Source organism: Gossypium hirsutum, chromosome D09 (assembly GCF_007990345.1).
Source record: "Gossypium hirsutum isolate 1008001.06 chromosome D09, Gossypium_hirsutum_v2.1, whole genome shotgun sequence".
Taxonomy (NCBI): domain Eukaryota; kingdom Viridiplantae; phylum Streptophyta; class Magnoliopsida; order Malvales; family Malvaceae; genus Gossypium; species Gossypium hirsutum.
In genome coordinates this window covers 34,708,916-34,778,183 of record NC_053445.1, presented here as the reverse complement: position 1 = coordinate 34,778,183, position 69,268 = coordinate 34,708,916, and the positions used below count along the sequence as shown (strand labels likewise).

General features: G+C 32.1%; 3 protein-coding genes and 1 pseudogene across 8 annotated transcripts; 3 read left to right on the top strand and 1 right to left on the bottom strand.

The window, feature by feature from the left end:
- The first annotated feature begins 5,343 nt into the window (after nucleotides 1–5,343).
- Nucleotides 5,344–6,967, top strand: LOC107892931 (protein TIFY 5A). The gene is made up of 3 exons (XM_016817950.2): nucleotides 5,344–5,504; nucleotides 5,606–5,702; nucleotides 6,502–6,967. The coding sequence occupies exons 1-3, from the start codon at nucleotides 5,434–5,436 to the stop codon at nucleotides 6,709–6,711; spliced, it is 378 nt and encodes a 125-aa protein (XP_016673439.1). The 5' UTR covers nucleotides 5,344–5,433; the 3' UTR covers nucleotides 6,712–6,967.
- A 4,771-nt stretch (nucleotides 6,968–11,738) lies between these two features.
- Nucleotides 11,739–16,856, bottom strand: LOC107891743 (peroxisomal (S)-2-hydroxy-acid oxidase). 5 transcript variants are annotated; one of them, XM_016816625.2, is made up of 13 exons: nucleotides 16,722–16,856; nucleotides 16,147–16,212; nucleotides 15,810–15,987; nucleotides 15,496–15,620; nucleotides 14,449–14,495; nucleotides 14,249–14,326; nucleotides 13,981–14,105; nucleotides 13,679–13,745; nucleotides 13,418–13,480; nucleotides 13,262–13,331; nucleotides 13,057–13,157; nucleotides 12,281–12,385; nucleotides 11,739–12,101 (listed from the first exon to the last, which is right to left on the bottom strand). In XM_016816625.2, the coding sequence occupies exons 3-13, from the start codon at nucleotides 15,947–15,949 to the stop codon at nucleotides 11,916–11,918; spliced, it is 1,107 nt and encodes a 368-aa protein (XP_016672114.2). In that variant the 5' UTR covers nucleotides 15,950–15,987; nucleotides 16,147–16,212; nucleotides 16,722–16,856; the 3' UTR covers nucleotides 11,739–11,915. The 5 variants fall into 5 exon arrangements, with proteins under 5 accessions (XP_016672114.2, XP_016672115.2, XP_040956369.1 ...); XM_016816626.2 differs by having other exon boundaries at nucleotides 16,096–16,212; nucleotides 16,722–16,836; XM_041100435.1 differs by having other exon boundaries at nucleotides 16,147–16,205; nucleotides 16,722–16,834.
- An 11,610-nt stretch (nucleotides 16,857–28,466) lies between these two features.
- On the top strand, nucleotides 28,467–29,481 carry LOC107892932 (F-box/kelch-repeat protein At5g60570-like; annotated as a pseudogene).
- A 2,491-nt stretch (nucleotides 29,482–31,972) lies between these two features.
- LOC107891745 (KH domain-containing protein At4g18375) lies at nucleotides 31,973–36,464 on the top strand. Of its 2 annotated transcripts, none has more exons than XM_016816629.2 (8): nucleotides 31,973–32,109; nucleotides 32,552–33,173; nucleotides 33,580–34,080; nucleotides 34,197–34,436; nucleotides 34,527–34,793; nucleotides 35,441–35,496; nucleotides 35,598–35,694; nucleotides 35,932–36,464. In XM_016816629.2, exons 2-8 carry the CDS (start codon nucleotides 32,580–32,582, stop codon nucleotides 36,061–36,063), a joined length of 1,887 nt encoding a protein of 628 aa, XP_016672118.2. In that variant the 5' UTR covers nucleotides 31,973–32,109; nucleotides 32,552–32,579; the 3' UTR covers nucleotides 36,064–36,464. The 2 variants fall into 2 exon arrangements, with proteins under 2 accessions (XP_016672118.2, XP_016672117.2); XM_016816628.2 differs by having other exon boundaries at nucleotides 34,527–34,811.
- The last annotated feature ends 32,804 nt before the right edge of the window (nucleotides 36,465–69,268 follow it).

The following is a 69,268-nucleotide window of genomic DNA, read 5'->3' as shown; positions in this document are numbered from 1 at the left end:
GGGATCAAATTGTGCATTATTGCCAAAAACAGGGGTCATGTGTCGATGACTAATCTTCCTTGTAGCAACATCGACCGACAGTAAGCGACGTCGAGTGACTTGAGGTCGTGACGTGACATACTATTTTGGCAGCAGCACGACGTGGAAAAGATGACGTCATGGCATAGGCCCTAAATTTCTAAAACTTTACAATTTGGTCCTATTTTGTGTTCAAGTTGACAAAAAAATTTACGTAAGCTAGAAAATGATTGTTTATTATAATTTGACTGTGATTGATGTTTGATTGCACATGAGAATGATTATTTACTGTGTATTTATCTATAGTTGCTCCGAAAGCAAATGTAGCATTTTGTAACTCGGATCCGACAATCGGATCGGACGAGGGGTGTTACAAGACTGTTCAACAACCTTAGAGTTTGGAGGAATTTAATTTCGAAAGAAAAGCACCACTCTATATAATTGGTTATGCAATAATGTTAGTGATGAATCTTTATGCTATGATGGTACCTCCCCTTGGAATGTTGTTTTTAATGTGTTATGTTTGAATGCTTGGAAGCATAGAAATGGTATCATTTTTAATGTAGGGTATTCATGTATCGATGTAATTCTTACGCAAAGTGTAGCTTGGGCAAAACAAATCTTTATGACTACATCAAGGGTTGCGAACCAAAATGTTGAAGTGACTAGGGTTTAATGAGAGACACTTGAATTTGGGTGGGTGAAGCTGAATTCAGATGGGGTCATGGGGGTTGTTGATGTCTCTACCAGGCATGGTTCTTCAGGAGATATCATGCAAGATGCAGAAGGAAAATGATTGTTTGGCTTTTGCAGGAACATTAGTGTCGTTACAACTTAGCAAGCACAAATTTAGGTTGCTTTTGATGGTTTGCAACTTGCACTGGAGAGGGGATTCAAGAGAATAATTGTGGAGATTGCTAACATGAATATTTTGAATTTGTTAAACCAAAGATTGGGAATACTTGAAATAAAATGTTGGCTTAATCGTAAGTTTAAAATTTTAGAATTTTTAAATTTGAGTTCAAATCTCACCATGTGTAAATTATATGCAAGTTCTCTCCATATTTATTTCGATTAAGCCCCACTGTGTGTCCTGACTATATATGTCTAAAAATATTTTATGGTAGATATTAAATTTCAATTATTTTTAAAATTGAACCCTAACAGCAATGTGATTAGAGCAATTCGAATCCAGATCACACCTGAAATTATAAACACCCTGACTATCAATTAATTGAATTCCATATTTTAATCATTCTTGCAACCACTTGCTTTGCTTGCCTCTTCAAAATCTTGTCATAAAACCATCACCTAACTTTCATAACAAAACCCATAAAAGAATCATGTGATTAATAAAAACATTATTCACGTGCTATGAATATGGCATTTTCTTTCTTTTGTTTTTAACATGATGGAAAATTTAATGTGTTTTCTAGAAATATATTAATTCATATATATTAAATCAAATTATAATATGATAATTAAATTAAATAAATTATACAATATAATATAATTAAATTAAGTTAATAATGGAGTCCACAATTATAGATTAATAATTAACAAAATATTTTAATACTCAAACAACTAAATTAGAAATTAAAAAAAAAACTCTACCAAACCAATTAAATGTCATATTTTTAGAATTTTCTATTTTATATTAATAGTAGGGTTTTTATTTTATTTGATAAATTTGGTTATACAATGGTACACCACATTATTATTATTATTTGTAATTAAATATATTCTAAAATTATGTGTAATTTTTTTATGCTTCGTGATATATCACTTTATCAACATATTATTCAATTTTAGTTCATGCTATGCTATTACATATTCATGAAAAATTATCAGTATAATAATTTATTTGATCCTTTAACTTTACGAAAAAAAATATTTTACTTTTTTATTTAATTTATCACCTCTTTTAACCTTTAAATTTGTGTTGTTTATCAAATCACCCAACATGGATGAAAAAATTAACGTCTATTAACTTTATTGACATGGCATATACAAGAATTAGCATGTGGATGTCATATCAACAATTAATTAATTTTTTAAAATTTAAAATTTTAAAAATTATTAAATAAATTATTAACATTATTAAAAAGTATAATTTTTTTAACTTTTAAAAAAATTAATTAATTACTAACGTGGCATACACATGGCGTATATGTGAATGTCATGTTAACAAAGTTAACGTTTCCATTCATTTTAAGATTATTTGACAAAACAACATAAGTTTAGGGACTAAAAGAGGTGAAAACTAAATGGAAGGTTAATTTTTGTTGTTGTTGTAAAGTTTGAAGGTCAAATAATACATTATGCCAAAAATATTCAATTCATCATTAGTAATGTTTTTGAACTTCTTGTTGGGGTTTAGTAAGATTTTCGAAACCAAATTGACGGTTTAACTTGTTAGGTCACCGATTTTTCGATCCAATTCATTTAATAAATAAATCATTAAAAATTTTAAAAATAAATAAACAATCCGATTCAACCGGTTTGATAGTTGGTTCAATCAATTTTTTACTCGATTCAATCGATTTGTATTGATTCCAAATTAATTGGTGTAATATCTCTCTTCGAGACAATGCTCAGTCAAGTTTTGGTCCAATCAACTAATCCAACGTGGTTCAAACAACCATGAGCGTAGGAATCGGTGACTAAAGACAATTCATTCGGTGGTTAAGGTGCCTAGAATCTAGAGCTTTTTGAGAGATTGAGTGAAGGGAACTTGGACAAAGTTTTTTGTAGTATTGACTTAGTGGTATTCTGTAGGAGAAGAAAAGGTTGGTGTTAGGGGCATTTAAACGGTCGGTTTAGTTAATACCCGAATCGAATTATCATTAACTGAATTAATCAAAATGTAAAAGTCTTTAACCGTTACTCGAGTCGAAGTTTTTTGCAAATACATTAACTGAATCGAAATATTTTGATTAATTCGACCGGTTAACCGAATTTATATGTTTTTGTCTTTTTGTTAAAATAAGTATAAAATATATAAAAAAGTACATTACTAATGTTTATTTTCTTTTTTTAATAGTTCAAAAAACTTTAAATGGAGGTGAAAGCAACAAATGAGACATTAGAAGAACTAATGTTCATTTGCTAATGTTAAAATAAATATAAAATATATTATTTATTTTGATTAATTCAATTAATTATTCAATTTTAAATATAATTATCTGATAATTGAAATTTTAAAAAATTATTAACTGATTTTTGATTGAATTAAATTCAACCACCGATCGATTCGATCAATTAATTTAATTTTAACTTAACACGAGTTTTGATCGGGAATGATGTGCTATCCAATAAGGGATGGCTTTATGTGGCATACCAAGACGTGATTAGAACGTAGTATAAGGAGGTTTAATATTGGGTTACAGACGGTTTTCCACCACGCATGTTAAAGACGGTGGGCACAATTAATGCGATGTGATGGCTGGTTGGATGAGTCCCCTGGCAAGCGAGCCTACGCAGGCGGAGGGGTTACATACTGTAAAATTGAAAGATTGTAAAAATAAAAAGCCTAAAAGACAATGGTCAATTTATGGTTTTGATCCTTCTACTATGTCTAATTTTAGTATTTAGTTCATATACTTTAATTTAATATAGTTCAGTCCATCTACTTTTATAATATGATTAGTTAATTCAAATTGTTGACATATTTTTTAATAAATAGCTAATATCGTTAATCATTTCAATTAAAATGCTTACATAAATTTTATTTTTAAATTATCTTTCTAACACTAAAAAAAAATTCATATCAACATGATGAGTTGGAATGGACATTTTTAAGCAAAAAATTCAAGTCGAAAGTCTAACGAACGAATGAAATTATAAAAGTAGATAATCAAATCATATCAAATTAAAGTTCAAGAATTAAATCCCTAATTTTAACATAGTAGGGGATCAAAATTAAAATTTGACCATAGTTACATTTTATATTCATTTTTCCTTAAATTACATTTTATTGTATATTCTATAAATTACATCTTAAAATGAAAAAGTAACTTCAAAAATTATAACCATAATTTAAAAACATAATTCAAAAATTTTTATAAAAATAAAAATTAAGTTTTGTAGTGTATTAAAATATGCAGATTTTTGAACCTGTGTGTTGGCCTGATAGTGTGGCCTGGGTTTGAGCTGCGCTAGTCGCGTTACTGTCAGAGCTTTATCTTCCTTTTGTAATTCACCAAAAAAAATACAGATTTCTAAAATTATTTGTCGTAATTCGATATAGTAATTTTTTAAATTTAAAAAGTCAAATATACTTGAACCAAGGGTTTGCAATACAATTAAACCAAAAAGTTTCTACTGTACTATTATTTATACTAAAAGAAATAATAAGAATATCCAGGAAAACATTTGCATTAATTAATGTATTGATAAAATATTATTTGAATATAATGTTTAAAACTACTCTTACTCTTTAAATAAGAGGATAAACGTACTTTAGTATATTCAAATCCACGTCCTCCGCATTTGGTAATAATGTCAATGCCAACAAAATTAAAACTCAATCCGTTACTAAAATAAAATTTTTAATTGAGCTTTACTATTCAAATTTATTTTAAAATAAATTGAAGACGGAATTCAATAAACGCATTTTTAATATTTAAAAATAATAAATTAAATAGTATAATATTAACGATTAATAAAAATAGTTATTCAACCATAAGGTGTGATGTGATGATTGTTCATCTGATCCCTTAACCCTAAGGTTAGGGGTTTGATTCTCACCCATGAAAATGAAACATATTTTATAATTAGTCATTTATCTCTTTGAAGAGCACCCACGCGTTGACTTTTAAAATAAAATTTTGCAATCTTTGTCAAATATTGTTTTGAAATAATCAAAATCATAGTTAAATTTAATTAAAAATAGAAATTAGTGGAAAGTTCAATAAAATTAAAAATTTATTGGAAAAATTAAGTACATAAAAGGTGTGTGGTAAATTTAACCTATTTTCTTTTTAACCCAAAATTAAAACTTCACATTAGTTTAGTGATCGTTTGTGAAATTTACCCAAAAATTAAAAAAATTATATTTTTTATTTAAAAAAAGGAAAAAAAAAAGTTAGAATAGTGCTGACGACTATAAACTTTAAAAGCCATAGCGACAAACCCGTAAATTTAGATTTACTTTTAACGTTAAAAAAAAAAAACACGAGTCTGATTTTCTCATTCATAGAATTTAAAAAAAAACCTGTTCCACGTGCTTAAATTAAAAAAAAATCAATCTAATTTTTTTCTAGCTCATTTTCATCACGTGTTAAATGTTTACACACATATATATAAATCTTTTGTCCTTCAAGTTTCCCCTTCAAACATCAAATTTCTTCTTCTTCTCCTTCATATTTTAAAATCAAAATCTATTCAATTTAGTCCTTTTTCTTAACCATCAATATGAGACGAAAGTGCAACTTGGAACTGGAGCTTTTTCCTTCACGTATTTTTCCAGGCCATCGTCAAAACATGTATGTGCATATATATATATATATATGTTCTTCATTATTTCTGCAATTTTTTTTCATATGGTGATTAATCGATTTTGTATGTTTTTTTAATGTGAATGTAGGGTGGAAGAGAGCAAAAGAATCCCACAAAATCAACAGCAGCAGCTAACCATTTTCTATAATGGAAGAGTTTGCGTTTGTGATGTTACAGAGCTTCAGGTATTTCAATTTCATCCTTTTCTGCTTTGGTTTAATCCTGATTTGGTTCCTCAACTGTGTTTGGATCAGGGATTTTTGTCCCTGTATTTTGGTTTTATCCTTTACTTTAATGTCATTAGCAGGGGAGGAGCGAAAATTTTTATATTAACGGGTAGGAATTGAATTGCAAATTTTTGGGGTTTAAAATGCAAATTTACCTTTATATTTAGCTTATAACTTTATAATTTTAGAGAGATCAAACTAAAATTTTACGATTTTCAGGGGCCTAGGCTCTTGCCTACCCCTGATTACACCATATTCCGATTAAAATGTTTATTTGAATTTTTCCTTAAAAAAGGCTTGTTCCAACTAATGCTAAATGAATTTTTTCTATGTTGGATCGGTTGAATCAGGGAAGGGTTAGGGTATTGATTTAAAACAAGAGGTTTGATCAATTGACCTAAATCGATTTTTTGTTTTTATCTTTTACTATGAATTTTTAATTAAATCAACCGAACTGATGAATCAGTGGTCTAATCGGTTCAATCACTGATCTAATTTAGAAAATCTTGGTTGGATTAGGTTTTTTTAAGAAAAAAGCACAAAATATGTTAAATGAAATAGTTCACAGAACAAACTATTTGGATTAACTCGTGATATTATTAAAATAAAAGATATCAAATGATGTCAAATTAAAGTGTAGAGACTATTAGTTTTGGTATAGCAGAGGGACCAAAATCACAATTTTACCTATTTGAAAAATAATAATACAGAATATAATTCTAATATCCGACACTTACCTGAATTCGAAAATTTTCAGGCAAGAGCTATTTTAATGAGGGCAAATCGAGAAGCGGATGAAAGAATAAAAACTCCAACAGGATCGGAACCGGATTCACCGACATCGTCATCATCGACATCCCCGTCTCGATTATGTAGCCCTAATGCTGGTCTTTCCATGAAGAAATCCCTTCAAAGGTTCCTTCAAAAAAGAAAGAACAGAATCCAAGCTACCTCCCCTTACCATTAAAACATAACTTATGATCATCAAATATCTTTGCAAATTAAAAAAAAAAGTAGATTAAAGGAAGGAATTGGACTGAATTGAATTAAATTGAGAGTTATATGTCCTTTTTTGTCTACCAATTTCCAAGAAATTGGAATTGGGAGGCTTTTCTCTTTCTTTCTTTCTTTTTTTCCTTCCTTCTCTTATTTTTGTAAATTAATGTATGAAATATGGATTGTAGCTTGAAGAACCATCAATTTTAGATTTGTTATTATTGTTCTCTCTTCTTTCTTTATTTTTTTCAATTTAACTTTAATTATTGGTTGAATTATGCCTCCAATCCCTGTACTATTTGAATTTAATCATTTTGTTTTTATTTTCAAGAATTTAATCTCTTTGTTTATTTGAAGTTCAACTGATAATATTATTAAGGAATTTGTTTTAATTTAAAATTTGATGTCGAGTCGATAACGCATATTTAAATTTAACAAAAATATGGTAATGAGATGACCAGATTGGCCTTGATTTTAAATAAGTAGAGGAATTAAATTTATGAAATTAAAAGTAAATGGGTTAAATTTCAAAAATAAAAAAAGGTAAAATTAGACCTTAATTATTTTTTATTTTCTTTCATTTTCTATTAAACCCAACTATTAATCTTTCATCCAAAACAACTTTGCAAAATGAAAAAAAAATCAAATAAGAAATGAAATTAAGATATAAATAATAAATAAAGTAAAAACTATGATGATAATGTTGAATTTTGCAAAAAAGGAAAAAGTGAAGAGGCATCAACTTTAGATTTATTAAATAATTTTATTTAAATTTAATTATAAAAAAATATATTTAATTGTTAAAAAATAATTTCACATCTCCACCTACCGAACCAGTATGTTTGTAAAAGTTTGGTGATAAAGTTAATTAGCATGTGTTTAGTGTTGGAGTTATCTTCTTCTTTTCTTGCAAAACAAGTTACTTAAGATATATAATTAGGAAGAGAAATTTTCAAAAATGTAATTGAAATTAAGATATAAAGTCAAAAGAAGTTTGAAAAGTTGCAAAATTATGCTATACTTATCATGAATACATTTCATCCAGATTAGCCCATGCTTTCATTATCTCATTCCTGTTTCATTATTTGTTTGCATTAAATTATAAAATAAAAAATTTAAAGATTAAAATATACTTTAAGTAAAATTTTCAGAATTGGATTGGGTTGGATTAAAGAAATTATTGAAAGGTCATAAAAATAAAAACAAAAACTAATTCAATCTATTCTTTTAGCTTGCGCAGATCCGACCGGCCAATCGTGACTCTAAGCCTCCACATTTCCTATATTTGAAATTTAGTCCTCTTACTTTTATTTTCAAGAATGTAATCCCTCTATTTTTTGGATTTAAAAATTCACTTTCAAATTCTATATAACCATGTAATATTTTAATTGAAAAGTTAACTATATTTACTATTTGCACTAGTTAATAACATTATAAAAATATAGGGATCGTTAGAATTTAAAGTATAAATATTAAATCTCAAATTTAAGCAATTTAGAATGACCAAAATTGAAAATTAACCATTTTATAAAATGTAAAAAATAAAAAGAATGAAATTATATAGATTTTGAACATATTTTAGAGATTAAAAATGAAATTATACCATTGATTTAAAATATTAAAAAAAAAAGTGTTGTTTGATTTTGGACGCTACTTTAAAGATTATCAACTATTTTTTTCCCCTCAATTGTCTAATAATCTTTTTAGTCCAAAATTTTGATTGATTCAAATCAATCAATGTGCTTGAAATTGATTCTCTTGTAAGGTTAAATTACTTGTATTTTGCACAAGTTGAATTGAATTTTTTTCATTTTAATCTTAAATATTTTTTAAAATTTAAAATTTTAGTCTTCACCAAATTTTAACTATTAAACTCATTACTTAATAAAAATCCAGTTGATAGATTAATGACTGTCATTTGCATCAAAATTGAAATTTTAAAATTCGAAAAAATATAGAGACTTAAAATGATCCAATTGAAGATTATGAACTAAATTTACAATTGTACGCCAAGACTAGTAATTAAATTTAATCCAACGATTTTAACTGCTATTGTTTGGGTCAAGACTAAAATTTAAAAATTCAAAAAGTACAAAGACTAAAATTGACCAATTTGAAAAGTATAAAAACTAAAATTGATCAAATGAAAGTATAAGGACTAGATCCCTAATTTTTACAAAGTACAAAGACTAATGGTAAAAATTTAACCATGGGAAACTAACCATGGTTTCATCATATCACAAAGGGATAACATCTTTGTAAATATGTGTTTGCGACCCGAAAATAGTGAAAATTTATTTTTTAAGTATAAATTATATTTTTTGAAATAACAATTCTATTGGTTTCTATTGAAGAGAGATTTGATTTCCCATTGAAAGTAAAATAAATAATTTTTGGTTCCGTGTTAGATTCGAATTCGTTCGAGCCAACATTTGAAGCAATTTGTGGTACGACAAGGATCCGTCTAGCCAAAAACACATGTGCGATTTTGGGTAAAGTTTATTGCTATAAATATCACAACCGGTTTGGTTTTCAAATTTTTAATTTTTCGTTGTGCAAGAAAACTATTTTCGAACTAAAATTTTCCAACATGCAGAGCCTAACTCAATGAGAAATATCAACTTTCTTCAGCAATTACACAAAATGAACCTACTCAATCACATCTCATGATAATTTCCTTCACCCTTGTACCTTGAAGACTCGATACTTTTACCACTAAATTAATCCCTTGTGAATTTAGCAAGTAAAATCACAACACAGACTTAATATCAAAATAGCACTTTTACAATAATATTCTCACAAAAATAAATTAAGTACCTAACTCTAAATACAATTATATATACAAGTCTCTCGAATATATAGACTTAATATCGAGACTTGCCATATGAAAGTCTATATCAATTCCACTAAAACAACAATAACATAAGAATAATGTAAATATAAACTCTTGGCAGCTCATCCAACAGAATCACGATTCAAAGGATTATCTTGGGTAATTTCGAATCAATCCAATCACCAATATAATATTACCTAAGATATATGGTAATCCATAATAAGATAGTTATCAACCATATAATTAATATAGCTCAAATAAAGAGTTCAATAAATTTCCAATACCTTAAATATGGAAATTGTCTCCATATAGATTTAGTGGGCAAAGGACTGGACACTCCCTTTGACACGAAATTATGAATTTCAAATTTTTCAATAAAACAATTTTCCTTAATAATATATGTCTAGTACCATATTTTTTTTACGCAATGGCCTAAAGGAAGGCTGTTAATTCAATCCAACTATTTCTCTTTCTTTTCTATTCCCTTAATTTCTTTATTTTCCTTAGCCACAACTCAAAGTATGGCACCAAAAAGTAAGTTCGGCTAAGTGTTCTACCGTATAGAAGTCCCTCCAAACTTGCAACCAGATTCCCTAGTTGAGATCAATAACAACAAGCTTGAGTTTCGAGGTCTTGGTACATTGCCACCATCACCAAGTGCGCTACTCCAAGAAACATGAACAACTACATAGTGTAAGATGTCATGGTTCACCTAAGAGTAAAGTTGCCCCTAGTGCTATAACAAGTTTGGAATGGTGCACATGTGATAAGAATGAGTCAAGGGATTGCCGGAACGTCCCAAAAGACTCCGAAAGTCAGAAGATCGAACTCTTCTAGAATCGAGTAAAAGATTTTAGAAGCTCTAGATCAAAAGGGCATTAATTGTAATTTTAACCACTGAATCAAAGAGGCTTGCCCATATAGAAGGCAACCATCCCTCAATTGTAGCCAATTTAGGTTATTTAAGTAAATACACTTCCCCATACTCCCAAACTATTTTGTGCTCCCTTGTGTGCTTGTCTGGGTTTAGTGGTGTGCTTAGCTTCTTTATGTAAGGATTAAAGGCTGAACTTAGACTTGCCGATGAAAGAATTGAGTCTAAGGTTGCACGTGATTGGAATTAAAGTCTCGGCTTGTGACACAATACACCTACATGTTCGAAGGCGAGGCCGAGAAGGATACCTTGGATATACACCCTTTGGGTCCTCATGAACCAACAAAAGAGTTTAAGTTCAATTAGCATGTGGATGTTTTCCACAATGATGGACGATGAGAAGAGGTCATGACAAACGAATTGGACAATGATTGGTTTAAGGTTAACTTTAAGCTTAGGCTTTGTTGGTGGGAACAAAGGAATTGGATAACGGTAGGTTTAATATTTACTTTAGCCCTCAAAGGAGGAATTGCGTAAAAGTAGGTTTAATGTTTACATTAGGCCTTTAAGATAAGAATTGGATAAGGGTAGGTTCAATGTTTAATACATTAGGCCTTGAAGAGAGTAATTGGACAAGATGAATTAAGCGTTCAGGATTGGAATATAAATATTTACCATGCTTGTCAATCTTGAAAATATTTTACTAATTGTAAGTTAATTATGTAATATTGTGACTAGAAATTGGGACGGGGAGAAATTAGGGTCTTGCATGTAACAATTTATCCTTGATCCGAAAATCAATTAGTTATAGAGCGTCACATTTGTTGCCACGAACTAAAACCTGGAAAAGTGAAAATAAAGACCATCTCTAATGCACATTCTCTTATTTAACATGTTTAATAGCAGCTATCACAATGCCAAGCGAAAAGTTGAAGTTCGCCAAATGCATACAACCTTTGGTTGGTTGTTCTAGGTATTGAGATTTTTCAGATTGTTTGTTGCTTAATCCACAAAACGATCTACTTATCTTGCTTATTCATCGTTATCTTTGGAGAGGAGAGAATATATTAAGATCCATTATATTTATTGTAGATCTGGCAAGAAGGATGAGAGTAAATGGACAATCATATTCATGATTTAATTTATTTTTATTATTAGCATATGATTCATGATTTTGATTATTGTGATAGGTTTTATTTTATATGTTTTTTATTTTTTATTTTTTAGTCTTTTATGTAATATAATTTTAGCGAGTAAGCCTGAATTTTTTAAAAAATGTAACGACATGAAGTTCAAGATCTAACCCTATTTTCTACTACTGAGAAAATAAAAACACTCAAATTGTCAATTACATAAACTAAATCATTCAAAACCTTCAAAACTTAAAACAATTCAAGGGATTTTAACCATTTAATGAATCAATAAGACTCCATTTGTGATCATGTGCAAAATTATAAGAGCTCTCAACTTATAACCTAGGCAAAACCCGAGGATGGTCCCAATCAGCGACAACTTGGTTTCGAGTAATCTCCTTCAGCGATCGACAACCACTTAATGCCATCGTCAGCTCTAATTCGTCATGTAACATTTGAAGCACTTTCCGAACACCAGCTTCGCCATCCACAGCCAATGCAAATACCACTGGCCTTCCAATCTGAAAATCGCCAAATTGTTAATGGGTTAACATTTGATACAATGTGGTCTATAGGGTTCGGTTTTCATTTAAAGAGCAAAAAATGGATACTATTTTGATGTATAAAGCCGGTAATTAGATGTTTACTTTGACTACACACTACCGGTACTGTGTTACAGATTAAGAAAATCTATACTTACGAATATTCCCGATGCTCCGAGTGCCAATGCCTTAAAGACATCGGTTCCTCGCCGAACTCCTCCATCGAGGAAAACCGGAACTTTACCTTGTGCTGCTTTAACAACCTGTAAGATCAAAAAGTCATAGAAGTCCAACGGTAATGTATATTTTGGAATTTTTTTCATTAAATACATCAATACCAAAATATGAAAGTAAAAAAAGAAATAGTGATATGCTACGTGGCATCGATTCTTTATGTTTCCAAAAGGTATTCAAATACCTATTTCCGACTATGATTATTCTACGATCTTTTGACTACATGAATTTTTTCAAAAGATGTTAACAAATTTATATCAAACACATACTCATATTCGATACTCACACTTGAATCCAAGTAACATAAGTTATTTCATCATTGCTAGAGTACTCGTACAGAAAATGACAAGTTAAAAACACTCGTCAAAGGTCCGTAACGAAACTATATGCACAATGAGACATGATCATTAGCATTGAATGATGATCTTAATGACTTCAAAACATCTTTAGCCTTTGATAGATGATCTTAATATATATATATACATGTATATTTTAAAGTAATCATGTCCAGCACCCATGGTTAGCACCTATCCGGACAAAGTACAAGGATATGGCACATTTCAAATATCATCCATATACATGAAAAAAACAGAGAAAAAAAATTAAATATACCCATATTGGATAGATACTCATATGCAAAACTCTCACACCTGAATACGAATAACATAAACATTAATGAAATCAAAAGGGAAAAATGTACCTCTTCCAAAGCCATAATAGTTGCTGGTACATAATCAAGCTGGCGAGCTCCATGATTGGATACAATGATCCCGGTAGCTCCAGCTTCTATAGCTAGCTTTGCTGCATTATTGAACATTGCTAAGTAAAATTTTACCGAGAAAATAAAAACAAAAACATGAAATTCATTGAGTTTTGGTAGTTTCTGTAAGGTCAGCTTTGCTTACTATCCTCAGCGGTAAGAACACCCTTAACTAGAATCGGCAATGATGTGATCGTTTGAAGCCACTTCACATCCTGTTTGATTGGCAAGAAAGAAAACTTGAGAAAATTTCCTATGTTTTACGGTCAGGAAGATGCAAAATATAACACAAATATCTTACTTTCCAGCTGAGTGACTGATCAATTTGGTTGGCAACATATGAAGCTAGTCCGGAGTCATCAGTCTGTAAAGATAATCTCACCATTAGATGAACAAAAGTAAACGGATAACTAAAACTTATGTTTTCCGATTATTTTCATAAGTATCGGTGTTCGGTGTTTGTGTCCTACATATATTCAGATATAAGTATGGAGATATGATACGTGTCAAGCATATACTCATCTCTGGCGGATACACCCAAATCCGAGTAACATAGACTAACCTTATCGATTTTGCCAAGGTCCAAACCCTCAAAGTTTTTCAATGTCAAATATGGTGGCAAAGTAAATCTGCAAGTGAGTCCATGCAGCATAATTGTCATATTCTTTACAGGGGACAATATTGCTTCGACTCTTCATTTTTCTTAAACCATTCATATCCGAGACATATTGGGACATGGGTATTGAATATAACCTCCAAGAAACCTCTAAATGCATGAAAAAAATTCCAAGAAATGAACATATCCGTATCTGACACATATTCATATCCAACACTCACATTTGACTTTGAGCATTTGATGCTTACCTATTTTTAATATCAGCTTCCCTGCGGCCGAGTCTTGGAGTATCTGCCGTTAGGGCAATCGCCTTGAAACCAGCCCTTTCAGCTCTTCTCACAAGCTGAGCAACCAGGTTCCTGTCTTTGTGTACCTGAAATATGAGTAATGATTGAAATCTTGAAAATAAATTAAACATATCCATATTGGACATATACCCGTGCCCGGTTGAAGGTTTCATTCCGAGATCAGACAATTATATCACAAGCAAGGCAAAGTTGATATCTGAAAACTCACATAGAGTTGGAAAAACCGAATGCCAGATCCGGTAGAAGCGACCTCTTCCACACTAGAATTTGCATATGACGATAGTATCTGATGGGGGAAAAATATAAACAAACTCATTAAATTTCGATTTTGGAGATCAAACCAGGCTTCTGATTCATACCATATGCAGGCCATTAATATAGATTCATCAGTTTCGAAGAGGAGCAAACCATGATTGTTCCAGCATCTGAAGCTGCTCTAGCTGTTGCACATTCTCCTGCATAAAGGAACACAGTTCACCATTGAGACATATATAAATACTCTAACTCCAGGATGAGTGCAGGATATGATTGTGTGTTCGATATAGGTACGAATACTTTTTAAGGGTTTTTTCATATACTTGGAGAACTATATCCCATACCCATGTTCGTCTATGTGTTGGATACAGGCGCTGGATACAAATACTTCAGAGGAAATGAAGCATAACATGTACATATGTGTGTATATATACACATACGGTCTTTAAATCATTTGAAGACTTTAGAGAATAAAAAGAACTGTGAATATGTGAAATGCAACATACTGGCTCAAATAATGACATCGAAAAATGTTACTTCAGAAGAGCAATTACTTCATTAATTCCGTTGTTTGACTTTACGGTAGAGATTATAATGCCTTTTCCATGAACAACCATAAGTACCTACAATCAAATTTCATAAAGAATTGAATCACATGATGCAATGTGCTATATTGTTCGATTTTTCATTTTTCTTGAAATACACACATGTCTGACACATACTCAAACATGCAAGCGGGATATAGCTCTCCAAGGACACTCTAAGTGCATGAAAAAGTATACAAGTGTCAGACATACTCATTTCTGACACCTTGAATTCGAGTAACATAGGCAATGCATGCAAAGGAAGCTTAAATTCTAAACTTTATTTGCTTTTTTTGCATCTAGAACACATCATTCCTCTACAGATTAGTTGTAGTTTCAGAAATCACCAAAAATGCAATGGCAATCAGCATATTCAGCAACAATGGACGCACTCAATTTGATGTGTAGCCATCTATGCTACTCGAACTAGAGAGTATGAGTGTCAATACAAATATGTACCAGTTTTTCTAAGTTTTTCCATATATAAAGGATTCTTTTAGGGTCATATCTCGTGTCTATATTATATATCGAAAACGAATACTTCGAACAAAATCAAGCATTCAAGAACATAGTGGCCATTAATTGTTCAAACAACACTATCCAGTTGCATATATACCTTCAGGGTGAGCCATTTTCTGCATACCAGTCGGAGCAACCATGATCGGCATCGAAATCCTGAACCCCAAAATGGTGGTCATCATGTCGATCTTGCTAACATCGATTAGAATGCGAGGTCGAAACCTATTTTCCACAATACAAACAGATGAGCCTCATTATATGAGAACATAAACTATCAAACAAACATTTCAAGGACTCATATCCGACACTCATCTCCGGCACATATTAGGATACGAATATGGAAGGATATCCAAAGACCCTCCAAAAGAAGACTTTAAAACATGCCCGAATCCGAGTAACATAGAAACTTACAAGATCCTCGAAAAGGCATTGCGATTCTCCTTAAGAGTCCACTGATCCTCGGCACCAGATGCATAGTAATCATAAACCATCTTGGGCAATTTTTCCTTTGCAATGACCTCGTATTCCGAAACATTCGTTATCATCTCCATTTCTTGTTCTACAATGTTTTCTGCAAACACAAAATTATCTAGACTCCAAAGAAAAATCAGACTGATTTATTTAGAGTTTATGAAAACAACAAATGCTTAAGTACATAAGACTTTAATTCTAAAGTGATTAAAAAAAAAACATGTACCCTATCAACCTAAACCGATTTGATCATATTCAACGACCGTAAAACCCCAACCTGAATGGATCCAAGTGACCAGAACTCAAAATAATCCAAAGAAGCCGAAAATTTTTTGACTGAAACCTGAAACAATCCCATAATTATTGAACTGCAAAATAACTCGAAACTGAAATTGATTTAAACTCGAAATTGACTCGAACCAAAATAACCAAAAATTTTAAAACCTAAATTGAACTAATCCATATTGACTCAATCCAAAACAAATCGAATTCGATCCCAAACATTACATATTTAGGACTAATCTACAATTTTTCCAGTGAGAAGTGACTGCAAATGTTGTGGAGAATGAAACTCCACCGCAAGGATTATAGATAAAACGATCAATGATCGTAAATGTTACACCTTTTGGATTAAAGTTCCAAAGTTAACTGAAAATCTAATGTTCTAATAACAATTATTGCTATATTTTCAATCATTATTTAACCAGAATCTTAAAAAAAAAAAAAAAGCAGTTCAAGAGTTCAGACCTATAATTATATGTAACTAAATGATGATTTTCAATTATGTTCTTTTGAAATGAATGAAATCTATGAATCATCAAATAGAAAATCAATGAAGAACAAAGAACAAACCTTTGGCTGTCTCCAGGAATCTAGAGAGAGTTGATAGAAAGCTGAATGTGAAAGAGTTGAAATAATAACATTGGAGAGAATGATCATTATTTTGGTGATACTAATGAATAACTATTCCATGTAATATTGAATAACAAATAATTTTAATTTCTGAATTAGTCCTTTAAAACTTAAACTTAAAAATATAAAAATAAAATATTTTAATATAATTTAATATAAAATTAAAAAATATTAAAAATATTATATTAAAAATATTATTAAATTATTTATTATTTATTAATTTATTTTTAATTATGATCCTATTAAAATTTAATAACAATAATCTATCTATCTAGAAAATTCCATTACAATTATTTTATTACAACGAACCAAATGTAATGTTAATAATTGAGGTAAGAATTGGATTGGTGGTGGTAAAACCAATTTAACTACCTATTTTCAGTTATAAAATATTTTTAAAAAATTTAAAAAATTAATAAAATAAAAGATATTGAGTTAATAATTAAAATAATAATAACAATAAATAAGCATTCATTTAAGTTTAGAATAACTTAAATTCATTTTAAGAATACTAAGGTATGTTTAAAAATGACATACAAATTTGTGAAAGAAAATATTTTATCTTAAAATTTTTTTTTTCAAGTTTAATTAATAATTATTATCGGTGTAGTGATAAAAAATTTGTTTATAAATCTATTAAGCTCGGGTTTAATCCCTATACATGTTAATTTTAGTTATTTTATTTAATAAAAATATGAAAAGATAAAAAAAGTCGTCAAAATAATAGTAGTTGCCATTTAAGAAAATGACATATTAGTAATTTTTAAACTGAGTTGGTACTTGATTAACCCGTAACACCACCCCAATTAGGGGTTTTATTAATAGTAAGTATAGATATGCACAAGTGATGTATGCAATAAAGTGTGCATAATAAAATTAAAATGTATAAATAAATTAAAATAAAGTATTGGTTGAGTGGTAATTTTAAAAATTTATTAATGTAATTCTTTTGGATTCAAATCTTATAATATGTATATTTTTATTTTTATTTTAAATTAAAAAGACTAAAATACCCTCAAATAATATGTATATTAATGTTATATATATATATATTTTTTTTTTTGCGGTTTATATTTGGAATCTGTAACGATTCCTTCCAACAAGGTTTTCCCCAAAATATTCCAACAATAGTTGGGGTTTGTGGTAATTTTGTTTTTTTTCCTATTAAATTCTTTTAAAATATTGACCCGCAATTCGATGGTGGGCCTCCCAAGGAAGAAGCAAAATTGGATTAAAATTACATTAAAAAAGGTTAAAATTTACTATTAGTCTTTGCACTTATTCAAAATTTGTGATTTAGTCCCTATATATTAAAAGTTAAAAAATTCAGTTCTCTTATTTTTCGATTTAGAAATCCTAGTCCAGTCATGATCATTGTTTGTAATTTATGTCAAAATTTGTTAACTTAACATGTTTATTTTTATCAATCATATGTAATATCATATAAGAATAGTCTAACCAACATGCTAAGTTGATAAATTTTGATAGAAAATACTAACGATATTAATAATTAGAATGAGATTTTAAATAGAAAATAAGTTAACTTAATTTTCAACTTTTTAAGTTTTATGTGTATTATAAGTGATATTATATTTCTAATTTGACAATTAATTAAAATATTAATCACATATGAATTATAAAAATATATAAAATTACATTAATGTAATATAAATTGAATCCTAATGTTAAATATGGAGTCTTCCTTCTGGCATGAAATTAAGGCAAAAATACAATAGGGATTCCCTAGAGGATAAGGGTCTCTTCTATCTTAATCAATGATCGAGGGTTCTATCCTTGTCCTAAATATAGAGCAGTTTTAAAACTCATGGTAAATATTTACCCTTTTAATAGGCTTACAGAATATGAAAAATTAATTACTAGGCTTGCTTCAGTAGATACATTAAGAAATAAAATACATATATGCTTTTATTGAAAATAAAAATTTATTGGCACATGTTAATATAATTCATATTATATTTTCTTAGAAGCATAGGAACAAAATTTATTGGGACTTGTGGTTTAAAAAAGTTATATTCAAATTTAGGTTTTATCAACAACATGTTTAAATATTAATCTATACTACTATATAAAATGAAGGTCCTCCACTTGACACATGCACAGTCTCTCTTTCTTTTTAGGGTTCATACAATATTGGTCAAATACCATTTTTAGTCCCTCTCAATCTTTTTCTTTTATTTTTTAATGCATTTTACAGAAAATTGATCAAATATCACTTTTGGTCCCTCTATTAGGCCTAAAATTAAGATTTAATCTTTAAGCTTGAATTTCTATAATAAATTGGTTTTAGTCCAAATCGTTAATATTGTTGATTACCCTAATAAAATATTTTACATAATTTTTTTATTAAACTGGTTATTTGGATTAATTAATAACATGATTTTCCCCTATTTCAATCATTATAAGATAATGGTAAAATTACAGTTTCAATTTCTCTACTATGCTGACGTGTGATATTTAATCTTTATATTTTAATTTATATAATTTGGTCATTTACTTTTACAATGGCATTAATTAGTCCAAATAATTTACATACTTATATGTGATAGTTATCTTATTATTTTACTATCATGTCCTTTGTATGCTTACAAGTGTCCAAGCATAAAAAAGATTATTTGTAGTTGAAAGGTTAATGGTGATTTTTCTTCAACTATTTATAAATGTCTTGGTAAAAAAAAAAGACCATGAACATGACAAAGTGGCATGACACAAAGCATGGTAGGAAGTTGTACTAGTTTGAACTAAAAACTGTCTTCAAATTTTATTCTATAATTTAGTTAAAAAACAATTAACCCAACACAAAGGCTGAGGCGTGGTAGGAAGTCATACTAGTTTGAACTAAAAAGTGTGTCACAAAGATCTACATACTTATTAAATAGTTTTTTTAAGGATTCTAGGAGTTGGGTCGGATTACAATTCATAATTTTTTTAAAAAAGTTGTCATGTCTATTTGGGTTGATCTTGGACTGAATTGAATTAAAAATAATATTGTTCAAAGTTGGACATAGGTCGTCGGGTAAGCTTATAGTGCAGGGGAGTAACTTGACCTTTAGAAAAGGTGAAGAAATGCATAACACGAAAGATTGAGAAATTGATGTATATAAAGTATGATTCGCAATTATGTAAAAAGGTTAAGGGTGTGGAAGATGTTTTCCCGATTCCATATTTAAGATAGGGATGAAAAAAGAAAGTTCGAACGCAAAAAGATTTTGAGGGGTTAAATGTAATTTTACCATTTACTAAATTAATTTTATAAAAATTAAAGGTCTAAAAGTGAAAATTTATATTTTAGGGATGGGCCTTTATCAACCTCTCTCTCTATTTTGTATATTAAACATTTGACTGAGCTGGTATCATGAGTTGATCAAGCATCGACTGAATTGAGTAATGACTCAAATTGTAACACCCAAACTCGGCCTAGATGTTATGGCCGAATCCAGAGATGTCACAAAGAATGAGTTTTGAAAAATGAGTTGTTTCGATAAACCATTCAACTTTTATAACTCATATTCATTCATAATTATTACTGGAAAAGTCGTTTAATTAGTTTATTTGCAAAAACATAACTTACAGCGGAAGTCTTAAAACTGTTATATTTTAGAAATGCAGTTCGTGTTTTCAGAAAACCTTTGTTTTCGTAAAACTGTGGTTTCAGACAAGCATCGCAATGAAATAGTCAAAAATGCATCCAAAATCAAATAAAAACCAACAGTTCGGAGAGTCCCAAAAATTACAAACTCTCAAATAAAAACCAGAAATTATAAATAAAAAAACATAGATTACTAAGTAAAGCAGTTCTCGATCAAGTGGTCACCGTTAAGCCTCCATCGCATCGACCAGTCTAAGCCTGTGGATTACCTGAACAGAACAAACAAACGGATGTGAGTTTTCGTAAACTCAGTGTGTAACCTAACAAAAATAGACATGCTATACATACAGAAATCACATACACAGTCAAATTCAGATTCGGATTCAGACCTAAATCCTTTACAGATTTAGATAACAGAAACAGATATATAGAGTTCTACCCCCATCCTCTACACACCAACTCCGACCATCCCAACACACCATGTGGGGTTAAAAACACCATCATCCCTACACACCATATCGTGCCGTTACGACACATATCGGATAATGTGTAGCCAAATAGCCAGAATATAGGCGATGATCACCATACAGAACACTTCCTCTGCATATATAAATCTCACCCCAATCAGATATACATAATCAGAATTATCATGTTTACATGTCCATATTCAGATATATATAAAATATATATATATACATCAGACTAATCAGACATGCATAACAGTATCATACTCAGAGCAAAATATCAGACTATTAGATTACATAGTTTTAGGGTTTGGTTAGCCCTTACCAACCCTACAATAGGCCCACAGTCGACCAGAACGACCCATGCGACCCTAGGGAAAATTTTAGAGTTATGGGCCCACATGCCCGTGTGGACCCTTACGCTTGTGTCGCTCACATGCCCGTGTAGGCCCATACGTTCGTGTCGTCCACACGCCCAGGTTGGCCTTGCTCGTGTGGCTCACACGGCAACACTCACATTATCTCACGGTCGTGTCTTACGCATGACCATGCCCTCATCAAACACACGGTCATGTCTCGCACACGGCCACCCACACGGTCGGCCACACGCTCGTGTGACGTCACAGTAATCAATTTTGACTTTCGTCAAAACCTCATTTTTCGTAATTTAGGAACACACCTGTTACAGTTTTGATGCGAAACCAACCCCGAGACCATCAACACCTAAAAATAGAATCCCAAAGTCCTATTAACACTTGATTTACAAAAACAACCAAAACTAAATCGAGCAATGTTCCACACTTACCACTGCAAAACGACTACACGCAAAAGTTAAACCGTCAGAGCAAAAAATACAGATTCACCGCCTTCACCTACGCAACCGATCGCAGAGTTCAAATTTCCTACAATAATCATACGTTACTACAACGAAAAGAATTGAGAGGCTTACCGAAACCACGCGAACAACAATAATAGTGAACAAGAAAATTGAAAGGAATGGAGGAACAAGGATTACGCCAGAAAGAGGAAGAACAAAAACATAAAATTGACAGAAAGGTAGAGAAGGAGCAGAAACAGACGTTAATTTTGGAAGAAGGGAGAAACTAATTAAAATTTGAAAAAAAAAGAAAACAAAAAAGAAGATATGTCAACATAATCCCTTAATTATCTCCCACTAACCCAATACTTATAACTCCCTCAGAATTTTAATTCAATCGAAACTTTATCAAACAACCGAGCAAAAATTAACAACCACTCTTGCACCAAGATTTGAACACAGAACCCTCAAAATACCAACTTCCTTACCACTCAAACTGGTAAAGTCATTCTAATATAAAATAGCATTCAACTTTATATAAGCCCACTCAACAAGGGTAAGGCTAGAATTAGAAAAATAATAGAATTTGATAAAGGTGAGACTTGAACCCAATACCTCATACACACATACCAAGAACACTTAACCACTAAAACAAATACACCTTTGTGTCAAAAATTTATAGAATTAGAAATAAATTATTAAGGGTGTTACACAAATACCATTGTTTTACAAATTAAATTGTACTATTTTGAGGGTTTTTTGTCATTTTATATTTATTATATACAAAATAAAAAATAAAGAAATTTGAACCCATTCTTTTATGATTTTTAATTTTGTACTTTACCATTTAAACTATTTATTATTTATATCATTTTTATAAAATATTTTACTAAATAATTATGTTTTCCACTCACATGGTATCAATTCATTTGAATGGATGTTTACTTCCAGTGTGGTACATTTAAGTTTCTTTTTGTCTCACGTTACAATATCTAATCTCACTATCATTATTGTTTTTACACTAACCGCAAGTAAACGTATTGCTCATCCAAAACGGATAATCTAGTTTATTTTAGGCTTTTTCATCTCTCTTTTTTCTTTCAAAGTTTGGGTTTATACCCATTGGTTTACCAATCAACCCACATATTTTTTTGAATTTTTAATGTATTTACTCTTCTTATTTTATTATTTGTTAGCTTATTTTTCTTTATTTTTTTTAAAATTAGAGTTAATTACACCAAACATTCTTAAACTATGACTCTTATTTTAAATTGGTTACTAAAGTTCAAAATGTAATTCTAATTACATTTTTAAACTATCAATATTATATCAATTTAAGAATTGATAGTTTAACTATAAGAATTGATACCTTTCAAGGAGAATATATAACATTTACAACTCTATCTTTTTCACAAGACTTAGATAGAACCTTTCCTCCTAGTTCTTATCTCTAAACTAGAATTCTTATTAGTTTTCGTGGCTCAACTAAGACCCTCCCAATTTACAGTTGGTGAAAATGATGAATGCACGATATCAACTTCTAAGAAAGTGGATGTTAACAATTTTGAGCTCTAAATACTAGGATATGTGAATGATAAAAGATTTGATACTAAGCTCCTAGAGAATATTTACAAGAGAAACGAAAAAACGAAGATTTAAGACTTCTCTTTATCTTTTAAGCTTGAATGTTGCTCCCACATGTCTTGAAGTGTTTTTGACTTGAATATATACTCTCTCAGTGTTTTTTGGACATTTAGAGAGAGTTTCTAGTTGTTGGAATAATTAACCTCTTGCATAGTCTGCAGGGTCAAGACAAGTATCGAGACTTGGTTGAAAAATAGTCATTGGAAATCTAGAGGTCTCGAGACTTAATAAACAAAACTCGAGATTGTATTGCTCTCATTTGTCTTTTGCTTACTGTTTCATAAGTGTCGATACTAGCCATCCTAAGTCTTAAGACTTAGGTGTTAGGTATTGACATTGTACCCCTTTCAAAATTTAAGTTAGAAACTATTTGAGGAGGTATCGAGACTTGGAAGATTAAGTCTCAATACTTGACCTGAAAATGCATTTTAAATCTTAGAAACATTTTTGAAAGGTCTTAGAGTTGCGTAAAAATATATTTGAATTGTCTAAGTTATTTGAGAACATTATTTTTTAATTTAAAATACTTAAAAATAAATTATACAAAATTTAAAATTTACTTTATTATATTAAAATATCTAAAAATCAAAACTAATACAAAAAAATCGAAAAAAAAAACAAATAGGCAACCTTATCCTTAATAAAATCAATAGATTTTGCATTGGAGGTCATGGAATCCTGTGTGAATCAGCAAGGACCACTTTGCAAGGCTAAATACTCCTGGGTGACCAATAGCGAAGTAGTACCGTGAGGGAAGGGTGAAAAGAACCCTTGTCGGGGAGTGAAATAAAACATGAAACCGTAAGCTTCCAAGCAGTGGGAGGAGCCCAGGGCTCTGACCGCGTGCCTGTTGAAAAATGAGTTGGCGACTCATAAGCAATGGCTTGGTTAAGGGAACCCACCAGAGCCGTAGCGAAAGCGAGTCTTCATAGGGCAATTGTCATTGCTTATGGACCCAAACTTGGGTGATCTATCCATGACCAGAATGAAGCTTAGGTGAAACTAAGTGGAGGTCTGAATTGACTGATGTTGAAGAATTAAAGGATGAGTTGTGGTTAGGGGTGAAATGCCACTCGAATCCAGAGCTAGCTGGTTCTCCCCGAAATGAGTTGAGGCACAGCAGTTGATTGAACATTTAGGGGTAAAACATTGTTTCGATACGAGCCGCGAGAGCAGTACCAAATCGAGGCAAACTCTAAATACTAAAATACAAATAATACATGAATAAAAAGTGTCAAACTTGGGTACTTAAAAATATCGTAATAGTTCATGAAAATATCAACCCCATCTCATGTAACACCCCTAACCCATATCCATCGCCAGAATAGGGTTATAGGGTATTACCGGAGTTTACAAATTAATTTACAGACATTTCATTTCATTAAGCATTCATATTTAAAATCAATCAAAATCAAAATATTAATGAGCTAACGTTGGCCAATTTAACTCATACATGTCATTATAACCAGAATCAAAACATCCAAAATTACCGATAGAATTAATATATAGTGTGATAAACATTTATACATCCATTCAATGCATTATTCCCCTTTTTATCAAATATATCAATGTTTCATCAATTTACATACAATGAACATTCAAATCATATTCACATCAATAATATACATTTCAAGCATTTAAGAATATAATTCAAGTTACATGAACTTACCAGACTAAATTGCAGAAATACCAAAAATTCAGGGACATTTTGGTAATTTTTTATTTTCCTCGAATTTCCACTCAATCATGATCTAAATTAATATTTCATTCAGTTTATTATTTAAATAATAAAACAATTCATTTCATGCAATTTGGTCACTTTTTGACATTTTTACCAATTTACCCTTAAAATAATACTTTTATTCAATTTAGTAATTGAACCTAAAACATGCAAATTGGCCATTTTTAATGAAAACTCATGCTAGTTGAATAATCATTTATTTTCCTCCTCCTCCTCTCCATTCCACATCCTTAATGTATAATATGCTTATATGTAACATTATCTATAATTCCATCATTTATTTATATATTAATTCAAAGCTGTCCACTTGAGTCATAGTCACTAAATTATTTATATCTTGAGCTACAAAACTTCGAATTAAGATCTGCTAAATTCCTATGAAACTAGACTCACATATCTTCTTACCATAAAATTTTCAGAATTTTTGGTTTATCCAATAAGTACAGTTTATTCTTTAAAGTTTCCCCTATTTCACTGTTTGACAGTTCCGACCCCTCTTCACTAAAAATTAATTATCTCTTTGTACAGAATTTGGATGATATTTCCATTTGCTTCTATTAAAAATAGACTCATTCAGGATTTTAAAAATATAAATTTAAGCCTATAATTATTTTTATTAATTTTTTGATGATTTTACAAAGTCAGAACAGGGGAACCCGAATTCATTCTGACCTTGTCTCACAAAATTTATTATATCTCATGATTTACAATTCCATTACTTACACCGTTTATTCTGTGAGAAACTAGACTTAATAAGATTTAATTCCATATTTTTTTCATCCTCTAATTCGATTTTCACAATTTATGGTGATTTTTCAAAGTTAATCTACTGCTGCTGTCCAAAACTGTTTTAGTGCAAGATGTTGATTACTAAATTTATAACTCCCTTATTCCCTTTCTCTATAATATTTCCCATCACTTTCACTTATTTTCCTTCACTAATATATCAAGAACATAAGACCTTATATAAGAAAACTCTACTATAACATCATTTCCATGCTTTTTCAATAATATCAAACTTAAAAATGTATTGAAATCTTGATGTTCTTACCTTGTTCTATTAGTTTCAAACTTTAACTTGATTTTCTCTCTCCTCCAGCTTCTATTTCTTGAATCTAACTTGATATTTTAGCTCCCCATAGTCTCCTTGTTATCTTTCTCTCTTGATGGATATGGAAATTCTTTTGATTTCTAAGTGAAAATGGTGAGTATTTGGTGAAAGGACCAAATTGTAAAGAAAGCAAAACTTTCTTTCTTTCTCTTTTCTTCTTACGTTGGTGCATGGGAAAAATGGTGGGATGGTGGCTTTTTTTTCATTCTTTCTTTCCACATATATATACTAAATAAAATAATAAAATATCGTTAAAAAATCAAATAAAATATTATAAACTAATATTTATTTATTTATTTATCTAAAATATCTCCAACATCATCATTGCCTTCTAGATTTCTCTCTCCTTCTAATTGACCATTTTGCCCTTCATGATCTTTTAAAATTTCATCCTTGAGTCATCACTTAATTTGGTAAAATTATGATTTAGTCCCTCATAATTCTTCACTTATTCAATTTGGTCCTAATTTATCCATTTTCATTAGTTTCTAGATCATTTCACCCTTAAAATATTTACACAATTAATCCTTCAAAATTTTCATATTTACACTTTAACCCCTCAAATTTTAAATATTTACTCTTGGGCAACAAAACTTTTTTCACTTTTGCGAATTAGTCCTTTTTTGCATTAATATGTCATAATATACTTCCCAATGTTGACATAAATCAAAATTTTGCTTTTTGTCACTTTATTTCCTTATTTTACTATATCAAGTATACCTACTTTCTTACTGTAGTAATTTTCAGGATATTACATCTCATATGGTAGTGGTGTTCAGTGAACGGATCAAGTTAGATCCATGTATAATAGTGATATCATATATGAATGCTCAAATTCATTTTTTGAGATTAATTTTTTGGTTAAATGTACGCTCAAAGTCTTCTAAATTTAAAAATGCAAGTTCAATTGTTAACATCGTTAAAATAATTCTATTAAATTTAAGGGTCTGTTTGATTGTAGTAAAACATTTTTCGGAAAAGGTTTTCAGCCTTTTCCAGTGTTTGTTTGGCTGAAAATATTTTCCTCACGTAAAATCATTTACAAACACGGGAAAAAGAAGCCTTTAATCTTGGAAAATGTCTTTTCATTTCTAATTCGGTAAGACATTTTCAGGAAAATTTTAGACACTGATCTTCCCTTTCCCTTCCCCTTCCCCTTCCCCTATCCTTGACACCTGATCTTCTGCTTGCCATTAGCCAACACTGATTCTTAACACCAGACACCGACGTTCATCGACCTTTTTTCTATGTTTTGATTTCGGAGCAATAATTGAGGGAATCAGAAAATGGAGAAAACTGATGGAAGTGGGAAAGAAAATGGAAGCACAGAAGAAAAGAAAAGTTTCAAAGATGGATCAATTTGTGGGTATAATTCGCTTCACCACCTCTTGAGCGCAAATCTCAAGCCTCAACTCTACCAGGTCTTTTCTTTTTCTTTTTTCCCACTTTCCGGGTTGTAATTTATCTATCTTCACTTTGTTGATTTAATTGGGTATTTTTGCTTTTCTTAATCTAGCCATGCACTGGGCAAAAAATTCCAATCTTTCCTGTTATTTTTCTTTCAGATTTCAAGAAAGGAAGATTGAAAGGATTACTTAGGCAAAGTGTGAATGATCTCTCAATGGAAGTTGTCTTTTGAATAAAAAAGGGACATTAATGGGCTGAAGCTTTGATTTGAGTTAGTCTTACGCAATATTGCTTGCGTTCTTGATACTGCTTTCATGCAGATTTTGTTGCAACATCTACTCATTTTTGGTTTTCTTGGGTATATTCGTATCAATGGCAGTACAATCTCAGGCTTGATCTTTTTATGAGTCTATATGATCTGTTAATTTGCCCATAGGAAGATGGTACTGAAGTGATGCATTGTTAATTTATTGAACCATACTGTGTTGTCAAGGTATGCCTATGCTTTTGCACCTTAGCTTCAGACAACCAAAGGACCTCAGACCTTTTTGGGCGAGGCACATTTGATTAGGCGCTCGCCTAGTGTGCGTAGGCGTGCTTTTTTGTAAGGCGATGGGCATATAAAATCCTCCTAATTGAAGTTCTCTTTAATTGCTTTTGTTTTCAACTTTTTCATTAGATATACCTTTACTTGTAAGAAATGAGATATTATCAAAACTCTATTTTGTAATATTTGTGTATTGAACAACAGACATGGAACCAATAGGAACTTTTGCATATTGGCCAACAATAAAAAAGTTCATTGTTTTGTAGATAAATTGGATAAAAGTGTTTTATCATAATTATATTACTTAACCATACATATACGCACCATATATACATATATGCATATGCATGCATATTGCACCTTACTTCAATCAGGTGAACGCTTTTTTGCCCCTTCTGCCTGAGGCAATACAAGGGTTTTTAGCACCTGGAGTGTACCTTTATCCCTTGGCAATACAAGGGTTTGAACACTGGGTTTACTTGGCCTGTAATATGATGCATTGGGAAGCTTTTGATCCTATGAGACAGAAATGGATGAGATTACCTAGGATTCCATGTGATGATTGTTTTACTTGTGTTGACAAGGAGTCTCTTGTAGTGCGGAGTGAATTACTTGTATTTGGTCGTGAACTGTCAGGATTTGCTATTTGGATGTATAGTGTGGCTACCCACAATTGGTCTAAATGCCCCCTAATGAATTTGCCTCGTTGTCTGTTTGGTTCTAGCAGCCTTAGGGAGATAGCCATTGTTGCTGGGGGAAGTGATAAAAATGGCAATGTCCTACAATCTGCAGAACTCTACAATTCTGAAGTAGGTACTTGGCAAACATTGCCCAACATGAACTTCCCACGTAAACTATGTTCGGGATTTTTTATGGATGGGAAGTTTTATGTGATTGGGGGCATGTCAAGTCATACAGATTGTTTGACTTGTGGTGAAGAGTACAATATTGAGACAAGGTCATGGAGGAGGATAGAAAATATGTACCCTGGTCGTGATGCAGGTACGTTTCATCCTGTTATGCGTTCACCTCCTTTAGTTGTTGTTGTAAATAATCAGCTTTACTCTGCTGATCAAGCAACTAATGAAGTTAAGAAATATGATAAGGTTAATAACTCATGTTGTGAAGAGACTACCTGTGAGGGCGGACTCTTCCTACGGTTGGGGGCTGGCATTTAAAGCATACGGAAACAGTTTACTAGTAATAGGAGCTGGAGGTCATGGAGGGCATGATGATGGAGTAATTGTTCTGCATTCTTCGAATCCAGAGGAGGGAACCAGGGATGGACAAGAGTGGAATGTGCTTGTTGTCAAGGCACGGACAGGTGCTTTTGTGTATAATAGTGCGGTAATAGGCTGTTAATGAGAGTTGCCGCATCTTTGGTGCAAACATCGATATCTGGAAGACCAAGATCAACGATCCTCTATCTGTTATAATTTTTATTGTCTCAGTATCATTAATTTTATTGTTCTTTTCCCATTTTATGATTCAGAAGAATAATTGACCTCGAATCAATTTCTTAAAGTTACCAACTGATTGTGTTGATCCCTCTATTGCAAGCATTAACCTCATACCAAGTAATGACTGGTTCCATTTATCTTGTACTTTGGCATTGAATTCATTTCTCGTAATTGCTTTTATGCTGAGCGTAATTTCATCAGGAGATCACTACAATTGATTCACTACTAATTAGTAAATTTCGGAAGTAGTTTGCGATGCTTTTATATTTTAATAATTGAGTATTATTATATATTTAATTTGATTTATTTATAAATAAATCATTGCAATATATGTAAAAACAATTTAAAATATACAAATTTATTAATATATATTAATATATGTAAAAACAACTTTTTCGAAAAATATTTTCAGAAAATCTGCCAAATAGCAGAAAATATTTTACACAGATTCAATCAAACACCAGAAAATATTTTCCAGTAAATCATTTTACACATTTTCCAGAAATCATTTTACGGAAAACATTTTACTGGCAATCAAACGGACCCTAAGTTTATTATAATGTTATTTTTTTTGTTTGTATCTTTTTTTTATTTCAAAATGTCACGCTAGTGAATTTAATAGAAAATTTTAATGGTATTAAAATTTTGAATATGAATTTTGAAATTTAAAAAATAAAGAAACTAAATTCCTAAAAATAAAAAAAATTAAATATACGAAAAGTAGGTGAACTTAGAGCATATTTAACCTAATATTTTAAGGTTAAAATATGCCATAAGTCATTGTACTCTTCACGAAATTTGGAATTCAACCTCTCTACTTTTGTTTCCAGAATTTACCCCTCTAGTTTTCATATTTCAAAATTTAGGTCCAATAGATTTAACGTTGTTAATTTTTTTATTAAATTTGTTAGTGTGACATTTAAAAAAAAAATAAAGGAACTCCCTTGGTAACCATGTAACTAAAAAAATGATGTTATAATGAACTTGAATTTAACAAAATAATTTTAAAATGTTAACAATTTGACCGAAATTTTGAAATCTGAAAAGTAGAGAGACTAAATTCTTAAAAATAAAGATATAGGGACTAAATCCAAAATTTGTAAAGAGTACAAGAACATATTGTTTATTTAACCTATTTTTAATTAAATTTTTGGGCTTGGAGGAATTCTCAATAGTAACAAGTCAAGTATCTAACATTACTGATTTTAGGGTTTCTAAGTTCAATTAACTAACCCAAGCTCAGCCCATTGAATTAGGCGATTAGTTTTTTTTTTGTAAACTATCAAAATAGTTATTTTTATTTTCCATATGTTACATTTTAGTTATTTATGTTTGAAATGTCACGTTTTAATCAGTTACATTAACGTGTTGTAACATTTTAGTCACTGAGCCGTTAATTGCCGTTGACAGTCTAATGGTAAGCTGACGTGGCACGTTAAATCATTAGTTTAAACAAAAATTTTAGGTTAAATTATACAATTGGTCCTCATATTTTTTCATTTTGAGCATTTTTTTCTTTTATGTTCTTTTAATTTTCTTTTTTTTCTTTAATTTTCATTCTATTCTACTTCTCCCTCTATTTTCCTCCCTTCTCCATCTCTTTTAACGTAAAAAAAATTAAATTTCTCAAAACAAAAAAAAAATATAGGGACCAAATGTATAATTTAATCTAAAATTTTTATTTGAAATGATGATTTAATGTGCCACGTTAGCTTGCCGTTACACTGTTAATGGCAATTAACACTCAATGACTAAAATGTTGCAATACGATAACGTAAGTGACTAAAACATAACATTTTAAATATAAGTGACTAAAATGTAACCTGAGAGAAATAAAAGTGACTATTTTAGAAGTTTACCTTTTTTTTATTTATAGTTAAAAAATGGTAAACTACACTATTAGTCACTAAACTATGGGTAAGTTTTCGTTTTAGTCACTTAACTAAAAAAAATTATAATTTGGTTAGTAAACTATTTAAAAGTTTTCATTTAAGTCATTGGACAGTTTAAAACAATGCTATATGGCATTCTTTGTTAGGACTTTGCACCAATTGAAAGCTCTATTTCCCCTTCTCTTCTATAGTTTAGTTTTTCTCTTTTATGAAACAACTTTAGACGTCACAAATTTGCGAACCAAAATTCAAACGATTTTTTCTTCGATCTTCGACATTGACTGTAAGATCAACTTGTATCTAAGGTATATTCTTGTATTCGTTGCTTAAAGCTTGTTGGCGAAACTTTTTAAAAAGAAAAACTTAACAGTTCAGTGACTTAAATAAAAACTTTTGAATAGTTCAGTGACCAAATTGTAACTTTTTTAGCTAAGTGAGAAAAAACATTACCCATAGTTTAATGACTAAAAGTGTAGTTTATCCAAAAAAACAAAAGTCGCTAGTAAATTATTGTTGTTAACTGCGAATCTAAGGAAACTCCATCTAAGGACCCTTCCTCTTTCTATCTAAACCCTCCTCTTTTTTTCTTCGTTTAAGGGTTTCCTTTCTATTGTCTCATAATTTGAAAAATCTGTCCGGTAAGCATTCTGTATTTCCTTCCTCAAACTGGGTTTTCCTTCATATCTCTGTTTTCCAATTCTTTCCTTTGATTTTCCCTTTTTTTTGGTGATAGGGTTTTTCCCTTTTAAAATTTTCATTGGAAATTTTCATATGAAAAAAATAGGGTTTTAATCTATCTTGAATATATCGTAGTTGTCTTACCGGTTGGTTGAGTGGTGCTTTTTTGGTTTGGGTGTCTTTATATTTGATTAAAATTATGATTCTTTGAGTTCTGCAATTTTGTTTTTAATTTCTTAAGTAGCTTTGAATTCGATAAGCAATGGGAGAAGCCAAGCAAATAGTTTTTGATATGAAAAGAAGGCTTGAAAATGTATTAACTATAAGTATATATGTGCTTGCATTGTGTTTAGACTCAACTTGATTTCCTTTGGACTTAAAACTTTTAGTTTATGGTTTCAGGACTTGTTGAATTTAATACCAAAATACAATGGGTGAGAGTGGTAAGCGTTATCGAGGTCAAAGAGATAATGATGGGGATAGTAGGAATCAGAAGAGAAGATTGAATGATAGAGATGATAAAAGCAATAATGAACTTGTTGTTTATAGAATACTTTGCCCTGATGAGGTGATTGGGAGTGTGATTGGTAAAGGTGGTAAAGTCATAAATTTGATTAGGCAAGAGACGAGGGCAAAGGTTAAGGTGGTTGATCCATACCCTGGTTCTAAGTATAGGGTTATTACGATATATTGTTTTGTTAAGGAGAAGGAAGAAATTGAGGTAGAGGATGAATTCTATAACAAAGGGCCGTTATGTGCTTCTCAAGATGCTCTGCTTCGAGTTCACACTGTGATTGCAAATGCCATTGCTGCCATGGGGGATTCTGAAAAGAAACGGACAGATAAATACAGGGAGGAATGCCAAATTCTTGTCCCATCTAGCCAATCTTCTAACATCATTGGGAAGGCGGGTTCAACTATTAAGAAACTGAGGGGCAAGACTCAGGCCAGCATTAAAGTTACTGCTAAGGATGCTGGTGATCCAAGTCATTCTTGTGCCATGGATTTTGACAACTTCGTTCAGGTTTGTGGTGTTTGCAAATGGTTATTTTCTTGTTTTTCAAGCTTGATGATGTTTTTGAATGCCTTATCCCTCCTTGTGCAAATAATGGATTATTGTATATTCAGCAACCATTGATTGTGAGAATTTTTATTGTTGTGTTAGTCAAATTTAATATCACCAATGTATTCCCTAATCCCTATACTTTAAAAATGAAATATAGATAATGCCATAGATAAGCTTCACTTATTACAAGGAATTGAGTCTACCACAAAGTGTTGTGAGTCAATGCTATGATTGAGATTGTAAAAGCATTGCCTTCATGTTCTTATAGTATATTCTCTTCATGGTGGTTTGATGTCATTTTGTTTTTATTCATCTTCTTTGCTACATGGATCAGTTTTCAGTATTTTCTCTATCCTGTGATCAGATAATTGGTGAACCGGAGGCTGTTAAGAAAGCACTTTTTGCTGTTTCTGCAATCATGTACAAGTTCAGTCCCAGGGAAGAAATCCCTCTTGAGACAACAGTGGCAGAAGCTCCTTCAGCTCAAAGTATCATTATCCCATCAGATGTTCCTATTTATCCACCAGGTGGCTTATATCCGAATCCAGATCCTATTCTTCCTTCTAGATCAGTTCCACCTATATTGGGTGCTGCACATGTGTCAGATCTTCAAGGATATGGTGATACAGGGAGTACCTGGCCCGTGTACTCATCTGCTCTTCCCCTTGTTTCGGGGTTTTCTGGTGCCTCCCGATCTGAAGAATTGATAGTCAGAGTACTATGCCCATTTGACAAGATTGGGCGTGTCATTGGAAGGGCAGGGAGTACTATCAAAAGTATAAGGCAGGCAAGTGGTGCTCGTATCGACGTTGATGATACAAAGGCTGATCGCGATGACTGTATTATAACTGTAATAGCTACAGAGGTATGCCCTTGATTCAATTTCTCTGGTCTGGATTCCTGCATAATTTTATCTGCAATTCATCAACTAGGTAGATATACTTGGTTTTCTCATGTGTTTAATGTGGCTTGACTTGACAGTCACCTGATGATTTAAAATCCATGGCTGTTGAAGCTGTTCTATTGCTGCAAGGGAAGATTAATGATGAAGATTACGAAACTGTAATTATGAGGCTCCTCGTTCCATCTAAAGTTATTGGTTGTATTATTGGAAAAGGTGGTTCTATTATAAATGAAATTCGGAAGAGAACTAAAGCTGATGTACGTATATCAAAAAAGGATAAGCCGAAGTGTGCTGATGCCAATGATGAGCTTGTTGAGGTTTGTTCTCTTCCTTTCTCTCTGAAGACACATGATGTTTTTGTTTTCTTTCTATTGGAACATTTTCCTATGCTAACTCTGTGTCTTTAGGTTGCTGGAGAAGTTAGTAGTGTTAGAGATGCACTTATACAGATTGTTCTAAGGCTCCGAGATGATGTTTTGAAAGAAAAAGACGGTGGTCATAACCCTTCTGTAGGTGCTGATGCTCTCTACTCGGGTGGTGCAAGTCTTTCAGTATCATCTCTCTTGTCTTCTGTTCCTCCAGTTGCTACTTTGGCTTTTGATCAAAGGGCCGAAAGTGGAAGTGACCTTGGTGTTCTTTCTTCAAGCAGCCTCTATGGATATGGAACCCTGCCAGTACGTAATTACGGAGATGTTGTTACTGCTACCATCATAACTATGGTTTTTGATCCTTATTTTTCATGCCCTGGTCAATGTTGGTGTCATCTTTATGCATCATACTTATAAATGTGATTCATTCCTGCAGTAAGCTGCTATAAAATTTTGTTTTATCAAACCATTAATTTTCCCCGTAAAATAACTTTACTAGTTTAAAATATGGTCATTGAATTTGATCTGCTGAAGTTTTTAAATAATTGTTGATTGATTTACCACTCAATCTAAGCATTTGAGCTATGTTATTAAGACTTCTTTTATTGGGTCAGGGTGGTGAGTGGGGTGTTGAGTTTTATTTAATAGTTAGGGATAAATTACAATTTTCTTTTTACCAACGAAAATTTGTTTCTCCGTCTCATTTGCATGCTTGCTCTCAGCTTCTCTTCCATTTATTGAATATGTGGTAGCTTTGTGCTGGGATGCAATTCCAGGGCAGTTTTTAATGGTTATTTGTCGTTTTCAGTTATTGCCTATCTGTTTATGATACATTACTTCCTGTTTTCTTTGATTTCATGTTCCCTTTTTATTTTTTATGCGATTTAGAATTTGTTTGTGCTTGTCTTGATTTTAGTTTCTTTCCTTGACATTTCTGTTTTCTTCTCTAATAGATGGGGGAAAACGGCTATGGGTCCATGTCCTCATATTCATCAAAGCTCTATGGAGGGTAGGTATATCATGCTTGTATGATATCATGCTTTAAGTCTTTCTTCCGACATTAATACCTTCAATTTGAATCTGTTTCTTCCATTTATGGATTTCATACAGCTTGCCTGCATCTTCAACTCTTGAAATATTGATCCCTGCAAATGCAGTTGGTAAAGTGATGGGCAAAGGAGGGCTCAATTTAGCCAACATAAGAAAGGTTGGTTATTAGTTTATTGATGATTTAGCTGTAGAATAAGCCTAAAATTGAGATGAATGAAGATAAAAAATTGAATATTGACGACATGGTTTTTGCCCCCCCCCCTTTTTTATAGCTATTGTTTTAACTATGATGCCTTAGTAAGTTGGGATAATATTTTGTATCGTTTACTGAATTATTTTTATTAGTGCGAAAGGTGATTGAATGACATTCTCACACTGTCTTACTGTCTTTCAGTTATCCGGGGCAATGATTGAAATTTCTGAATCCAAATCCTCTCGAGGGGAACGTGTGGCTCTTATAACTGGCACTCCACAGCAGAAGCGTGAAGCTGAAAACTTGATCCAAGCATTTATAATGGCTACTTGAATCTTAAAGATCTTGGTAGTCGAAGGTGAATGGTTTAGAATCTTGGAATTTTCTTCCTCAGATGTTTCCTCAGTCATTCCCTTAGTTTTGCTTTTTGGAGATGACTTCCTATTCTAGTTTTCTTCAACCAAACTCCCTGTATTTCGTCCATAAGAATGCCTTTCAAGATCTTTCCGGAAGACTTGCTGCTGGTTTAGCATTCATGGGAGTTAGGCTCCCTCCTCGTTGCTTAAACTATTATTCTCCATCTGTGATATCTTAGCAACTTCTTAGGATCTTTCATTCCTTGGGAACTGTTACATCGGATCTTTTCTTAGTATGGCGTCCTTATTTCCATTGCTTTTATACTCTGCGTTTAATGTTTACTCCTAGAAATAACAAATTCATAGTATGTTTGTTTATTATATGTCTACCTATCCCTCTCTTGCTCTCTGCTGCTCATATCGTCCTAGTGATGGTACAATGTGATACTTCGATGAATATTCCCCCATCATCTTTTTCCGTGGTCTGTTTCTAGTGCTATATCAAAAGAAAAAGGGAAATGATCTACCGTAAATAAATAGCATATTGACTCTTCTGTGAAGAATGTTCTCGGTTTCTTTCTTTCTATTCATAATATTGTGCCATGTTCCTGCTTCGTGAATCAGTCAATGCAAAAACTGAATACTGTGTTCTATCTCATACTAAAATTTTCGGAGCTTCTCTTGATACCTCGATTATCATTCATTGCTGCAAATTTTGCATCATGTCTGATGGAATTCTGCATAACTTCTTCATCTTGGACTGTTTTCTGCTTGATAATGATTGTATGTAACTCATTCACTCTACTCTTTTGCTTCCCTGGATCTTGATTTGCCAAGTGAACTGAAATAATATCATTATCTTACTATTGGCTTACGATTTTCTGATCTTGAATGATCCCCAGTTGGGTAACTTTTCCTTGCAAACAGGAAATGCATGTTTCTTAAAGGCACCTTCCTCTAGAAATCGAAAATCAGTTGAGCTTGCTGGCGAATTCCATATTTCATGTTGTCAGATGCCTATATTAATGGTTGCATAGCTCATGAACATCATTAACGATGCTTGCATCCTTCGCAATGGCATCGTTTCCTAGAATGGCATGCATACATCATCTCCACCATATTTACTGTTCTGGCTTTTGATATGAATGTTTTTTAATTGTTGAATTTTTTCTCAAGACATCACATTTCCGTTCTTTCCATGGCATTTTCCTTTGCAGTGGCTTTCGATCTTCCTTTTGATATCGTTTACATCTGATCAGTGCCCTCCTGCACCCCTTCCCTGCCATTGATATTGTATAGGTTGCTCCCAATCTTCATTTTTCTTGAAGTATCCGTCTCCATCACTCATATCCAACACTTATTCAAGATAAGGGTACAAGGATATAACCCTCCAAAGACATGGAAAAACATAGAAGAAAGTAATCACACCTGTTTCTGACATTTACACCAAAGTCTTGAGTAACCTAGCTTTTCATTCTTAGACAATGAAACTATGAGGTGCATTGCTGTTCTTATTTCTGTAGCTTTAGCATTCCATTGCTTTACACCGGCAACGTAGTCCCATTTCTTGAGTCTCATCCAGCAGCAGAATGAAACCTTTGGGGGCTTCTAGTGGCTGCCAACCAGTTTGTCATGTTGAAACTCTTAGCTGTTAGTACCATATCTCAAATGATTCTATGATGTTAGTATGCTATTGTATCTTTTGCTGCATAATTGTCTGCTATATTCTGGAACTTGGTTCTTTTCTTCTATATGATCTCCTACCTATGTTGCTCCGACTCTTTTTCTTTAAGTACCTATATTTGACATTTGGGTATGGGGATATGACCTATTAGGATTCTCCCAAGTACGTGTAAAAGCTTAGAAAATTTTGACCATACTCGCGTAAGATACATACTTGTGACCTATTCACACCCCAGTCCAAGTAAAATAGTCTCCTATAGCAGCTTTTGTGTAGGAATAATCACTTATTCTTCTTTAGCTATCTTATATTTAGAATGAAAATAAAATATAACCGAGTACTGTTTTGGTGTGACTTTCTTTGGGTTGATCATTCGTTTTAGCGAGAACATATTCATTATAAACCCAGAATTTAGTTCAGTTGATTCATGCAGCTACCCTTAAAAGCGGTTGTATTCGACGGTGTCTGAAGTTAAAACCTCTTGTTTGCAACATTTTCCTCTACCCCTTGAGTGATATGGACCACTTTTTCGTGTATAATTGACTCATGTTTAAAGTGAGAATCTTAGGAGGTCTAGGGTTGACACCATTCTTGACCAAAAGGGGTGAGGGTATGGTTTTCGGTATCTATTTCAGGCATGTTTATAAACATGGCAAGATACATTTGTGGTACTTTTTACAGGTGACATTTGGAGCCTCAGCTAGAATTTGTATGATTTGGATTAAAACTTTCTTTTTTAAATGTTTTCCTGGACAATGTAAGAACTTGTGACGGAAGTGCTGTGTTTGATCTTCAATTTATTAAATATGCAAAGTATACATATAATGTTCTAATATTTTAATGTCTTAAATAAAAATATTTAAAAGAACTAATTCTTGGATTTATTCCAAAAAATTGAAAATCAATTCAATCGTTTTCAAATTATACACATCTTTTGTGTCGTATTTTGGTTGAATTTTTTTATTTAAAAATATAGAAGTACTAAGATTTAAATATATGATAAGTATAGGGATCTGTAACATGTTTTAACCATTTTATTATTACATTAGCTTGTAATTTTATTTTATTTTATTTTATTCTGGCTCAGCGTGCTTAAATGTTGCTTGTAATTTTGGCTTTAGAAATCCTTTATCTGGCAATAGCGACATATAATGAATCTTAAAATTAATGTTGACAATTATTTCTGTGATAGTAACCCTATCTTTTTTTATTAAGATCCTCATGAATCCAGTTGAGCTATATGCAAAAATATTAAACTTTCTTGTTTCAAGAGAATTATTTATTAATATATACGTATTATTTAAGTATTCGATTGAATTGTTGTTTGAGCTTTAATTCAAATCAGGGGCAAAGCTAGAATTTATTTGAAGGTTAGAATTAAATTTTTTATAATTTTGAGGGGGCCAAAGTGTAATTTGACTATTAATAATTTGAAATTTTATAAACTATAAAGGGGTCTAAATAGAAAATTTTTCATTTTATGGGGATCGGAATTTCTGCCAACCCCTTGGATTTACCACTTAATTCAATTGGTACTGTTGCTATTACAACAACTTTGAGGACATGGGTGAAGATTTTTTCATTTGATTTAGGAATTCGGAAAGTTATAAACAAAAGTAAGCATTATATTAAAAAAATTATTTGATTGATTAAATTGATGTAACTAATTAATTCAATATTAAGTATTAAAAAATTAAAATTTAAAACAAGTTATAAGATATTTTTGACTTTTTATACATGAATAGATCTTAAAAGAATCTATATTGTGGAACTTGAACATAAAACATCCAACTTTCTAAATTTTCAATTTTAGCATTTCAATTAGAACATTGTTGTTGTTATTTTATATAAATTTTCTATATAAAATTTGTTTTTAACCGATATTATTTTATATTCAAGTTTCTAAGTTAGTATAATAAATCAACCGAAAACTAATTCAACTAGAACTTGATTAAGAATATCATTTTATTTAAAAAGTAATGATTATTATTGTGAGAGTATTTTACTATAAAAAAATAATTGAATCTTAGGACATCAAAATCTTAAACCTCTACTTTATAATTAAAATAAAGCTTTATTTGAACCTCATGTGATGGTTTGATGAGTAAGGGCGCTTGGGTTCAAATCGTGTTAATTGCGTTTGTTGTTCGGGTTTTATCCTGTTATTATAATTCACAAAAAAAAACTTTATTGTTTTTTATATGAAATTTTTATAAATATATTTTTACATAATTTTTTCTCTCATAGTGTGTCATAATTTGTTTATTCATAAAATAGAAAAGTAATATTTATTATTTAAGAGTTTGACTGAGTTGTTATAATTCACAAATATTAAGTGATAATTTTTTTAAAACTCATTATTTTTATAAAGCAACAAATACCATTTTGAAAGTATTTATTGTATTTTTATATAAAATCTAGAAAAACAAATAAATGATGAGATTTGTACTCAAGACATCAAAATCTTCTTTATTTTAATCATAACATTTCAATCAAAGTAATGTTAGGTTTACATAAATTTTTTTTATAAATTTGTTATTTATAAAGACAGTTTATAAATATATTTTTACATAAATTTCTTGGCTCTACCATAATTTAGTTATTCATAAAATAGATAAATAATACTAGAAATCCTATTAAACGCATATGCATGTGGAAACTACTGACTTAACACACAAGTATATTTTTAAAAATAACATACAATAAAAAATTAAATGTATTATTTGAAACTAATTAACCATAATAACACATGAAATTAACAGCATAAATACATCAGATTAACAAACACTAAATGCACTATAATTACTTATCATGGCATTGTCATCAATTGTGAATTAGTGTCAAGATAAGTTGTAACACCAACTTAATTAATATCATTGTTAATATATGTAAATGATGGATAATAAATTGCGCATATTAAAATAAAAATGTATAAAATATATTAAAATGAAATTTTAGTTGATTGGTAAATTTAAGGGTTTATTAATTCAATTGATGTGTGATTAGATTCCATTATATACAAATTTCTATTGGCTTTTGTTAAAATGGCTCTTAAATAATAGAAAGATTTTGATTGAGCTAGTATCACCTATAAACTAGATGCCAACTCAGGTATAAAATTACCAAAAATTCATTATCTACTATTAATAAAAACCCAAACTGAGTTGGTGTCACGGGTTAACTAGGTACCAAGATGGTTAGGAACTTATGAAAATGTCCTTTCATAGTAAAAATATGCATACAATGAGATTTAAACCCGCATACCTTAAATTTACCTCTCTACTAAAGCTTTATTTTGATGTTTTTTTTAATGATTTCATACATATTTCATGTATTATTGTGATTCGTTAGTTTCAAACCACATGTTCCATTATTTATTATATGCTATTTTTAAATGCACATCTGTATTCTAAATCATTAATTTTCACACGCATACACATGTGATAGGATTTCTTCTAGGTAATGTCATCGGTTGAGTTGGTATCACAAGTCAACTCAATACTAATTCACAATTGATGACAACAACATGATAAATAATTGTAATGCATTTAATATTGTTCATATGATGTGTAATAACAGATTTTGCCCGGGCCTAAAAGGGCTCAAATTACATTGGCCTATATGGCCCAAATCCAAAATATAGCAGGGGCCCAAGGCACGGTGGCCCAATTATGTGTGGCCCAAAGTGCCCAAAACGTTAGTCAGAAACCCTAGGGATTCTAGGGAAATCCTCAAGCGCCGCAAGCTCCAAATCTCTGCCCGATCTTCACCTGCAAACACAAAAATGGAAAGGGAATCAAAGATTGGCAAATCAAATCGGAAGGAGATTTATTCCTTTATTTCTTTTATTATTATGGCTATAAAAAGGCCATTAGAACATTGTAACAGGATCGGATTTTAGAAATCAATAAAAAGGCCCTATTTTCACAATACAAGCAGAAGAAACAAACGCATTAAAGGTTGTTATTTACATTTTTCATCGTTGTTTTTTTATTTTATTCATTCGCCGTGAATACAAGCAGAAGAAACAACCACCTGTGTTTGGAGCCCCAAATCGCCGTGAAAGGCCGAGGGAATCGTCTCCGAGGAAAGACGATCGGGAACCAAAGAGTTTCCTGGGATTTTGGAGGTTTTTCCTTTATTTTTTGAAAGTTTTAAGCCCAGATTTGGGCAAAAAGGGGTGAGTAGGCTAAAACAAGGGTTTTTTCTCTTTTCCGGCCACCGTAGACGGTGGTGCCGGCGTCGGAGAACGGCGGCCGGCGCGGTGGTCGGTGACCGTCCGATGACCGGCCAATGGCCGGAGGACAGAAGGATTGAGAGAGAGTTTTTAAAGTTTTTTTTGTTTTTTTTTCGGAAATGTTTAAAAATGAATTTTTTTTGGAGGTAAAGAGACTTTTATACGACACCAAAACAATGCCGTTTCAGAAAGCCTCCGGACGTACAAAAATGTCGTCGTTTTGAATACCCGACCCGAGTCCGACCCGATCCACTTTGAGGTCCGCGTGTTTTTATGCGGAGGGGCAAATTGCATTTTTACCCCTCCGCCTTTTAATGAGTTTTCAATTAGGTTTTTTTGTGTTTTTTTAATTTGTTTTCAAATTTATTTTCCATTTCAATTAAATCCTACTGGAACGGTGCCGTTTTAGAGGAGAAGGGAAAATTTCCCTTCCAGCCCCTCTATGTAATTCGTGTGTTCAAATTAGTCCCTGGGGTTTCATTTATTCACGGATTTGCCCCGAAATTTTTCAATTGCTGTTCAATTTGATTTTTTTATTATTTTCTTAATTAATTTTAATAACGTAAATTTTTTTAATTAAAATAAAAAACATATGTATATGCTTTATGCGCATTTATATTTTTTTAAAACTAAAGTGTTATTTACATTTATATGTATACATATTTTTTTATTTTAATAATGTTGACATCATTTAATAAATTTTTTTATGTTCTTATAAGTACATTATAAATTTTATAAATCAAAGTTTTACATGAAAATTCATATGTATGCTTCTAATTCTTCGTAATTTCATTTATTATATATTTATATTGCACATTTATTTGATATATTATATGTCATTCGTTATTCATTTGTTCATATATTTGCATCATTTCTATGCTATCGTAGTATTTATTATTGCATTATATATTTAATGTAGCATAACATTACATTTTTTTACTCATTTTTTTTTAAAAAAATCAAACTCTTTCAAAATGGATATTCTTTAAATCAAAATAACTCATTATTGGGAATTCAACATGTTGTGTCCTAACGTATTGGATGTGACGCATTGATTTCTCGAAATGAAGATTTTTTTAAAAAAATCATGAAGGAAATATTCCGAGTTTGAGATTCTAAAGGAATTGTGCCCTAACGTATTGGGTGTGATTTCTTAAATCTTGGATAAGTGGATGTTCTTTTAAAGTAAAGGAAATATTCCGAGTTTGGGATTCTAAAGGGATTGTGCCCTAATGTATTGGGTGTGATTTCTTAAATCTTGGATGAGTGGATGTTCTTTTAAAGTTTTATTGTATAAGTATTCTGACCTAATTCATTTTGGAGGAAATTAGAATGTTGTGCCCTAACGTATTGGGTGTGGCATTTTTGCTTCTCTGAATTGAAAAGGGTCTTAATATGTAACGTTTTAAGTTTTTAAAGATTATATTTTTAAAATTTTCGACCTTAAGACATTAATTAATTAACTAGGTACCAATTTTGGGCGTAATGAGGGTGCTAATCCTTCCTCATACGTAACCGACTACCGGACCCGTTTTTCTAAAATTCGAAGACCAAAGTCGTTTTTTTAGGTGATCCAATCACACCTCAATAAAAGATTGGTGGTGACTCCCAAATTTTTATTTTTTTAGAGTCGACAACCTAAATTTTTTGTTTTTCAAAAAGATAGTTTCGACAGCTTGGCGACTCCGCTGGGGACTTTTTTTTAAATAAGAGAGTCGAGCCACAAAGTTGATTAATTTTTGTCTTACGGTCGAGAAAATATTTAAAAAAAAACTCATGACATCCTTTTTCATTCATTATCTTCTTGTTTAAACATTGTTTGCATTATACATTTCATGAGTTGAAAAATGTTACCCTTTTAAGTGGGAGTGAGAAACTATGCCTTCGTAAGGTTTTTACCTCCGTGTAGGGTAGTGGATTGCTTTCGGGATACATCCGTACCTATGTCTTCGTGAGATTTTTCATCTCCGTGCAGCCATAGGGAAATGTATTCCCCTGAATTGAACTCGGTCCATATGAGCCTATAATGGGTGAGGACTGAGGAATCTGCTGGTTCGGGTACCTTTACTCTAGAAGCCAAACTTCATATAATGAACCTTAGGAATCCACCTTAGGTAGAATTATACTAAACCCTAGTAGATATCCAATTAGGGATCTTTATTATTTCTTGATTATATCTTGTGTTTCTATGTTATACTGACTTTTGGTGTTTCATTTGCATGACATGACATTTCATTTTATCATAAAAGACGTCAATTCAAATTCAGTTGCTAGATAGAAGGCTTATCATGGAAAGCGGGTTTCTTGATAAAGTGGAGGACAATGCGGCTGTTCGAACTTGGTCTGAGACAACGCAGTAAGAAAAGGGTGATAGTTTGGCTGATGGGCATGTATCGGAGTTATGGGACTTTACGCATATCAGTGCAACTCAAAACAATTTGTAAGAATTGAAAGAAATCTGGGGTCAGTGGAGTGATGAGGTTAGACAACTTTTTTATGATAATTATGGGGATTTGCCTTATTTGCTTGATGTGAAGGTGGACAAGCATTTGTTTCAAGCCCTCGCCCAATTCTAGAATCTTGCTTACAGCTGTTTTACGTTCGGGAAGGTCGATTTAGTGCCTACGATAGAGGAGTATATGGCTTTACTCCGTTGTTCAAAGTTTCAAGGGGACAGGGTCTATTCGAGAGCGGTAAATGTGCCAACCTTTTCCAAGAAGTTGATGAGTGTAACAGGAATGAGTGAGCAGTGGGTTGTCGCATGAATTAAGCAAAAGGGGGACAGTAAGTGCGTTCCTTGGAGAAGCTTGAAAAATGCAATCCTCACACACCCAGATGTCAGGAAAAGGTTAGATGTTTTTGCTTTAAGTATATATGGCTTGGTTGTTTTCCCTAAAGCCTTGGGGTATGTGGATGAAACAGTCACTGATTTATTCAACCGGCTCGATAAGAAAGTTACACCGATTCCAGCAATTTTGGCAGAAATTTTTAGGTCATTGAGTGCATGCTGGAGGACAGGTGAAGGTAGATTTATTGGATGTGCACAGCTTCTACTCGCGTGGTTTCATAGTCACTTTTGAAAGGTGGATAAAGTGTCGTATCGGGTTTTTTTGAAAATTATTCGCCGCTAAAGGAAATAGTCGCTACGCCCAAGAGAGACGACATTTCGAAAGAGAAGTGGATAGCAATTCTTCAAAATCTTCGAGAAGAGGACATTGAGTGGAGAGCTCCTTGGTTACTTCCAGATGAGATCCTGTATAGGTGTGGTAGTTTTGATTGGGTTCCTTTCCTAGGGGTTTGGGGAGCTACTGGATACGCCCCATTATTGGTACTAAGGCAATATAGGTCAAGGCAATTTATACCTGCGACCCAAGGGATAGCTGATTGTGAATTTTCGTACAAGGATGATGGTTATAGAAAGAAGATTCAAGAGATGGCTAGTGCGTGGAAACAAACTCGCCGAATGAAGAGGCTAGCTGTGGGTCTAATGACAACTCCTGAATATCATCAATGGTGGGCTAGAAGGATTAATGATAATACACCTAAGTTAAATCAAGAAGAAAGCCAGTCAATAGAAGAGCATTTGCGAGTCATTCCTTCTGAGTTGGAGATTATAAAGCAAGATTTTGAAAGGAGAAATGCAGAGTTGGAAAAAAAAGATAGAGCAAATGGAGGTGGAAAAGATGAACTTAAGATTGGATGTAGATGTTTAGAAGCTTGAAAATGAAAAGTTAAAGAAAGAGAAAAACAGGACTGAGGAGGAGCTGGGTAGTCTGAAGATGGATTATAAAAAAATGCGTTTGTCAATGAGAATTGCTGGGCTGGGAAAGACGTCAGAACAGTGGCGAGTAGAAATCCAAGAAGAAAAGGATAAGGCCGATAAGTGGGAACAGAGATTTCAAGAGATGCAAAGGCGAAATGAGGCATTGGAAAAGAGTTTGTCAGAAAGTCAGAAGGAAAAGTGTGAGTTAAAGGATAGGGTGATTATATTGGAAAGATCTCTTCGTCAGTATCGAAGCCGAAATTCTACGATAGAGTTAAAAGCTAGCTTGAGCAAGATTGAAGAAATGGAGAAAAGAATTGAAGAGTTAGAGACAGAGCTGCAAAATTGTGAGATCCAGATCAAGTACTTGAAAGCAAACGAGAGTCATAGTAACGAACAGCTTCACCTTTTTCAGAATCAAGTTAGAAGCAGAGATCATCTTATCGAGAAAGCTGTAGTCCAGATTTGAGAAGTAGCTCACCATATACAGACTTTAGCAGTACAAGCTGACACGCTGAGTGTGAAATATGAATTAGAGTCCGATCGGGGGCAAAAATTGGCTTTGTTACTTAGACAGATTAGAGTTCTGGGTACTAGGGCAAAGTTGTACTTGTAATTCATTTTATGTAAAGGAATTTAATTTCTAGTAAAGTTTTCTTATATGGAATTGAATTCAAATTGACGCCTTTTCTGCATTCATTTCATGCATTGCATTGTTTCATATGCATTATTAAATACATTAAGGGATTCTAATTAATCTAAATCACTCCTCAGCTAATCTGGAAACCAACCAACCTACCAAGCACCACTATGGTACTCGATCAAAAACCAAGGATATGGATCAAAGAATGGAAAGATTAGAACAAACCCAAAAGGAAATGCAGGAGCTGCTTCAAAAGCAAATGAATGAGCAGTAAAAGATGATAGACAAAATGATTGAGTCTCAAGGGAGTATGATGGCTCAGTTAACTCAGTGGTTCAATAAAGGAACTGATAAAGGAAATGGTTCTCTGCTCAATATTGAAGAAGGAGACAATGAGGGACTTGTCTATCCTCCGGACTTTACACCCCAACAAGTTGAGATGTACCCGCGAAGGTCCTCTGTTACCATTAATCCTCTGGGTGATGCTGCAACGCAAATGAATTTTCAGATGGGATCAGACTCTAACCCCGGTGCCAATTTTGTTAATCCTGCTATTCCTGATTTTGATGAGATGGCTGGAAAGGAAAAAATAAATGATGAATTATCAAAGCAGCTCGAGGAAAGGTATAAATGGCTGGAGAAAAAATTAAAGCAATAGAAGTTACTGAGAGCTACCACGAAATTGATGCTAGAGAATTGAGCTTGGTTCCAAGTTTGATACTTCCTCACAAGTTCAAAACACTAGAGTTCGAGAAGTACAACGGGACTAGTAGCCCCGAAGCACATATTACTATGTTCTGCAGAAGGATGATTGGATATGTTAATAATGACCAGTTGCTGATACATTGCTTCCAGGATAGCCTCACAGGGGCAGCATCCAAGTGGTACAATCGATTGAACCGTACCCAGATTAATTCATGGAGAGATCTAGCGCAGGCATTCTTAAAACAGTACAGCCATGTGACTGACATGGTACCTGATAGAATTACTCTGCAGAATATGGAGAAGAAGCCTGGTGAAAGTTTCAGGCAGTACGCACAGAGATGGAGGGAGGTTGCTGTCCAAGTTCAGCCATCTCTTCTAGAAAGAGAGATGACGATGCTTTTTGTCAACACATTGAAGGCACCATTTATTACACATATGTTAGGAAGCGCTACTAAAAGTTTTTCTGACATAGTTATGAATGGCGAGATGATAGAAAACGCTATCAGAAGTGGGAAAATAGATGCTGGAGAAAATAGCAGAAGGACGGCCTCGAAGAAGAAAGAGAACGAGGTTAACAACACGAGTTCATATTCGAAGACAGTTACAGTGTATCAGCCGGGAAAAGTGGCTGTTAATCAGCAGGGATCATCGAAGCAGAGATTTGACACAAGACAAAATACAGAGAAAATACAATTTATGCCAATTCCAATAACGTATAGGGAGCTATATCAGAATCTATTCAATGCACATGTGGTTGCCCCTTTCCATTTGAAACCACTGCAGCCTCCATACCCCAAGTGGTACGATGCAAATACACGATGCGACTATCACGCGGGAATTGAGGGGCATTCTATAGAGCATTGTACGACGTTCAAAAAGGTGGTGGAAAGACTTATAAGCTTGGGCGTGGTAAAATTGGATGATTCACCCAATACAGAAAATCCGTTACCTGATCATAACAGAGTGAACATGATAGGTGGGAGCATGGGTAGAAAGATCAATGGAGACATATCAGAGGTGAAAATTCCTTTGAGGTGGGTCTGGAAAAATATGGTGAAAAGGGGATTGGTCATCCCGGGTTCAGAGAAAAACGTCGAATGGGTGGAAAATTACTGTTAGTTCCATCACGAGGAGGGACATAAAATCCAAGAATGCGCAGAATTCAGAGCCTTGGTTCAAGACCTGATGGATAACAAGGAGATGGAATTTTATGAAGAAGTTAATGAGGAGGGGAGCATTTGCACATCAGAGGCTTCGAAGGTTCCAAGAATAGTGCAGCCTGCGGTCATTATCTCGCGACCCAAGAAGGATGAGGTGAGAGCACCAGCAATGTCAAAGATCATAATAAAGAAACCTGCAACCTTTCCTTACCAAGACAGCAAGAGGGTTCCATGGAACTACGAGTGCAATACGACTGTCCCAGGAAAAGAGACGGCAAAGAGCCAGTGTGGGAGTACCAATCCAGAGTCTATGAAAGAGGCTATAATAAGGGAGCAAAAAGGGAAAGTAGTTGAGCCAGTGAAGGAGGAAGAAGCTGTGAAATTCCTCAAATTTTTAAAACATAGCGAGTATAATGTTGTTGAGCAGTTCCATAAACAATCGGCCCGTATATCTGTTGTGTCCTTACTCTTGAGTTCAGAAGTGCATCGAAATACGTTGATGAAGATGCTAAATGAGACCTATGTGTCCAAGGATATTTCTGTCGGTAAGCTAGATCAGTTGGTCAATAATATCAGTGCTGATATTTTCATATTTTTCAATGATGATGAAATACCTTCGGGGGGCTGGGATTTACCAAAGCTTTGCATATCACTGCACGATGCAAGGGGCATATTTTGCCAGGAGTACTGATTGACAATGGATCAGCTTTGAACGTATTGCCGTTATTCACACTTAACAGGCTACCTATAGACAGTTCGCACATGAAAATGTGTCAAAATGTAGTGAGGGCATTTGACGGTACAGAAAAGAAGGTCATGGGAATAATTGAGGTACCCTTACTGATTGGTCCAACAATTTATGAGGTAGATTTTATTGTGATGGACATTAAACCTTCCTATAATTGCTTATTAGGAAGACCATGGATACATTCGACAAGGGCAGTTCCGTCATCATTACATCAGATGTTGAAGTTAGTGCCAGATGGCCGGCTAGTGACAATAAAAGCTGAAGAGGATATAATAGCAACTGTATCCAATGAGATGCTGTACTTAGAGACCAATGACGAGTCTGTTGAATGCTCATTTCGATCTTTGGAGTTTGTAAATGCGGCATTTATTCCTGAAGGGAGCAAAATTGTGGCTCCAAAATTATCCAAAACCACAGAGATGAGTTTACAATTGTTGGTAGGAAAAGGAGCTTTACCCGAAAGAGGGCTGGGGAGATATCTTCAAGGGAAGACTGAGGTTCCAATGCTGAAAGAAAAGCAAGATCATTTTGGCTTAGGATACAAGCCGGATAGAGGACAAATAAAGAAGGAGATAGAAAAAAGGCAGGAAAGAAGAAGGGCGCGTTTGAATGGGGAGGAAGCTAAGTGGGAGCCCATGAAAATTCCCCACATATCCAAAACTTTCGTATCTGGAGGAATCATTCATCAGGAGAGAAAGAAATCGGTTGAGGAAAGCATCGAGGAGACGTTGGAGAATATACACATTAATGTCATTCATGAACTTGGGAATGAAGAGAGAAGTTGGCTGGACATTCGCCCTTATGAGCCTGGGAGTGTTCTAGACAATTGGACTGCGGAAGAAATACCTAAAGTCTTTAGAACTGTCTCAGAGTAATATTCAAGAACAAACTTGTTGTTTTAGCCTAGAAATAGCAAGAATTCTTTTGTGAAATAGGCTTATGTTTAAAAATTATTATTTTAATAAAATACATCTTTGTAATTATTTCGAGTAAATATTCTTTCATTCTTTCATACGCCTAAAATATATTCTTTCATTGCATAAATAAATTGTACATAAATTCATACATTCTTTTGGTAACCCTAATAGGTCTCTGTGTATCAATGACGTGAATGACACTGCTACGAGCTCAGAGTGCCATTTTGAACGAAACGTGTGTTTAGAGGGATCGCATAACTTTGAAAGTGATGAAGAGGATGGTCTATCTTTAGACTTGTTGAGGATGGTGGAACAAGAAGAAAAGCAAATCCTACCTCACAAAGAGACAGTAGAAGTTGTGAGCCTGGAAGAAGGGAAAAAGGTGAAAATTGAAACTGAAATTCTCGCAAAAATAAGACGAGACCTCATTGAATTACTTCATGAATTCAAAGATGTCTTCATATGGTCATACCAGGATATGCCGGGATTGAGTGCTGACATTGTAGTGCATCGCTTACCTATAAAAGAGGATTGCAAACTAGTTCAACAGAAGCTCAGAAGAATGAGGCCTGATATGGTGCTCAAAATAAAAGAGGAGGTTAAGAAACAGTTTGATGCTGGTTTTTTGCAAGAAATCAAATATTCTGAGTGGGTAGCTAATATCGTCCCAGTCCCTAAGAAAGATGGAAAAGTACGAATGTGCGTCGATTACAGGGATTTGAACAAAGCAAGCTCAAAGGACAACTTTCCATTGCCACATGTTGATACTCTGGTGGATAATACAGTGGGATTTTCGTTGTTTTCTTTTATGGATGGGTTCTCAGGATATAATCAGATAAAGATGCATCCAGAAGATATGGGAAAGACTACGTTCATTACTTTATGGGGAACATTTTGCTATAAGGTGATGCCATTTGGATTAAAGAACGCGGGAACAACATATCAGAGAGCCATGGTAGCCTTGTTCCATGACATGATGCACAAAGAAATCGAGGTGTATGTTGATGATATGATTGCCAAATCCAGAACAGAGGAGGAACATGTGCAGATCCTGAGAAGATTGTTCTTAAGATTAAGGAAGTTCCAGCTCAAGCTTAATCCAACAAAGTGCACCTTTGGAGCTAGATCAGGAAAGCTGTTAGGCTTCGTAGTCAGCGAAAAGGAAATTGAGATCGATCCGGACAAAGTCAAAGCAATACGAGATTTATCGCCACCACGTACCAGAAAGAAGTTCGGGGTTTCTTGGGAAGACTGAATTACATTGCTCGGTTCATTTCACAGTTGACCGAAAAATGTGATCCCATATTTCGCCTTTTGAAGAAACATAATCCTGACATTTGGAATGAAGAGTGTCAAAAAACCTTTGAAAAGATAAAGCAATACTTATCCAATACCCCAGTTCTGTCACCACCCAGCCCAGATAGACCATTGATTTTGTATTTAACAGTGTTCAAAAACTCTATGGGATGCGTGCTAGGTCAACATGATACGACTGGAAAGAAGGAAAAGGCAATTTACTATCTCAGTAAGAAATTAACCGATTGTGAAATGAGATATTCGCCTATCGAAAAATTATGTTGCGCCCTGATTTGGACGACCAAGAGGTTGAGGCAATACTTACTTTATCATACGACTTGGCTAATCTCAAAATTAGACCCTTTGAAGTATATGATGGAGTCGACAGCATTGAATGGAAGAATGGCTAGATGGCAAATCTTGCTCTCTGAGTTTGATATTGTATATGTAAGTCAGAAGGCCATCAAAGGAAGTGCGATAGCAGATTTCTTGGCTAGCAGGGCTTTGGAAGATTATGAGCCTCTAGACTTTGATTTCCCGAACGAGGATTTAATGTATGTGGCAAATGCTGAAGAAGATCAGCATTCTTGGAGATTAAACTTTGACAGAGCATCGAATGCATTAAGCAATGGGATTTGGGCAGTCCTGGTGTCTCCGAATGGAGATTATCATCTTTTCACCAGTAAATTAGACTTTGATTGCACTAATAATATGACAGAATATGAAGCTTGCATCATGGGTCTACGGGCAGCCATAGAGCGGAAAATCAAGACATTAGAGGTGTACGGAGACTCAGCATTGGTAATATACCAGCTAAGAGGGGAATGGGAGACGAGAGATCCTAAATTGATCCGTTACCGGAGATTGGTTTTGGGATTGTTCGAAGAGTTTGACAACATTACTTTCTGTTATCTCCCACGAGAAGAAAATCAAATGGCGAATGCTCTTTCTACTTTAGCTTCCATGATTAAAGTGAATCAATTAGATGACATGAAGCCTATTCAAATTAGTATTTATGAGATCCCAGCCCACTGTTACAGCATTGAGGAGGCAGAGAATGATAATATCCCTGGTACCAAGATATATTGCAATATGTGAAGAATCGCGAATATCCTAATCAGGCAACGGAGAATGATAAGATGACATTGAGGAGGCTAGCTATTGACTATGTCTAAGATGGGGAGATCCTATACAAAAGGGGAAAGGATCGAGTACTGTTGAGATACGTGGACACTGTAGAGGCTAAGGAAATTTTGGAAGAAATCCATGAGGGCGTTTGTGGAATGCACGCTAATGGATTCACCATGGCTAGACAGATTATGAGATTCGGGTATTACTGGTCCACCATGGAGGGAGATTGCATCAATCATGCCAAGAAATACCATAAATACCAAATTTATGGGGATAAAATGCACGCGCCTCCTTCTCCTCTTCACGTCATGACTTCTCCATGGCCTTTCTCCATGTGGAGTATGGACGTCATTGGACCAATATCACCGAAGGCTTCTAATGGACATCGTTTCATTTTTGTGGTTATTGATTATTTCACTAAGTGGGTAGAAGCAGCCTCATATGCTAATGTCACGAAGTCAGCAGTCAGTAAGTTTTTGAAGAAGGAGATCATATGTCGATATGGAATGCCTGAAAGGATCATATCTGACAATGCGTTGAATCTGAATAATAGCACAATAGCGGAAGTCTGCGATCAGTTCAACATTAGACACCATAATTCATCACCGTATCGCCCGAAAATGAATGGTGCAGTGGAAGCGGCGCATAAAAATATCAAGAAAATCGTGGCAAAAATGGCTGAAACTTACAAAGATTGGCATGAAAAGTTACCTTTCGCTCTTCTTGCTTACCGAACATCTATCAGGACTTCTACTGGGGCAACACCTTTTTCGTTGGTTTATGGAATGAAGGCAGTATTACCCATTGAGGTTGAAATCCCTTCCCTCCGGGTATTGGCTGAGTTAAAATTGGATGAAGCCGAATGGATCCAATCTCGGTATGATCAACTGAACCTGATTGAAGAGAAAATATTAAAAGCTATTCGTCATGGCCAAATGTATCAGAAGCGAATGATGCGAGCTTATAATAAGAAGGTTCATCCCAGAGAATTTCATGAAGGGGATTTGGTTTTGAAAAATATCCTCCCTTTACAAAAGGATTTCAGAGGGAAATGGATGCCAAACTAGGAAGGACCTTATGTCGTGAAAAAGGTTTTTTTGGAGGCGCTTTGATTTTGAGTGAAATAGATGGCAAAAATCTTCCGAATCATGTAAATTCAGATTTGGTGAAGAAATATTTCACTTGAAAGAATAAAGGAATCTAGGTGAAAACCCGCAAAGGGCGCTTTGATTTTCTAAAAAAAAAAGAGAGGCCAAGGTGAAAACTCGAAAAGGGCACTTTAAGACCAAAGGGGGTTTGAGTTGAAAACCAAGAAAGGACAGGTCAAACATTGTCAGATTGGGGCATATGGTGATCTTGCTTCACTTAAGTCAACAAGGATATACGACATCTTGAGGCATCAACAGAATACTGTGGATCACTTAAACACATGTTAAATTCAGAATGGTTCTCGGCTTGCATGGAGAAGTTCAAGCGGCGATATCCAAAGCACCTAGTCTTCATAATATTTGTACTAAGTTTGTTGGGTCTTGTAAAAAAAAAACTTCATTCTTTCCTGTTCTTGAATATATTTTTTTCTTTTTCTTTTCAAGACACTTACTATCAATAAATTCGTGAATTAATTCATCTCTTACTCAGTATTTTTTATTCTTATGCCAGCATGTCGTATTAGAATAATGATTGATGGACTAATAATCTTTCACAAAGGAAGTTTTGTATATTACTTTGGGAATTTCTAAATAATTTAGTAATATGAAACAGAGCTATTGTTTAAGAACACCCCAAGTTCAAATATTAAAGAGCCTAAGAAGGAGAAGTCCAAATTAAGACTGCTTTTTCATATTTGGTTGTCTAAATATCGAATCAGGCAGTAAGAAATCCCCTATAGAAAGGAAGTTCCTTATTTGGGCATGAATATTTGGTAGGACACCCTGAGAGTGGTGTGAACAAATCCTTGAATTACAATAGGAGAAGACTGAGAAGAGTCAAAATTTTCCTACTCTTAAAGCCACGGGGGAAGGAATACAGTACGAATTCTGCGTCCTAGAGAGTAGAGCTTTGGAGTGCAGAACGGGGGGCAATTTGATTAAGCGTTTTTTGGAAATAATAGCCAAGCAAAAGACGCCAGCGACAAAACCTTAATAAAAAATGATAACTCTTGAAAAATGACATTCTGCATTCATTCAAATGTCATTCACACATGTCTAGTTAGGAGCATTTGATGCATTTTTATGCCATCCTAATCATTAGGCATAATTAGGTTCACTATACAGGTCGTGTTCCCCAGAGAGCAGATCAGTAAAGATAATAAATTGAGTCCTATCTCCTTAAAGTTACAGTGGAGCGGATTAAAACCTCAGATCTTATCTCTCTGAAGTTGCAGAGAGCAGATCGCATCTAGTCTTATCTCTCTGAAGTTGCAGTGAAGCAGACTAAACAAAGCGAGTTTTATCCTCCTGAAGTTGCAGTGAGGCAGGCTAAAGATGGCAAATCTTATCTCCCTAAAGTTACAGTGGAGCAGATTAAAGCCGACAATCCTATCTCCCTGAAGTTACAGTGGAGTGGATTAAAACCTCAGATCTTATCTCCCTGAAGTTGCAGAGAATAGATCGCATCTAGTGTTATCTCCCTAAAGTTGCAGTGAAGCAGACTAAGCAAAGCAAGTCTTATCCTCCTGAAGTTGCAGTGAGGCAGACTGAAGATGGCAAATCTTATCTCCCTGAAGTTACAGTGGAGCAAATTAAAGCCGACAATCCTATCTCCCTAAAGTTACAGTAGAGTGGATTAAAACCTCAGATCTTAACTCCCTGAAGTTGCAGAGAGTAGATCGCATCTAGTCTTATCTCCCTGAAGTTGCAGTGGAGCAGACTAAGCAAAACAAATCTTATCCTCCTGAAGTTGCAGTGAGGCAGACTGAAGATGGCAAATCTTATCTCCCTGAAGTTGCAGTGGAGCAGATTAAAGCCGACAATCCTATCTCCCTGAAGTTGCAGTGGAGCAGACTGGTAGATCAAGCTGAAGCTACAAGTCTTATTTCCCTGAAGTTGCAGAGGAGTAGATTGAAGCACTAGTTCCTGTCCCTCTGAAGATGCAGTAGGAAGGAATACCAAAGTCCAGTACGACCGGGCAAAATTGTTTTTGGTCTTTGCTCTGTTCTTGGTACTCGACAACAAGCAAAGAGGGGCAGCTGTAATAACAGATTTTGCCCGGACCTAAAAGGGCTCAAATTACATTGGCCTATATGGCCCAAATCCAAAATATAGCAGGGGCCCAAGGCACGGTGGCCCAATTATGTGTGGCCCAAAGTGCCCAAAACGTTAGTCAGAAACCCTAGGGATTCTAGGGAAATCCTCAAGCGCCGTATGCTCCAAATCTCTGCCCGATCTTCACCTGCAAACACAAAAATGGAAAAGGAATCAAAGATTGGCAAATCAAATCGGAAGGAGATTTGTTCCTTTATTTCTTTTATTATTATGGCTATAAAAAGGCCATTAGAACATTGTAACAGGATCGGATTTTAGAAATCAATAAAAAGGCCCTATTTTCACAATACAAGCAGAAGAAACAAACGCATTAAAGGTTGTTATTTACATTTTTCATCGTTGTTTTTTTATTTTATTCTATACGATTGAAATAAATAGGAAAAAGGTGAGAAACCACCTGTGTTTGGAGCCCCAAATCACCGTGAAAGGCCGAGGGAATCGTCTCCGAGGAAAGACGATCGAGAACCGAAGAGTTTCCTGGGATTTTGGAGGTTTTTCCTTTATTTTTTGAAAGTTTTAAGCCCAGATTTGGGCAAAAAGGGGTGAGTATGCTAAAACGAGGGTTTTTTCTCTTTTCTGACCACCGCAGATGGTGGTGCCGGTGCCGGAGAACGGCGGCCGGCGCGGTGGCCGGTGACCGTCTGATGATCGGCCAATGGCCGGAAGACAGAAGGATTGAGAGAGAGTTTTTAAAGTTTTTTTTTGTTTTTTTCGGAAATGTTTAAAAATGAAATTTTTTTGGAGGTAAAGAGACTTTTATACGACACCAAAACGATGCCGTTTCAGAAAGCTTCCAGACGTACAAAAATGTCGTCGTTTTGAATACCTGACCCGAGTCTGACCCGATCCACTTTGAGGTCCACGTGTTCTTATGCGGAGGGGCAAATTGCATTTTGACCCCTCCGCCTTTTAATGAGTTTTCAATTAGGTTTTTTTGTGCTTTTTTAATTTGTTTTCAAATTTATTTTCCATTTCAATTAAATCCTACTGGAACGGCGCCGTTTTAGAGGAGAAGGGAAAAATTCCCTTCCAGCCCCTCTATGTAATTCGTGTGTTCGAATTAGTCCCTGGGGTTTCATTTATTCACGGATTTGCGCCGAAATTTTTCAATTGCTGTTCAATTTGATTTTTTTTTATTTTCTTAATTAATTTTAATAACGTAAATTTTTTTTAATTAAAATAAAAAACATATGTATATGCTTTATGCGCATTTATATTTTTTTAAACTAAAGTTTTATTTACATTTATATGTATACATATTTTTTTATTTTTTTTATTTTAATAATGTTGACATCATTTAATAATTTTTTTATGTTCTTATAAGTACATTATAAATTTTATAAATCAAAGTTTTACATGAAAATTCATATGTATGCTTCTAATTCTTCGTAATTTCATTTATTATATATTTATATTGCACATTTATTTGATATATTATATGTCATTCGTTATTCATTTGTTCATATATTTGCATCATTTCTATGCTATCGTAGTATTTATTATTGCATTATATATTTAATGTAGCATAACATTACATTTTTTTACTCGTTTTTAAAACAAAAAATCAAACTCTTTCAAAATGGATATTCTTTAAATCAAAATAAACTCATTATTGGGAATTCAACACGTTGTGTCCTAACGTATTGGATGTGACGCATTGATTTCTCGAAATGAAGATTTTTTTTAAAAAATCATGAAGGAAATATTCCGAGTTTGAGATTCTAAAGGAATTGTGCCCTAACGTATTGGGTGTGATTTCTTAAATCTTGGATAAGTGGATGTTCTTTTAAAGTAAAGGAAATATTCCGAGTTTGGGATTCTAAATGGATCGTGCCCTAACGTATTGGGTGTGATTTCTTAAATCTTGGATGAGTGGATGTTCTTTTAAAGTTTTATTGTATAAGTATTCTGACCTAATTCATTTAGGAGGAAATTAGAATGTTGTGCCCTAACGTATTGGGTGTGGTATTTTTGCTTCTCTGAATTGAAAAGGGTCTTAATATGCAACGTTTTAAGTTTTTAAAGATTATATTTTTAAAATTTTCGACCTTAAGACATTAATTAATTAACTAGGTACCAATTTTGGGCGTAATGAGGGTGCTAATCCTTCCTCATACGTAACCGACTCCCGGACCCGTTTTTCTAAAATTCGAAGACCAAAGTCGTTTTTTTAGGTGATCCAATCACACCTCAATAAAAGATTGGTGGCGACTCCCAAATTTTCATTTTTTTAGAGTCGACAACCTAAATTTTTTGTTTTTCAAAAAGATGGTTTCGACATGATGTATTTATGGGTTTGAAATTTGTTTTACTCACAATTCAATCTTTTTTTTAATTTTAATATCGTACATATTTCATGTGTTATTATGATTAATTAGTTTCAAACCATACATTTCATTATTTATTATATGCTATTATTGAGCACAAATCTTTATTTTAAATTCGTGATTTCTACATGCTTATGCGTATTATAGGAGTTCTAGTTTTTATAATACAACAAATATTATCTTGAGGGTATTTTTTCGTTTTTTTATATTTTTGTATAAGATTTCAAAAAACACATATAAATAAGGAGATTTGAACCAAGACATCAAAATTTTTATTATTTTAATTTAAGTTTTGTTTTTAATATTTTTATTATAAATTTAATGCATAAAATTTTTCATTCACGTGAATGCCATAATGTAATAAATCCTTAACAATATGCCAAAGATTCGTTGTCGTGGCAATGAAGGGTTGGTTGTGTAAGATCAGAAAGACAATGAGCGAGGTTGATGTGATCATTTTTAAAAGACTAATACGTTTAAATTTTGACTTTAAGAGCCATCAAATGTGAACATTAGTGGGGTTGGTTTGTAAACAATCTAACCTATTTAATGTTGTGTTAAAATATTTGAAATTGTGTTTATATTTTTAGGAATTTAGTCTTTTATTTTTTTAAAATTTAAAATTTAGTTTCAATTGTTAATATTACTATTTTTGTGGGTTAAATTCACGTTAATTACAATTTTTTTTAATTATATAGCTACCAAATGAGTACTTTTTTATTTTAAAATGTCACTGTAACAAATTTAACAAAAAAAAAACAATGCTAGTAGTTAGACTTGGATTTTGAAATTTGAAAAGTAAAAGGACAAAATTCCTAAATTTCAAAAAGTACAAGGACTATAAGAACATTTCAACCTTAATAATGTGTTTGATTGAGTTGGCATCATCCATCAAACGAGTTTCAATTTAGTCATGAAATTACCAAAACCCTTTTACTTTTACAAAGCATCAAATATTATTCTAAGGGTATATTTGTCATTTCATATAAATCTAGAATGATAATTACTTACAATGGATTTGAACCTAAAACATTGTGATCTTTTATCATTTCAACTTTACCATTCCATCCAAATCCATATGGGTAAACTACAACTAAAATCATTAAACTATTGGAAAGTTACATTTTGATTGCTCAACTTCAAAAAGTTACACGAAGGTCACTAAACTATTTGAAACTTTTTATTTAAGTCACTGAGTTGTTAAGTTTTTATTTTAAAGTCTGGCTAGAAAGCTCCAAGTGATGATTTGGCCATCGATATGGTGGATCAGTACCCATTGACGAGTAGAAGAACATACCTTAGATCCAAGTTGATCTAGCGGCCAGTTTCAAATATCAGAGAAGAAAGTTGTTTGGATCACAAAAAAAATGAACTGTAGAAGAGAAAGGGAATGAAATTTTTCAATTGGTGCAGGTAGTTGGAATAAGAAAGGATACAACAATGATTTTAATAGCCTAATGGCTTAAATGAAAATTTTCAAATATTTCAATGATCATTTTGTAACTTTGTAAAGTTGAGTAACCAAAACATAAACTTACTAACAGTTTAATGACCTTAGTTGCAATTTACCCAATCCACATTTAATTATTATATTATTTTTATAAATTTGTTATATAAATTATTTCATTGTCGTAATCTAGTTTGATATTTAAACTCTTCAGTTCGAATTTAGCAAATGAAACAAATGTATATGACAAGAGTTTTGTAACGACCTAATTTTCAGTGGTAGTAAAAAATGAGATTTTGGAACCCAATTTCTGTAAATCGAGCCCATAAATATCAAATATGAATATTTACAGGGATAATATAAAAATAGATTGAATATTGGTCGAGTAATTTTGTAGAATTAGCAGTAAATTATGGCCTAAAGACTAAATTGTAAAATTTCAATCGTTCTAGAGTTACTAATTAGTGGATACAAACCTAGAAAAACTAAGGGAAAAAAATCATTTTTGAAGCTTTCACATTCGACCACTAATTAGTAAGTGAATTCAAGTCATTTCTTGTAAATTTTATAGATTTGAGGTCATAGGAGCTTGATTTAGCTAGCTCAAATACCAATTTGATAAAATTTTAAAGTTTTATAGAGTTGCCATTGTTGATTACTTGAAGAATTAGACTTGAAATTGATAGATTTTAAGTTTAGACTAAGAAAATGACTAGATTGTAAAGTTAATTTAGCTTGTTTATTAACTTTGTTCCATTAAGGACCAAATTGAATAAAAGTAAAACCTATTATGAAATTAGTTAGAAATAGAAAGTATAGGGTCCCTAATGAGAAATACATGAAATCAGATTTTAATTCGAAGCTAGAAATTGAAAGTTATGTTTATCCTAAACTTAGTGACTAAATTGAATAAAATATAAAATATGAGGGAAAATAAAAATATATATTTATATAGGACCATGCATACCATGGCATAGCATGGAAATGTCTGATATTGATTTGGTTAAATAAAACAATTTTAGAGATCAAGATTTGGATCAAAGTGGAGCTAACAGGAGAAAAGCTAAAATTGTGAATTAGCCCCTGAAGAAGCCACTCGTTTTGGTGTTTAGAATAGGTAAGTTAGCATGGAACTTACTAACTCATCTTGTGTGATATGTATACTTGTAATTAATTTGATACATAAATGTATGTGTATGTTTTAGTATATATTGATATACTAGTAGTTTGACACATATGGTTAGAACGGATTTGAATTGAAACATGTGAATAACTACAGGGTATAAATGTATGAAAATGATTGATTACAGGTATGATACTAAAATATATGCAATTGATTCCCATGTGAACTTAGTAAAAGCTTAGGATATGATTGGCATGCCAATAAGGTCATATGCGTGCTTGATCAAAGATTATTATATATTATAACAAGGTCTAGTATTTGTTGTAGATTCTTGAGTAACATAACGAGATCTAGCCTTGTTGCAGATTCATGGGTTATATAATGAGATCCAATCTTTTTCGTGGATTTTCGGGCAATATATGCCATGGGTTTGGCCTGGACAGGTAACCTGATGTAATTCAACTCGGATAAGAAACTTAATTCACCTGTTTTACTAGAGTTTCATCGGGCAATATATATTATAATCCGACTTCGTTAAACTTAATTCCATATTTTCCATAATTTCACTTATTCAATGCTTTGTGCATTTTTAATCATCACATAACACATCTATTATGCTTTTATTATAATTTCCTACTTCACATGTTAAATTGTTTCAAACATTTTTTTACTAGCTTACTACATATTTCACTAAGTTCACATTTTAATCCTTAAATAACAAGTAAAATCAAGGGTACCTACCTCTTTTCTATAAAAAAAAAACACTTGCTCTTCTCTTTTCCTTATCACTTAATTCACTTTTTCAACTTCTTTCTTCATCAACATGTCAAAAACATAATACTTTTCCATGAGTAATCTTTACTTTAGCATCATCTTTATACTTTTCTAACACTATTAAACTTGAAAAGAACATTAAACTTTAACATCCATACATTGTTCTCTTGAAACTAAGCTTTAACTTGATTTTCTCTCTCATCCAATTTCTATTTTCTGGAATCTAAATTGCTATTCTTGCTCTCCATAGTCTCCTTATGATTTTTCTCTCTTCGTGGTTATGAACATTTTTTTGATTTCTAGGTGAAATAGTAGATTTTTGGTGGAAAGACCAAATTGTAAAGAAGCAAAACTTTCTTTCTTTCTCTCTTCATAGACGTTGGAAGCCTTGGATGAAAGATGAAGAATTTTTTCATCTTTCTTTCTTTTTATATTAGCCTTAATTAAATAAAATATTCAAAAATATCTTATTAAAATCTTAATAAAATAATATTTATCTAATTAATTAATTTAAAATATCATCAACATAATCATTACATTCTAGAATTCTCTCTCTTACTAATTGACCATTTTTCCCTTTATGATCTATCAAAATTCTATCATTGAATCATCACTTAATTTAGTAAAATTGTGATTTAGTCCCTCATAATTCTCCACTTACTCAACTTGGTCCCTACATGCCAATTCCATGTCATAATAAATTGGGCTATTTTCACTATTTTTCTTGTAAATTTTTCATTTTTACACTTCAATCCCTCATATTTTGAATATTTACACTTGAGCCCAAACCTTTCTAATATTTACGATCTAGCCCTTACTTTAAATTAATGTATCTCAACAGACCTCTTAATTAAATTTTTCTTTGACATTACTCAACTTTCTCCTTTTGTCACTTTTATTTCCTTATTTCACTTCATCGAGGACAAATTCTCGATTTTTCACTGCTTTCATAATGTAATGAATTGTGGGGTGTTACACAAATATTATGGCATGTATATAAGGGTACCTAGGTGTGTAAATGGTCATTCTTAAGTTGATAGCTATATGGTAAATATGGTGATGGTTGAACTTGAATGTTTAACATGACATATAGTCTAATGATGCATGATTTGGTCAAGCTTATGCTTTTAAGGATGATGATCTTAAACTTGTATGGTTTGGCAAGTTATAGGTTGCAAGTAAGCTACTTGGAATAGCTAAATTGATGAATAGTTTGAGAAATGGTATATTTGAATGTTAAGTATGAGATATAATTGAATGTATGCTTTGTTTGATTCATGTTAGGGCCATTTAAGTGCTTGGATCCTAAATATTTCAAGTATGGTATGTTTGACTTTTTATACATTAATGGATCTTAAAAGAATCTATATTGTGGAACTTGAACATAAAACATCCAACTTTCTAAATTTTCAATTTTAACATTTCAATTAGAACATTGTTATTGTTATTTTATATAAATTTTCTATATAAAATTTGTTTTTAACCGATATTATTGGTATGCCATAATTTAATTATATTCAAGTTTCTAAGTTAGTATAATAAATTAACCGAAAACTAATTCAACTAGAAATTGATTAAGAATATCATTTTATTTAAAAAGTAATAATTATTATTGTGAGAGTATTTTACTATAAAAAAATAATTGAATCTTAGGACATCAAAATCTTAAACCTCTACTTTATAATTAAAATAAAGCTTTATTTGAACCCTATGTGATAGTTTGATAGTTAAGGGTGTTTGGGTTCAAATCGTGTTAATTGCGTTTGTTGTTCGGGTTTTATCCTGTTATTATAATTCACAAAAAAAAAACTTTATTGTTTTTTATATAAAATTTTTATAAATATATTTTTACATAATTTTTTCTCTCATAGTGTATCATAATTTGTTTATTCATAAAATAGAAAAATAATATTTATTATTTAAGAGTTTGAGTGAGTTGTTATAATTCACAAATATTAAGTGATAATTTTTTTAAAACCATTATTTTTATAAAGCAACAAATACCATTTTGAAAGCATTTATTGTATTTTTATATAAAATCTAGAAAAATAAATAAATGATGAGATTTGTACTCAAGACATCAAAATCTTCTTTATTTTAATCATAACATTTCAATCAAAGTAATGTTAGGTTTACATAATTTTTTTTATTATAAATTTGTTATTTATAAAGACAGTTTATGAATATATTTTTACGTAAATTTCTTGGCTCTACCATAATTTAGTTATTCATAAAATAGATAAATAATACTAGAAATCCTATAAAACGCATATGCATGTGGAAACTATTGACTTAACACACAAGTATATTTTTAAAAATAACATACAATAAAAAATTAAATGTATTATTTGAAACTAATTAACCATAATAATACATGAAATTAACAGCATAAATACATCAGATTAACAAACACTAAATGCACTATAATTACTTATCATGGCATTGTCATCAATTGTGAATTAGTGTCAAGATAAGTTGTAACACCAACTTAATTAACACCATTGTTAATATATGTAAATGATGGATAATAAATTGTGCATATTAAAATAAAAATGTATAAAATATATTAAAATGGAATTTTAGTTGATTGGTAAATTTAAGGGTTTATTAATTCAATTGATGTGTGATTAGGTTCCATTATATACAAATTTTTATTGGCTTTTGTTAAAATGGCTCTTAAATAATAGAAAGATTTTGATTGAGCTAGTATCACCTATAAACTAGATGCCAACTCAGGTATAAAATTACCAAAAATTCATTATCTACTATTAATAAAAACCCAAACTGAGTTAGTGTCACGGGTTAACTAGGTACCAAGAGGGTTAAGAACTTATGAAAATGTCCTTTCATAGTAAAAATATGCATACATAGAGATTTAAACCCGCACACCTTAAATTTACCTCTCTACTAAAGCTTTATTTTGATGCTTTTTTAATAATGTCATACATATTTCATGTATTATTGTGATTCGTTAGTTTCAAACCATATGTTTCATTATTTATTGTATGTTATTTTTAAACGCACATCTATATTCTAAATCATTAGTTTTCACACGCATACTCGTATGATAGGATTTCTTCTAGGTAATGTCATCGGTTGAGTTGGTATCACAAGTCAGCTTGATACTAATTCACAATTGATGATAACAACATGATAAATAATTGTAATGCATTTAATATTGTTCATATGATGTATATATGGGTTTAAAATTCGTTTTACTCACAATTTAATCACTTTTTTTTTTAATTTTAATATCGTACATATTCATGTGTTATTATGATTAATTAGTTTCAAACCATACATTTCATTATTTATTATATGCTATTCTTAAACACAAATCTTTATTTTAAATTCGTGATTTCCACACGCATATGCGTATTATAGGAGTTCTAGTTTTTATAAAACAACAAATATTATTTTTAGAGTATTTTTTTGTCTTTTTAGATTTTTGTGTAAGATTTTAAAAAACACATATAAATAAGGAGATTTGAACCCAAGACATCAAAATTTTTATTATTTTAATTTAAGTTTTTTTAAAAAATATTTTTATTATAAATTTAATGCATAAAATTTTTCATTCACGTGAATGCCATAACGTAATAAATCCTTAAGAATATGCCAAAGATTCGTTGTCGTGGCAATGAAGGGCTGGTTGTGGAAGATCAGAAAGATAATGAGCGAGGTTGATGTGATCATTTTTAAAAGACTAATACATTTAAATTTTGACTTTAAGAGCCATCAAATGTGAACATTAGTGGGGTTGGTTTGTAAACAATCTAACCTATTTAATGTTGTGTTAAAATATTTGAAATTGTGTTTATATTTTTAGGAATTTAAAATTTAGGTTCAATTGTTAATATTGTTATTTTTGTGGGTTAAATTCAAGTTAATTACAATATTTTTTTAATTATATGGCTACCAAATGAGTACTTTTTTATTTTAAAATGTCACTGTAACAAATTTAACAAAAAAAATAACAACAACACTGCTAGCAGTTAGAGTTGGATTTTGAAATTTGAAAAGTAAAAGGACAAAATTCCTAAATTTCAAAAAGTACAAGGACTATAAGAACATTTCAACCTTAATAATGTGTTTGATTGAGTTGGCATCATCAATCAAACGAGTTTCAATTTAGTCATGAAATTAACAAAACCCTTTTACTTTTACAAAGCATCAAATATTATTCTAAGGGTATATTTGTCATTTCATATAAATCTAGAATGATAATTACTTACAATGGGATTTGAACCTAAAACATTGTGATCTTTTATCATTTCAACTTTACCATTCCATCCAAACCCACATGGGTAAACTAGAACTAAAATCATTAAACTATTGGAAAGTTACATTTTGATTGCCCAACTTCAAAAAGTTACACGAAGGTCACTAAACTATTTGAAACTTTTTATTTAAGTCACTGAGTTGTTAAGTTTTTATTTTAAAGTCTGGCTAGAAAGCTCCAAGTGATGCTTTGGCCATCGATATGGTGGATCAGTACCCATTGACGAGTAGAAGAACATATCTTAGATCCAAGTTGATCTAGCGGTCAGTTTCAAAGATCAGAGAAGAAAGTTGTTTGGATCTTATTTCGCAGATTTGCGATGTTCCAAGTTGTTTCATAAAAAAATGAACTGTAAAAGAGAAAGAGAATGAAAGTTTTCAATTGGTGCAGGTAGTTGGAATAGAAAAGGCAATACAACAACGATTTTAATAGCCAAAACATAAACTTTGTAACTTTGTAAAGTTGAGTAACCAAAACATAAACTTACTAATAGTTTAATGACCTTAGTTGCAATTTACCCAATCCACATTTAATTATTATATTATTTTTATAAATTTGTTACATAAATTATTTCATTTTCATAATCTAGTTTGATATTTAAACTCTTGAGTTCGAATTTAGCAAATGAAACAAACGTATATGACGAGTTTTGTAACGACCTAATTTTCAGTGGTACTAAAAAATGAGATTTTGGAACCCCATTTCTGTAAATCGAGCCCATAAATATCAAATATGAATATTTACAGGGATAATATAAAAATAGATTGAATATTGGTCGAGTAATTTTGTAGAATTAGCAGTAAATTATGGCCTAAAGACTAAATTGTAAAATTTCAATCGTTATAGATTTACTAATTAGTGGATACAAACCTAGAAAAACTAAGGGAAAAAATCATTTTTGAAGCTTTCACATTCGACCACTAATTAGTAAGTGAATTCAAGTCATTTCTTGTAAATTTTATAGATTTGAGGTCATAGGAGCTTGATTTAGCTAGCTCAAGTACCAATTTGATAAAATTTTAAAGTTTTATAGAGTTTCCATTGTTGATTACTTGAAGAATTAGACTTGAAATTTATAGATTTTAAGTTTAGACTAAGAAAATGACTAGATTGTAAAGTTAATTTAGCTTGTTTATTAACTTTGTTCCATTAAGGACCAAATTGAATAAAAGTAAAACCTGTTATGAAATTAGTTAGAAATAGAAAGTATAGGGTCCTTAATGAGAAATACATGAATCAGATTTTAATTCGAAGCTAGAAATTGAAAGTTATGTTTATCCTAAACTTAGTGACTAAATTGAATAAAATGTAAAATATGAGGGAAAATAAAAATATATATTTATATAGGATCATGCATACCATGGCATATCATGGAAATGTTTGATATTGATTTGGTTAAATAAAACAATTTTATAGATCAAGATTTGGATCAAAGTGGAGTTAACAAGAGAAAAGTTAAAATTGTGAATTAGTCACTGAAGAATCCACTCGTTTTGGTGTTTAGAATAGGTAAGTTAGCATGGAACTTACTAACTCATCTTGTGTGATATGTATGCTTGTAATTAATTTGATACATAAGTGTATGTGTATGTTTTAGTATATATTAATATACTAGTAGTTTGACACATATGGTTAGAACGGATTTGAATTGAAACATGTGAATAACTACAGGGTATAAATGTATGAAAATGATTGATTACAGGTATGATACTAAAATATATGCAATTGATTCCCATGTGAACTTAGTAAAAGCTTAGGATATGATTGGCATGCCAATAAGGTCATATACGTGCTTGATCAAATATTATTATATATTATAACAAGATCTAGTATTTGTTGTAGATTCTTAAGTAACATAACGAGATCTAGCCTTGTTGCAGATTCATGGGTTATATAATGAGATCCAATCTTTTTCGTGGATTTTCAGGCAATATATGCCATGGGTTTCGCCCGAACGGGTAACCTGATGTAATTCAACTCGGATGAGAAACTTAATTCACCTGTGAATCCGAGTCCGTTTTACTAGAGTTTCATCGGACAATATATATTATAATCTGAGTCCGTTAAACTTAATTCCATATTTTCCATAATTTCACTTATTCAATGCTTTGTGCATTTTTAATCATCACATAACACATCTATTATGCTTTTATTATAATTTCCTACTTCACATGTTAAATTGTTTCAAACATTTTTTTACTAGCTTACTACATATTTCACTAAGTTCACATTTTAATCCTTAAATAACAAGTAAAATCAAGGGTACTTACTTCTTTTCTATAAAAAAAACCACTTGCTCTTCTCTTTTCCTTATCACTTAATTCACTTTTTCAACTTCTTTCTTCATCAACATGTCAAAAACATAATACTTTTCCATGAGTAATCTTTACTTTAGCATCATCTTTATACTTTTCTAACACTATTAAACTTGAAAAGAACATTAAACTTTAACATCCATACATTGTTCTCTTGAAACTAAGCTTTAACTTGATTTTCTCTCTCATCCAATTTCTATTTTCTTGAATCTAAATTGCTATTCTTGCTCTCCATAGTCTCCTTATGATTTTTCTCTCTTCGTGGTTATGAACATTTTTTTGATTTCTAGGTGAAATAGTAGATTTTTGGTGGAAAGACCAAATTGTAAAGAAGCAAAACTTTCTTTCTTTCTCTCTTCATAGACGTTGGAAGCCTTGGATGAAAGATGAAGAATTTTTTTCATCTTTCTTTCTTTTTATATTAGCCTTAATTAAATAAAATATTCAAAAATATCTTATTAAAATCTTAATAAAATAATATTTATCTAATTAATTAATGTAAAATATCATCAACATAATCATTATATTCTAGAATTCTCTCTCTTACTAATTGACCATTTTGCCCTTTATGATCTATCAAAATTCCATCATTGAATCATCACTTAATTTAGTAAAATTGTGATTTAGTCACTTATAATTCTCCACTTACTCAACTTGGTCCCTACATGCCAATTCCATGCCATAATAAATTGGGCTATTTTCACTATTTTTCCTGTAAATTTTTCATTTTTACACTTCAATCCCTCAGATTTTGAATATTTACACTTGAGCCCAAACCTTTCTAATATTTACGATCTAGCCCTTACTTTAAATTAATGTATCTCAACAGACCTCTTAATTAAATTTTTCTTTGACATTACTCAACTTTCTCCTTTTGTCACTTTTATTTCCTTATTTCACTTCATCGAGGACAAATTCTCGATTTTTCACTGCTTTCATAATGTAATGAATTGTGGGGTGTTACACAAATATTATGGCATGTATATAAGGGTACCTAGGTGTGTAAATGGTCATTCTTAAGTTGATAGCTATATGGTAAATATGGTGATGGTTGAACTTGAATGTTTAACATGACATATAGTCTAATGATGCATGATTTGGTCAAGCTTATGCTTTTAAGGATGATGATCTTAAACTTGTATGGTTTGGCATGTTAAAGGTTGCAAGTAAGCTAGTTGGAATAGCTAAATTGATGAATAGTTTGAGAAATGGTATATTTGAATGTTAAGTATGAGATATAATTGAATGTATGCTTTGTTTGATTCATGTTAGGGCCATTTAAGTGCTTGGATCCTAAATATTTCAAGTATGGTATGTTTGAATTGGAAAATGTAACAAATTGGTATAACTATTTGCTAAAGGAATGAATT

What these genes read in the sequence shown, in the direction of transcription:
- LOC107891743 (XM_016816625.2), bottom strand. Translation starts at nt 15,949, where the DNA reads ATGGAGATGATAACGAATGTTTCGGAATACGAGGTCATTGCAAAGGAA. An exon ending in ACCTTGGCAAAATCGATAAG is followed by an intron (nt 13,481 to 13,678) that starts GTTAGTCTATGT and finishes TTATCTTTACAG; the next exon opens with ACTGATGACTCCGGACTAGC. An exon ending in ATCAGTCACTCAGCTGGAAA is followed by an intron (nt 13,332 to 13,417) that starts GTAAGATATTTG and finishes CCAATCAAACAG; the next exon opens with GATGTGAAGTGGCTTCAAAC.
- LOC107891745 (XM_016816628.2), top strand. Translation starts at nt 32,580, where the DNA reads ATGGGTGAGAGTGGTAAGCGTTATCGAGGTCAAAGAGATAATGATGGG. An exon ending in CCAATGATGAGCTTGTTGAG is followed by an intron (nt 34,437 to 34,526) that starts GTTTGTTCTCTT and finishes CTGTGTCTTTAG; the next exon opens with GTTGCTGGAGAAGTTAGTAG. An exon ending in ATTTAGCCAACATAAGAAAG is followed by an intron (nt 35,695 to 35,931) that starts GTTGGTTATTAG and finishes ACTGTCTTTCAG; the next exon opens with TTATCCGGGGCAATGATTGA.
- LOC107892931 (XM_016817950.2), top strand. Translation starts at nt 5,434, where the DNA reads ATGAGACGAAAGTGCAACTTGGAACTGGAGCTTTTTCCTTCACGTATT. An exon ending in CCAGGCCATCGTCAAAACAT is followed by an intron (nt 5,505 to 5,605) that starts GTATGTGCATAT and finishes ATGTGAATGTAG; the next exon opens with GGTGGAAGAGAGCAAAAGAA. An exon ending in GTGATGTTACAGAGCTTCAG is followed by an intron (nt 5,703 to 6,501) that starts GTATTTCAATTT and finishes GAAAATTTTCAG; the next exon opens with GCAAGAGCTATTTTAATGAG.